The 71,436-nt window shown below is 38.3% G+C and overlaps 5 protein-coding genes and 1 pseudogene across 5 annotated transcripts; 2 read left to right on the plus strand and 4 right to left on the minus strand.

Moving 5' to 3' along the window:
• The first annotated feature begins 6,262 nt into the window (after positions 1-6,262).
• LOC111019354 (structural maintenance of chromosomes flexible hinge domain protein) lies at positions 6,263-10,101 on the plus strand. The gene is made up of 4 exons (XM_022295725.2): positions 6,263-6,913; positions 7,642-7,797; positions 7,888-8,580; positions 8,729-10,101. The coding sequence occupies exons 1-4, from the start codon at positions 6,569-6,571 to the stop codon at positions 9,890-9,892; spliced, it is 2,358 nt and encodes a 785-aa protein (XP_022151417.1). The 5' UTR covers positions 6,263-6,568; the 3' UTR covers positions 9,893-10,101.
• Positions 10,102-14,217: 4,116 nt separating this feature from the next.
• Positions 14,218-15,862, minus strand: LOC111019380 (Glutaredoxin family protein). Its single transcript, XM_022295758.2, has 3 exons — positions 15,761-15,862; positions 15,467-15,505; positions 14,218-15,384 (listed from the first exon to the last, which is right to left on the minus strand). Exon 3 carries the CDS (start codon positions 15,357-15,359, stop codon positions 14,454-14,456), a length of 906 nt encoding a protein of 301 aa, XP_022151450.1. The 5' UTR covers positions 15,360-15,384; positions 15,467-15,505; positions 15,761-15,862; the 3' UTR covers positions 14,218-14,453.
• A 668-nt stretch (positions 15,863-16,530) lies between these two features.
• LOC111019382 (Immunoglobulin E-set superfamily protein) lies at positions 16,531-19,672 on the minus strand. The gene is made up of 4 exons (XM_022295759.2): positions 19,263-19,672; positions 18,400-18,501; positions 17,323-17,483; positions 16,531-16,712 (listed from the first exon to the last, which is right to left on the minus strand). Exons 1-4 carry the CDS (start codon positions 19,357-19,359, stop codon positions 16,605-16,607), a joined length of 468 nt encoding a protein of 155 aa, XP_022151451.1. The 5' UTR covers positions 19,360-19,672; the 3' UTR covers positions 16,531-16,604.
• A 35,351-nt stretch (positions 19,673-55,023) lies between these two features.
• Positions 55,024-55,768, minus strand: LOC148211535 (RING-H2 finger protein ATL70 pseudogene; annotated as a pseudogene).
• A 4,570-nt stretch (positions 55,769-60,338) lies between these two features.
• On the plus strand, positions 60,339-62,595 carry LOC111019395 (uncharacterized). Its single transcript, XM_022295774.2, has 3 exons — positions 60,339-60,725; positions 61,517-61,621; positions 61,976-62,595. The coding sequence occupies exons 1-3, from the start codon at positions 60,396-60,398 to the stop codon at positions 62,285-62,287; spliced, it is 747 nt and encodes a 248-aa protein (XP_022151466.1). The 5' UTR covers positions 60,339-60,395; the 3' UTR covers positions 62,288-62,595.
• Positions 62,596-67,978: 5,383 nt separating this feature from the next.
• LOC111019363 (uncharacterized) lies at positions 67,979-69,457 on the minus strand. Its single transcript, XM_022295736.2, has one exon. The coding sequence runs from the start codon at positions 69,425-69,427 to the stop codon at positions 68,297-68,299; it is 1,131 nt and encodes a 376-aa protein (XP_022151428.2). The 5' UTR covers positions 69,428-69,457; the 3' UTR covers positions 67,979-68,296.
• Positions 69,458-71,436: the final 1,979 nt, after the last annotated feature.

The raw sequence follows: 71,436 nt of genomic DNA on the forward strand, positions 1-71,436 counted from the left end.
ATAAAATATGCACTAAAATTTGTAAAGATTTATCAAATTTGTCGCTTTTAAAAGTATTGAAATAATGAATAAAACGAACTAAAGTTGAAAATACCGAAACCAAAACGAACGGTTAGAAAATAGAGGAATAAAAACGAAATCAAAGCAAAAAGTAGAATTACTACGATAGTATTTAAACTTTCAATTTCCTTTTTAGTTCTGCGAAGATTCCACTAAAATCCATTATAATTTATTTTTACCTTGTTTTTTTTAAAGTACATATATACCTTTCTTTGTATTTGTTTACTAATAAATTTCTTTATTTTTCACCATTTTAAAATATTTTAATTTTAATTTTTCAAGATTTTAAATTTTCATCGAGCTATTTACTCGATCGCAGACATTTCTGGAACATCTCTAACAGAGGGACGGATCGACTCGACTGATATGATAGATGAAATGGTTAGCTTGTGTTATGATTTAGTTAGGACTTTGTCTCCTTTTCGTTATCTTTCGCTCCCCTTGTATAGATTGGACAAGGAAAGTCGAAAAAAAGACAGCCGAATCAAAATAATTTCTTTTACAGTTCTATTTCTTTCTGTCTGTGTCTTACATCTGTGTGTTGTGTGTATATATATTTTAAGGCAAATTAAAGGCCCAGTTGTTTTCAGATTTACTAAATCAAAAAATTCAATGAATATCTATTTGGTAGGTTTTGTTTTCAAAAACTATTTTTTAATTTTGTAATCCAAAAAACCCTTTTAAGGTTTGTTTGGTTGAAAACTACCAGATTCAATGAATCAAATCAATTAAGTTAATACACGTTTGAAGAGGTAGGGGGATTTGTTTTTAAAAACTGTTTTCTCGATCCAAATAGTATAAATTTTGAAAACGACAAATTTTTAAAATGCGGAATTACATTTAAAATGACTAAAATTTTGATAAATGTACGACTTCATATTACAAACTTATTATATGTTTGTTAGCATATAAAATATAATGTATTCTAAATTATATAACGTTGTAAAATAATAATTATACAAAATTCATTAAAAAATGTTAATAAATTAATAAATATTACTTTAGATTAAACTAAATATTTAGTTTGTAATTACTTTTAGTCTACAAATATATCACAAAACATTGAACAATTTTTTAAATTGGGATACCAAATCTGATACCAAACATGTATATATGAAAACACAAAATAATATATATGGTTTTAATCAAATCACTTATTTTTAGATTTTTGTTTTTATTACCAACCAAAGAGACCCTTATGTTTTAAGTTTTCAGATTTTGAATCAAAAACTTTAAAATACAGCATTATATTTAAAAAGATTAAAACTTTGATAAATACACTATTTCATGTTATAAACTCATTTCATTTTTATTAAAATTAAAACATGTAAAATATAATATATTATAGATTATATAATATCGTGAAATACAAATTCTAACCAAATTTATAACATTTTTTATTTAATAAATTAATTAATGATATTTTTAGATTAAACTAAATATTTAATTTAATCTCCAAGATCACTAACAAAAATGCACCCTACTTGATTTGATAACCACCACGTGCTTTTAGTTTTCTATCTTTAAATATTTTTTTTACGTCTAATTTAAAAAAAAAAACAAAATACAATGTAGTAGTAAACTTTTGAAAACGAATTATGTGACTTTTACAACTCAATTAAACTATATGTTAAGTTTTTAACGCGGAAAAAAAAATACAAGTTACACAAATTAAAACTAGTATGATTTTTTTAATGAATTTATTGATTTTTATAAATATTTTAGAAATATTCATCATTATTAACCTTTGGTCGATATTTTCATAAAATTGATACATTATCTGTCAACCTCGACAATTAAAACATTCGTCCTAACTACATCAAATGCAATAAATAGGGGTCAAAATGAGCATAACTCAACGATAATTGACATATATCTCTAACCAAGAAGTCGTGAGTTCGATCTCCCCCCACATGTTGTACTAAAAAAATAATGTAATAAATAGGGAATTTAGATTTTTCTTCTAGAAACTCCACTCGTTGAATATGGATTCCTCCATTTCTAACATGGATTATTCCAATTGGAAAATGAAACAAAGCGTTGATGCAAGCTTATAGCCAATGTCATATGTGGACTAACAAGCGACTTGCAAACATAACCTTAGGCTAATGTGGTGTTCAGCCACGTACACTCCGAAACTTAAGTATGTTTAACATTGATGGTGTTCATTCATGTCATTCAGTGAATCCTCCACTAGTGGTTAGAAGATCTCATGGCAACATAATCGTTATGACGAATGTCAACAGATGCTAGATCGGTCGAAATATTGTCCAAATCGAAGTCTAACTAAGCTATTGTTTCGAACACACTGGCCACTTCCTCCATATCCTCGACACATTTAAATTGAGGCTCGGACACATGCATCTCAACAGAAGAGAGCCACATGTTCCCACTTAATTTTACCCAACCAAAGTGATGCAAATTATAAATTCTCATGGGATCGACAACAAAAATTAAAATTTTCCACAAAGTCAACATGAGAAGCACGTCTCAAAATCCTTGTCATCTCTATCTCTTCAATTCGTAACTTGAGGAAAGATTATCACTTGCCCAACTTTGAAGGCACTCAAAAAAGGAAAAAGAAAGAAAAAAAAACCCATTAAAACCAGCCTGTAAAAATCTTAATGGCCAATAGGGGAGAGTGCTGTCCCACATGGGAAGGAAGGCAAAGAGCCAAAGCACTTTTGAAAAGTCTTCTCAGATTCCAAACCACTCCTTTTGAACAAATTCCCACGTGCTGCTTCATGACCCACACGTGTGCAGTCAAAAATTTCCACATATACCCCACTAAACTTTGGAAAATTCCCTCACTTACCCAATAGGAAAATAAAATTAAAGAAAAAAAGAGGGTTTATTAATAGCCAAACAATGACTTAATTTTATTATTTTGTTTTTTCTTAATTACTAATGGCTGACTCAGAAAGCAATTATGAGTTGTAGAGAGAGAAAGAGACATGAAACATAATACCACCCACACAATAAAATAAATAAAAAAAGAAAAAAAAATCAAAGGGCTTGACTTTTAGAATTCAATTAGTGCAATTTTCTTCTCTTTCATCTTTTTTTCCAACAAATTAACAACTCTTTATATTTTCACAAAAACAAAAAAAAGAAAAAAAAAAGTTAAGGGGATGGGCTTTGAAAATTTGAGAATTAAAAATAACGTATTCAATCTTAGTAGTTGTAGGAATCCATGATCTTCTGTCTCGATCTTAAGATAATATTATGTAATTAGCGTTTCTAGTTCTTTATGATTCATCATCTTTAGACAATGTCATATGGGTTACTTCAGTTGATTTGAACGATAAAAGTTGATCGATTTGATTGAGAAATAATTGATACGATTAATTTTAATGTTTATTTACTTATTTATTTTGGTTGACATAATTAAATTTTTAGAAATAAGAAGGTATCATCTTATAAATACATTATATTAAGTAATAATTCTACATTTTAAAGCGAACATAGTTATGTGATAATTGATATATATTTCCAACTAAGAGGTCGTGAGTTCGATCCTCCATCTCTATATATCGTACTAAAAAAATCTCTAATGAGTTTTTCAGAAATATATTTTTTTAAAATTAAAAATTTTCTTTTAGCATTTGAATTTTCATAGACAATTTCATCATTGTGTTTTTTAAATTTCAACTTTACTCTATAAGCTTTTATAAAATTATATTTCAAGTATTCGAAGAATCTTTCACGAAAAGTTCAGTCTCTATTTAGATTATTTATGTTTTATAATACAATGAATGAGTGTAAAAATTTAATTGCCAGGATGAAAATAAAAATAAAAATGATTTATTAGCAATCTTTTAAACTAATATGGTACTTAATTTTTTAAATACAAACAATTTAGATTAACAAATATTGTTGGTCTTACTTGCGTAGAAGTAACAATTTTGTCTATAAATTTTAATGTATAATAATTTAGTTTATGTTCTTTCAAATTGGTAGTAATTTAGTCCATATCGCAAAATTTTTTTTAATTAAGTTTCTTATATATGTAGATCGATAAATTTAAATGTGGTTATAAACTATAAAAATTAAATCGTTATAGGATAAAAATCAACACTTAATTTTGATGAGATTTTTAAGTAAATACTAGGTTGTTACGCTAAAGCGAGTATAATTCAGCGATAATTGACCGGTTGTGAGTTCGATCTCCCACCCCACATGTTGTACTAAAACAAAAATACTAAATTTTTACATTCTAAAGTCTACAGACTAAATTGTTACTAATTTAAAAAACACAAAAACTAGTTCGTTATTTTAGTAAAAATACAACACCAATAATTTAAGTACTGGAAAATTCTTACAAAAGAAACAACAACAATTTTATTTTCGAACTCCCAAAAAAAATACAATTTTATTTTCAAATAAACCCATAAATTAAAAAAAAATGATTTATATATTTCATTAAATACCACCCAAATATCATAAATAATTGGCTAAAATGTTGGGAAAAAAAAGTTGCATAAGTCAACTACCTCATTACTGCGCCGTTGGTTAAAAAAGATGCCCCTCTTATCCCAAAACAAATCCCTCCAAAATAAAACTAACCGGAAACCTATCCAACCAGTAATTTGGGTTTTTTTTTTCCAACCCCTATTTCCAATTTAAAGAAAGATCTAAATTCAATTAAATATATGATTTTGGTTTAAAAAAAAAGAAAAAAGAAACACATGTGATCTTCTACTCCCGTTAAAATAACAATTTAATCTTTATAGTTTAAAATTTATAACAAATTAGTTTCTACGGTGGAAGTCTAAATTAAGTGTTGATTTTATCATATAACAATTTAATCTTCATAATTTATATACAAATTTGATCCCTCTTTGATTTATCGATCTATGTACATAAAAAACTTTAAAAAAAAGTTCAAACTAAATTGTTACAAACTTTAAACCTTAGGAATTAAATTGTTACATACTAAAGTTTAGAAATTAATGTGAAAGCACAGTGACTAAATCGTTACAAATTAAATTGTAACTTTAATGAAAGTAGACGGACGAAAAATGTTTTTATAACCTTTTATTTATAATGTATATTACAAATGTGGAAGACGAGACTCAAACTTATAAGCTTGGTGTTATCTTTATATGTTGTACTAAATTAAGAAAAAGTTGATCAAGATGAATGATAGAAAGGGAATTATAATTTTAGATGTAGGGATTTTAATTCTAACATACATATTCACTAATAATTTTATTTGGATTTTTTTCATATATTTTGAAAATTCTTTAAAAAATTAATGTCGAAAAAAAAGAACAAGTTTTTCATAGATAAAAAATAATTCCATGATTTTATCATCTTCTAAAATCTATTTGTAATATTATGGTTCGAGTCTTTTTTTTTTCCTTCCTTTTTCTTTTGATGTCCTCGAATTTAACAAATAGTTTGACAACAAAAAAAGAAAAAAGAAAAGAAAAATACATATATAATTTTTAAAAATAAAATAAACATAAAAATAATCATCAAATAGGCCAAAAAAAAGTCAATATAAATATATAGTTTTTTTTCTTTTTAATATTCTCATATGGAATAGAAACTTTCATCATGAACATTTTTATGCAAAGACTGGAGTTTCCCCCTCAATTTTAAGTAGTAATTTGATAAAAAAAACTTTTCTTATAAAATGACATGCTATTTTTTCATAAAAACAAGCCTGACTAATTTTGCCATTTTTAAAAATTATTTTGGCAGCGATAAAAATAATGTCAAAATCAATTCAAAAAATATCACAATAAAATACATGTGATTTTATGACAAAAGTACTCCCACTTTTTTCTTCTTTTTTTCGTATAATGAGAGTAGGAATTCGAACGAGTAATATTTTTTTCGTTGGAGATAGATACCTAAACTTGAACTAGATTTAAGTAGGGAAATACTTCATTTTGAGTGGATAAGATTAAATATAAACTAAATTTAGAAATTTAGAAAACAAAATCAATAGTAATAAATTAATATGATATTTAAAGTTTTAAACCAATGTTTACTCCTATGGCCCCAACAAGAATAAGATTTTTTTACCAAATAAAATGGGTACCTTTCTCCAAAATCCAAACAGTCAATGGTGATTCTTTTTTTAATAAATTTTATTTCCCTTAAATAAATTTAGAAAAAAAAAAAACAAAATTTGTGTGAATTCGTGAAAAACATATCCAAACAATCTCTCCATAAAAAGACTTCCACTGCCCTTCACTCTCTTTGTCTCTCTCTCTCCTCTCTCTAAGTTTCGTTCCAAAGCCAACGGCAGATTCTTCATCTCTCTTTCTCAATTTCTTTTCTTTTCTGCTTCTTCTAATCTCAACAACAAAACCCACAATTTCTTTTCACTCAATTTGTGTTCTATTGAGCTACCGGATTCACCCCACAACTGTTCTTCGAAGATCTTGGAAGATTTTTGGCCGAATTATCCCATCCCGGAATTTGGGGTCCTTTTTTTCTCCGTTTGGGTTTGAATAGAGTTAGGTTCTTTTGTTGGATTTCTACGTTTTAGGAGATGGTGGTGAAGATGATGAAGTGGCGGCCATGGCCGCCGCTGGTTTCGAGGAAGTATGAGGTTCGGCTTGCGGTGAGGAGACTAGAAGGGCTTGATCCGCCGCGAGACGGCGGCGCGGAGAAGGGGGTGGACAAATTGACGGTCGAGATCAAATGGAAGGGTCCGAAAATGGCTCTTGGCCCGCTGCGGAGAACCGCGGTGAAGAGAAATTACACGAGGGAGGCGGAGGGTGCAGATCAAAACGGCGTCGCTCAGTGGGATGAGGAGTTCCAGAGTGTCTGTACTCTCTCGGCTTACAAGGAAAATGTGTTCCATCCATGGGAGATCGTTTTCACTGCTTTCAATGTAAGTTTCATTATGGGTTTTTTTTTGGTGTATTTCGCCCTCGATTGAATCTTTGGCTACTTTTTTTTTTTTGGTTTACGACATTGGATTTTTCCTGGGTTTTTCACTGTTCCCCCTTTCATGATTGATTTCCATCCTCGACATTTGGATTGAAGCAGAAACATCTTTAACTCTTCCTGTGGACTGGTTTTTCTTGCGATTATAATATTCACTTTTTTGGGCATTTTTCTTCCTTAAGATTTGTACTGGGATGGAAACAGTAATTGCTGATCTTTCTCCATTTAGAATCAGATCGTTTGTGAGTTGCCATATGATTTTGTTTTTCTTAATTTTTTTGAATCCAGGTCCCTCAGTTCTTGTGTATTGAATTGAATGAACTATTTATTCCTATTTGATCAGTATCCGTGTTGGATTCTTAGTCTATGGCCTTTGAAGAAACTTCTGCTGAGACAAAGATATTGCCCTTTCTTAAGGGCAGTTGAATGAATCCATTATGGGAGTTGACTTTTTCAACTCGTTTTTGTGGGTTTCTGAATTTTGTTCTTAAGGATGATAGTTTTTCTTTGTTATCAAATTATATGCTTTCACATTACTATTGTTTGATTCTTGTTCTTGATATGAGATTTATATGGATGAATTTGGTGTATTCCCAATTCTTTATCTTTGCAGTGAGATATTTTCGGTAATGGTTGATAGTGAACCTGCATTTTTTTTCCCTCTCTACCCAGGGCTTAAACCAAGGTTCGAAAAACAAAGTTCTGGTTGTTGGCTCAGCATCTCTTAACCTGTCTGAATACATTTCCGTGGCTGAACAAAAAGAGCTTGAATTGAAGATACCCCTTAATCCATCTACAAATTCTGCTGAGGCTAGTCATGTTCTCTGGGTTCGTATTCATATCTCTCTGTTTCCTCAGAATGCTTCGATTTTTTGTTTTTTTTAAGTGCTTTATTCTTATCATTTCTGAATTGTGCAGATATCACTGAACTTATTGGAGCTAAGAACTGCTCAAGTTGTATCACAACCTGTACAGAGATCAGTAGCCCCAGCTCTATCTCCACCCTGGCCAGGAGAAAGTGTCCCAGCAGAAAAGGATGAGCTCTCTGCTCTTAAAGCTGGCCTCAGGAAAGTGAAGATTTTTACAGAGTTTGTATCGACTCGAAAGGTGAAAAAGGCTTGCCATGAAGAAGATGGCAGCGAGGGCAGGTGCTCTGCCAAGAGTGAGGATGGCGGCGAGTCTAGCTACCCATTTGACTCTGATTCGTTTGATGACATTGAGGAAGGGGAAACAGATGAAGGGAAGGAGGATAATACTAACATTAGGAAGTCATTTAGTTATGGCACTCTGGCGTATGCAAATTATGCTGGAGGATCATATTACTCTGATTTGAAGATCAATGGTAATGACGAAAATTTAGTTTACTATAGTAACCGAAAATCGGATGTGGGGTGCTCGAGCATGGAGGATTCAACTGCATCAGCCTCTGAGCAACCTTTGCCACAAAGTTCAAAGCGTGGCCTCCTGCCATGGAGGAAGAGAAAATTAAGTTTTAGATCTCCCAAGGCAAAAGGAGAGCCGTTGTTGAAGAAGGCCTATGGCGAAGAAGGCGGTGATGACATTGATCATGATCGAAGGCAGCTCAGCTCCGATGAATCTCTTGGTCTCGGGGTAAGATTGTCAAAGCATTTAGAAATTTATCTGCTTTCCTTTTCCGTTAGTGATAATATGAGGGATCTGCATTAAGCTTTTAATCAAGACTTCAATAGTTTGTTTCTTTTCTACATTTCTTGCTAAGTTATAGAGTTGGTTTTTGCAGTGGCATAAGACTGAAGAGGATTCAACTGCGAATAGATCATCAGTTTCTGAATTTGGGGATGACAATTTTGCAATTGGGACTTGGGAGCAAAAAGAAATCGTAAGCCGTGATGGACATATGAAGCTGCAAACACAGGTATTCTTTGCTTCTATCGATCAACGGAGTGAGCGGGCAGCCGGTGAAAGTGCATGTACTGCTCTTGTAGATGTTATTGCTGATTGGTTTCACAACAGCCAAAATCTCATGCCTATAAAATCTCAGTTTGATAGTTTGATTAGAGATGGCTCATTAGAGTGGAGGAAACTCTGTGAAAATGAAATTTATCGGGAAAAATTCCCGGACAGGCATTTTGATCTAGAAACTGTCCTCCAAGCCAAAATCCGACCCCTTTCTGTAGTTCCAAGGAAGTCCTTCATTGGTTTTTTCCATCCAGATGGCATAAATGAGGCAAGTTTTGATTTTTTGCATGGTGCCATGTCCTTTGATAACATATGGGATGAGATTAGCCGTACGGGGTTAGAATTACCCGACAACAGTGAACCACAAGTTTATATTGTCAGTTGGAACGACCATTTCTTTGTTCTTAAGGTCGAATCTGACGCGTACTACATAATCGACACGTTGGGGGAGAGACTTTATGAAGGATGCAATCAGGCCTACATCTTGAAATTTGACAGCAACACTACAATCAGTAAAATGCCTGACACTAATCAGACAGCAGGTGAAAAAACTGCCAACGATCAGCAGATTGTTGCGACAGTAGTCGAGGACAAGGACCAACAGGTAAACGGGAAGGAAGAGAGCTTGATGACACTAGCGAATGTAAGCTCACAGCCCGAAGAACCAACAAAGGAGAAAGACGAAGTGTTGTGTCGCGGGAAGGAATCCTGCAAAGAATACATCAAGAGCTTCTTGGCTGCTATCCCAATTCGGGAACTGCAAGCTGATATCAAGAAAGGCCTAATGGCATCAACCCCGCTTCACCACCGGTTACAGATCGAACTGCACTACACCCAGCTATTACAACCTCCACCCAACTCTCAGGAAGCAGAAGATCTCAAAGCCGCCACGCCTCAAAGCCCCGACGCCACAATAGCAGACGCCGCTACTTCGCTGCTGCTACTACAACCACACAAGCCTGATGTAAATTGTAGGAATGCTTGATTAATCTAACTTGTTTTTGGTTTTTCTAAGTGACTGAGAGCTTAACAAAAAAGAGAGGAGTCTATGGAGAAGGCTTTCCAGTTGCATAAGAGAGGGATATGGCTGTGTTTCTTTTTTGCTTGCTTTTTGGTGTCTGATCTGATCTGATCTGCCATGGATATGAACCTCTTGGACATAAATGAGTAGTCTTCTGTGAATTATTACATCAACTGTTCTGCTCTTCTGCTCTTCTGCCATTTTTTTTCTTACTTTCTGCTGTAAATTTCAAGAACAGAGACCCCCCCCCCCCACTGTAACTTTCTTTTTTTAACTTTTGGCAGGCTGGTAAAAGACAGAGAGATAAATTCCAAGCATTTTGGTGGTGCTTTTGTGGTTTCAATTCCCAATGTATAATGTGGTGGAGGGTGTTGTTTTTTGTGGTTCATTTCATAGGTTTATCAGCACAATTATTTGTTGTTCCATTATCATTTGTGGTATCCTATCAGCTATTTTGAGGTGGTGTTTTGTTGTGTTGGGCTCTCTCACTCTCCACTTGGCTTCTCTTTGTATTTTTTTTTCTCTCACTACAATTCAATTATTATACTTCCCCCAAATAAACAAGACTTCATGAAGGGAGTGTTTGGCACTAGTGTTGCAATAGTCTTTTTGCTTTTCATTTTCATGAGTGTTTTTTATAAAGATTATTGTGGGTTTAAAGTAACCTTTTTGGAAGTTAAATCAAGGGCTTTTGTGGTAATAGCATATTTTGTCTGAATAATTGGAAATTTAAAGAACTAGGATATCAATAACACGAATACACCGGTGTAACTTCGTATTTATATATCATTGATACGAAATGATATATTAGTGATAGACTTTATCATATAAATTAAAAAAATTTCTATATTTGCAAATTGTTTTTCCAAGAGACGTATTAACATAATCAATTTTGTCACCCATCATAAATTTCCTTATGTTTATTTTAAAAGATAAGCATGAGGAAAAAGGAGGAAAAACAACTTAAAAAATATCATTAATTTATTTTGAAGTTAGATGCATGACCTACTATAAAAGATAAAATTATGTTTATGTTACTAATGTTTGAATTAATTTTTTTTCTCTGAAGTACAAACATGTGGAGATGAGATTCGAACAGTTGAGCTATCCTCAAATTGACAATGTATGAATTAATTGAGCTATGCTCAAGTCGACTGTTACGTCTTACCTCAACAAAAGCATATGCTCGAATAAACTGCATGTCAAATTAGACTTTTATCAAAAGATTTATGTAAAATTAATGGCAATAACAAAAATGATTAGAATATTTCAAAGTTGACTGGCTTAAATAGAATTTAAACAGTAAAAAGTAAATGAAACCATTATTAAAATATAATTTAGATTGTAATTTAATAAAAAAAAATCAAAATGGGTGTTACAAGTGGATGAAAAGACATTTTTAATATTTAAATAAAAGAAGAAAATAGTTATTTATTATTATTATTTTATTTTTTGGGTAATATAAAACATTGCTTTCATGGTCAATTTTCTTTGATTAAAACTTAAGGGAAGTCTCCTTATTATTACTTTCAATCAAAGGGAAACTTTTTAAACTTTTGAATGTCAACCATACCACTAAACATGCCATGATTTTTGTTTAATTGCATAGGATTCTTGTCCTTTGTTACAGAATTTTTCATTGATTATAATAATTTTTATATTAGGGTTGGATAGATTGTTTCCAATTATTTTAAAGAATTATGATTGAGCGAGTTGTAAATGTTAGTGCTATTGTGCACTTGAAATCGCTCTTCACATGTTAATGCCATTGTTCTAGAAAGTTATTTTTGAAAAATCAAAGTTAAAACAAGAAAACGATTTACTAAAATATATTTTAGGCAAGTTTTATTCTCGTAGAAAATGAACCCTATTTGAAAACCTTTCTTCAAAAAAGAAGCTCAATTCATCGCATCTCTTAACTTGACAAAGATTATTGGGTAAAATTTGGAAGATATATGTCTATTTAATCCATAAGTTTCAAAAAGTGACACATTGGTCCTAATCTTTAGAAAATAGTTCTAAATGTCCCTGAGCTTATTTGACCGTTAATTAACTAACGGAAAAATAACGTGTCATAATTGAGTGCAAATTTTGAATCACGTGACAATATTAAATAAATTTATATTATTTTTATCATGTGTAGTTTTTTTCCTTTTTTTTTTCTCTTCCCCCTCTCTCTCCCCCTTCATCTTATATCTTGGATTCCTTCCTTGCCATTATTTTTTTTTAAAGAATGATGGAATATAAAATTATTTAAAATTTACCAATTCAATTATGTCACATCATTTTTTTTTGTTAGTACCAAATAAGCTCAAGGACCATTTAGAACTATTTTCTGAAAACCAGGTACCAAACTGTCATTTTTAGAAACTTATGGACTAAATAGCATCTATTTTCAAACTCAGTACTAAAAGTATATTTTACCCAAGATTATTTATCTATTGGTCAAATTCCTTGACTCTTTTATCTCTCCTCAGATATAATTTTGATATTCTTACCGAACAAACTATATGGATACTAAAAATGGAAATATGGTGACAAATATACCTAGATATTAGAGTCAAAAGAACAAAAATGTATATAGTTGAATGAAGTTACTCGAATGTTCAAATTGAAATGATTTATTTCTTAGAAAAATCCATGTTGTTTGACTTCTTGAGTGTGTAGGTAAAGTTGTTAGAAACCCTAATCCAACTTCTTATGATTTTCATCTTATTGGATTTCTTTTAATTTTCTACTAAAAAGCACATGCCTATTATAGCTATGATTGAAGACTTCTTGATAATTGTTGATGAAAGACAAATTTGACTTATTTCCCCTTTTTTAACTGATTTTTTTTGGTGAGAAACATGCAAATTCCTAATTCCTTTCAAGTCGTTTGGTAACTATTTTCTTCCCCAGTTTTATGTTTTTAAAAGTTATACTCGTTTTTGTTTAATTTCATTAGTAAGTTTTTAACTAGTTGAATATTTAGCCAAATGTAAAAACAAAAAATAAATTTTTGAAAACTAGTTTTTTCTTAAATTTTGGCATAGATCATTTGAGAATGTATATAAAAATTATATGACAAAATAAATGAACACGTAAGTGTGATAACATTTCAATTCTTATATTTTAGGTTTTAGGGAAACATATATTTTGGTACGTTGCTCCGCAATATCGAACCTAATATCATGAATATCTTATGTCTCCCCATCTTTCAATAAGGGTTCCAAATTTGTTGTTTTGTATTATGAATTTAAAAATACACATTAACTAAAGGTTACAATTTGTCATTTCTTACTCCTAAAATGAATAATACATATAGAAAATTGAAAATTACATGATATTGATTTTAAATATTCCACTCTTAAAAACTTATTTTTTTAAACACATAAAAAAAGAGTACAAAAATTGTAAATAATTTCCAAATATATTACATTCTTTTTCCTTTTCAAGCAATATAATAAGTGATACAAGAAACAAAGATGAGGAACGAAAAATATCAAACAACAAATACGTATAGATAAGCAAGCTTAGTTGTAGACTTGTACTTTCTCCATATTGCGTGTTTCGAGTGACGAAACTAATATTACCTCTCCACTAAACACATAAATAGATAATATTCTGAAACAAACAATTCGTATACTACTAGATAAGTTTGATTGTAAACTTATACTTTTTTCATATTGTGTGTTTCAAGTGACGAAACTAATCTTACCTCTCCACTAAACACATAAATAGATAATATTCTTATACCCATTTTATGATCTACCTAAAAAACCATCCAACAACTCTCCAAAATCAACCATGTAAATTTGGTAATATTACCATCTTTGAGTACAAGAAACAAGTTTTTTTCCTTCATCAAAGGGCATCCAACCAACCAAATTGAGTCTAATAGGGCAATTGATAAAGCTATATAGGCTTGGCAATTGAATTTTTAACCTATTTGACCTTCAAGATTGATGATACTTTTTTTGCCCATCTTTTTCTTGCCAAACTATAGGGAGAAAGAAATAAGAGAAAAAGAAAACCAATGAAAAAAGCTGTCTTTGCCCTTTAACTTTAAAGTTTTTGTAATCCTAACACCCTCTCCTTTTCTTCCCAAATCCCAACCTTTTGATATCAATCAATCAATGACTTTTTTCTAGGCTTTTATCAAAGTAGCCATGTGCTTGTCCTCCTCACTCCATCATTCTCAATCATTTTTATACAAAACAAATACAATTATTTGGATCATCATGTTCTTCCCCATATTTCAAATTCTCCATTGACACCCATAAATAGATTCATCTCCAAGAACTGAGTTCAAGAAAATGTAGCTTTGATTGCTAGATTTCATTGTCTTGCAGGAATCAAAAGCAGTCTACTAGGAGAAGAGATACTAAAACTACATAAAGACTACACAGCGGTTGAGAATTCGACTGTGACGTGGCCATTGAGTCCTAACAAGCTAACTAATGAACAAAAACTTCTAATAAAGAAGATGTTGACTTACATAGAAGAAGACAGTGTTGTTACATGGGGAAGATTATAAGTGTTTTCAGCAGCAAATGGGGCATTTGGCCAACCCATTTTCGTTGCAATCGGGACATCTAATATACAAAACGTCATCGTCGGCGTTGTCATTATTGTCATATTTCAGAACCTTGCAACTGCCATTGCAGCTTGGGCAGACCAGAAACCTGGTGTTTGCACAGCAAGAGCATGGTGAATTTGCCAAGTCTAATGGTATGCCTTCGAGCAGTTTCCTTAGCGTTCCTTGCTCATGCAAGCCTACCACCTTGTCCGCTCCTCCGATGTACCTTCCCTTAATAAAAAGCCGAGGTGGGATCACCCTGCCTCCCAAGACTTCCCACAGCTCCTCCCTGAATTCCAAGTGCATCGACACATCTCTCTCGAAGAACAACACTTTGAAGCTTTCGAGCAGGAACCGAACACTGTTGCATTCTTCGAACGTTTTCCTAATGCCTCTCAAGCTCGTTGAGTAAAATACAACGGATTCGCTTCCTCCCGGTGGGCACCTCACTTCAAAGTCTAGTAAAGATGATGGATGTTCTTGATGATTGTCTACTTCCACTTGGAGCCCACCATTTGGTTCCATAGCATTGATTTCTGATAGGCATGGAGGCTCTGAATTATGCTTGGCAGCCAACGTTTCTTCCGACTTTATAAAGTGATCGGGATGATTTCGGTTGCTGACACTAATTCCAAGTTCACATCCTCCATCTTCCAGATCTTTAACATGTTGGGATATGAAGCTACATTCTACTACTGGCAGGGACACCCTGAAATTGCTGCTCTTGGCAATTTGTTCTTGAAAAACTGGTGGGGTTTCACACATTTGGCTACAAGTGTTTTCAGTGGGGTCTGACAGAAGAGAGAGACCTTGTTTTATTGAGCTAATGGAAGGAAAGAGTTTCATCTTCTTCATCAGCCTTCCCTTCATTTCCTTCACCTATTTCTTGTCATCACTAAAGAGCAGGAGGATGATATTTAACATCTTATGATAAAAAAGAAGAAAAAAAAAGAGATAGTAGAAATAGGTGAACTCACATTGCACTTCTGGACTCCAATGGCTTTAGAAAGTGGAGGCTGTAAGAAAGAAAGAAAGAAAAAAAAAGGCTGTTTGTTAGTTTGCTTTCAGAGTTCTGCAAGAATTTATGACTTTAGCAGAGTGGGGCTTGGCTGCCATTTTTCAGTGAGGCAACTATTTCTAATTCACACTCTGACCCATCACCAACAATGGTCCATCAATCATGTAATGACACACTAATCAAATTGAAAAAAAGAAGAAAAAAGAAAAAAAAAATATATGATGAAGAAGAAGAAGGAAGAACCAGACCCCACCTTATTTGGTAAGCTTTATCAGTAAAGCAGCAAAGTGAAAAGGGGCAGAGACTAAACTATCATCCCCCATCATGATTTGGTATATGGGAGTGGGAATAGGAAAGGAACCTTCTGTAGTTTAACTCGTGCACTTTTTCAACAAGCTTCATGATTCGTCGGGAGACAATGCATGCCTATGCTGTTCATGCTTCCTGATCTAACAAGAGTCTAAAAAATTCAGCCTAATGAAGAAAAATACTTTTTCAGGTAATTATGCATACAAGAGACTAGAAAATATTAACTATAAAAGGAAAATACTTCCCTAATAATATGGGAGATTCCCATCATCAAGATTTTGGTAGCTATTTATTTTTCTTTTTCTGGAGAAAGAAAAAAATTTTCCTCCCTCCCACTTTGCATTCCTCTCTCCTACCTGTTAAAATCTTTACGATGACCAGATGGTATCAAGTACAAGAGTTCAAATGTAACTTAACTATTTGAAGAAACATCTTTACATCAATGATCACATTAAAACAAGCAAGAAGAAACATTTTGAATCTTTCCTCAACTGGTACAACTTATTTTAATTTAATGTCAGGCTGAGTACTTTTTTGTTTCCTTTTCCACTCTATATCTACAAAGAACAAAGTAATCCATGCAACACGTGTTGAAAAGTAGTAATGTATGCAGAAAACAAGATTTTTCTACTCGATTTTCACTACTAATTCTATTGAAGAAGTTATTGAAATGGTCACATAATGCAGAAGTTGTCTGCCCAAGGAACAAAGATCTAAAGATGAAAAAGCTTTAGAAGAGTTCATATATACAAATATCAATAGCTGACTAATCAATAAATAAATGTTCTTTAGCTATCTCCAAATAGTGATGCAATCACCAATTCATAATCAAAGCCAAAGCATGTAAGTTTATTATCATCTCCATCAACAATCATTATCTGCATATGATATGACCCCTGCAAGAGAAAAAAAAATATTTAGAATGCATAATATTTAAAGAACAAAGAAACAAGAAATCCCGAAAAGTCCTAGTTCCCTTGGATAATAAAGTCATCATGAACCTCTTTAAATAGAGAAATTACTAGAGGCTGGAATAATGTGATTGGTAGTTTTAGGCTATTGGATGTATGAAAGAGAAATTTCTGAACAGTTATTAGGGGCATATTGATTTTGGAGCTTGCATCCACCGGTTATTAGGGATAAACCACGTTACAACGGTAATATTCAATAATTTATCCTTTAGATGAGGTTCTAGTTTTCAATAACTTGAATTGAGCTGACTAGAACTGCCATTAGGTTATGGTGAAATGGATAGTAACAAATGACCACATAAAAATAAGCAATCACATTCAGTAGTATGGTGAGAGATCTGAAGAAGAAAATGAAAACCAGAGCAATGCTCTTTGAATCCTTTCAAGATGAAAAATGACTTTGGTAGATCAACTGAGCCAGAATAAAACCTTATTCCACTAACTCATTTTTTAGGAAAAAAAAAAAAAAGAAAACCAGAAACTACAAGAAAAAGATAAACAAAAAGTGGTAAGCATGATATGAATAGTAACTTACAGGAAAAAAGAATGCGAGAGGTGTTCGCAACGGGGTGAGTGCAAAATCACCAAACGAATAAGGGCAAGATGTTTCGACACAAATGTCATGGCTGTCACTATATATGTGCCATCCGAAATATGAAATATCAACTACCATTTTTCCTGCAATGATTGGCTTACCTGCACCACATGTATAGGGTCTTTTGTCATTAACTAAAGTTCGAACTGAGGTTCAAAGGACAATATATGCCTAGTTAGTTTTCACCAACCACACATGAGGGGGAGGGGGTCTACTTTTTTCTCTCAATGGTTGAATAGAGCGAGATGGGACAGTTGATACTGAGAAGTAAAACAGAAGCAATAGGGAAGTATTCTCTAATATCGCTTATCCATAAGAATACGACAAATCTAAAGGTTAACAGTCCTAAGCAAATTCAAATTTCAACAATTTTAGATTCAACTCTGTATACTAGAAATTAACTACACGATTGAATTATGTAACAATGTTTAATTTGCTTCTTTGAATAAAATGATTCTCATTAAGAAGTCAGTTTAGAGCTTACTTTTTAGCCAAAGCGTATATGGTAACCTCAATCTAACTCATGAACTCATTATTATCCATAGAAAAAGGGAAAGGTAGTAGGTCCTGATGAAAATATAATATTAAAGCAGATGTCAGCCCTGTTACTAGGAAAAATTCGATGCTATGCTTGTATTATTGAATTTTCAGGTATCTTTGTTTTTTTGTTTTTCTTTAAAATGTTTTTTTGACACTTGTGTTCTTTTTCCCTCCCATGTTAGTGAGAATAATATACCTTGTTTTTAGAAGAAAAATAAACATTTCAGATTTTTACTAAAAAAATAGAACACGTAAAAATGGAGTGAAAAGATGAATTTGCTGATGTTAAGTGTCAACTAGATCCTTCTATACGTATATAAATTTAATCTAAATATGAACAAATTCGCATCAAATCTTTAAGAGAGATTCATAGTAAAATTTCAGCACCTACTTATGAAAAAAAATGGAATGTTTCAAAAGAAAAAAATTAAAGACGATGAGGAAGGCCATGGCCAAGTGGGATATTTATAAGTGTACCTATAATTAGATTGAAGGTCATATTTGTTGGGTGGCCACGAACTATGGGGCTGGGAGATATCTCTACTCCTTTCACCATGATATCATACGTAGCTGTCTCATCTGCATCAGTTAATTATATATATATCAAGTGTATGAACATTAATACAAAATTCCACTCCATTACAGCAAAGTTGATTCAAATAAGAGAATATAAGGCAAATTTCCATAGGTCCGAAGCCGAAGGGGTGCCCCTGGTAAAGGCTCCTTGGTTCAAGCCCTAGGTAGAAAATTTATCAAATCCTTGTTAGCTCTGGAAGTTAGCTTAGGGAGATTGTGGAAGTTAGCTCTGGCTAGAGATTAGCAAGGTAGATAAACCAAAGTATAGTGCGACGAGTTATAATTTAGTCCCTATAGTTCTAAAAGTTCCAATTTGGTCTCTATATTCGGGCTTTCAATTTAGTCACTATAGTCTTAGAAGGTTTAGCTATATGGACCAAATTAAAATTAGGCTCAAACCACAGTATCCAATATGTAATTCAACCTAAAAAAATTGCAAACTTCCATATGCTATTCAGTTCTCATTTACAATCTAATTATCTCATACAACCACCATCAGATTCATCACTATATTCTGAAGTAGTATAATGGGTTCTATATCAGTTCCATCAGTTCCTTAACAGTACCAGAAATGTTCCAACATACAAAAATCGATGGAAAAAAAGAATGATCATTTCAGTACCACAGGGATAAAAACACAGTCCAAGACCAATAAATTGAACACAAAACTAAAATTCAGAAAGGAAAACAAAAATTCTCGGATATGATCAGAGTAGATAGAAATTATAAATTGAGCAAAAGCATTGAGATCAGAGACCACGAACCGCAGAGTTGGACTGGAGTGGCTAGAGAGAACTGTGTAACCAGACACAGATAGATAAGAAACGCGAAAATTAGCTTCATCTGAAAAGAGGGCTCCATGAAATTAACTCTGAAACATAAATTTTGAAGATGAACTTCCAAAATTCTAATAATGGAGCTATGGGTTGCGAAATAAATGGGATTTTTGGTGGAGTAGAGTGGGAGAAATTGGAAGATGCGGTAGCCATTTGAAAGTGAGGAGAATCCCTTCTTCCTCGGGGTTTAGCGAGAGAAATTTTCAAAAAGAAAAAAGAAATCAAAGATGGGAAGAAGCAAAACCGTTGACCTAGTTTTATGTATGAACAATTGAACACTCTCCTTTCTCGTTGGTTAAACTTCTGTAATTCTATTATTGTCAATTTAGTCAACTCTCCCTCTCTTTTTCAAGAATTGGAAATGAGCCCTCACAACTTTCTTTTCTTTATACTTGTTATCTGGCAAAATCTAGGAGATGCCACGTGTTGAAAGTCTGTCCAACCACGTGGATCGAGTCAAAAAAGAAAATCATTTAGACATTGAACGCGTTGAGTCCAATCTTGAACGTACTTGGACTACAAGAGCACGTCCAGTAGGCAGAGTGTCAATACCCAGTACCCAAACTGCAATATGTCCTAGAGGATCATCTAGGACGTCACCATGCTCTCCATCCACGGCATAGAGGGGAAAAGAGGATGTCAATGTTCTCTACGAACCCCAAGCGCGACATACCACCCCACGTGTCTGTCTCACACCTGGAAAACCTCTCTCTCTCTCCGTATTTAAGGAGAAGAGCAACTCTAATAGAGGTAAGTCATATTTCCCCACAAAATTTCTTATAGGAATTTGACACACAATCTCATATAGACTCTTCCCTCATATTGCTGCCTTCTTGCTCTAGAGTTTTAACTTAAAAGATCAGAGTGTATTTGATAGAGCGTCATACCAATGTTAGATTTTTGTGTGCATGTAACAAGAACTTGGAGCGTGACACTTATGTGGAGTGCACTCAAAAATTGGCATCAACAATTTAGGTTGATAATGTATTATTTAACTCGAATTTAATTTATGTTTTTTTTTAAGATAAGAGATGGGTATAGAATATTTTCTCTCATTAATTTAACACTTATATGATACATTAATAGTGTATTATTTAAGCATCATGTGGTAGGTCGGTTTTCGATGCAATCACTAAATAATATAGTCAATTTCTCACGAAAGTGTTAAATCAATGAAATTAATGAAATAGAATAAGTGTAAAAGTTCGAAAATTTATTAGAAATTTCAGCGTTATATTTTGATAGCCAAGCTATAATGTTTGGTATGACATTATTGAACAGTGTAAATTGTGAGCACAGTGGGAGAGAGTGAGAGAAGTGGGAGAGAGTTATTTGAAAGCTCAATTTTGCTCTGGTGAGTTTCGTTTAGCCCTCTGATATTAAATTTATGATCCAATATTTACGATATTATTTAAAGTATAGAGATTCGATTTTTAAAAGTCTATGTACCAAATTTGTAATTAGTAATATTATGTAGCGGGTAAGATTAAAATAGATTATTAGCGTAATGCATTAATAATTCAACAATATATCATTTGATTAAAAATATTCAGGAAAAAGTTAAATAAAAATATAATAAATTTTACAGAGGTCAATAATACTTTAATAATCAATTGAATAATGGCTGACAACTCAATTTAACTAGTAGTTTATATATTTTTATTTTTATTTTATTATTTAAGAGTCGTCCATCCTTTGACTTTTTTGTCCCTAACGAAAGGCGTTTTCTGGTCCCCCTGAGCCGTGAAAGCGGAGTCTCCAGAGATCAATCAACCGGGCGCCTCCAAAGCTGTATCCAAGTTGTAATAAAAGAAAGCAGCACTGTCGAGATCGTAATCATTCGATTCCGCGGTAACCTTCGTTCGCCTAAGATCGAAAATGACTATCCGGAGTGTTGGAAATAAATCAATGGTTTTTTTATTTTGGATTTCCCGATCACTGCCGAGGATCGATCCAAAGGTGCACACTCATTGAGCCCCGGAGATAGGTATGGAAGAGCAATAGCCTCTACTCGTGTCAACATCTAGAAAAAGGCCCTATTAGTTAAGCTCTTTCGTAAAAGCACCATTGGGCGGTGGTTCCTCTCTTTTTCTCTTTCACCTCGAACAAAAAATAGATCTCGCCATCAGCTCGACTAAGAGTTCCGAATCGACGGGGAGCGCATTAGATATTTACCTAAACCTGATAAGAGACGAGATTGAGAAATTCTAGTCGTCGGCCGCCGAGCGGAAATATTCCCCCATGGCACACCCAGAATATGAGGCCAGAAATTGAAGAGGAGCAGGATCCGAAGCGGTGGCTGCTACAAGAATGGAATATTCCAAAGCATTCCCTTCTGAAAGAATTTGAACTAATTGTGCCCCTGGTATAGTTCTGTCCATTATCCTTTCAGTTTTTTCCAGTATAACCTGTCAACAAGCGAAGGGTCGAAACTGGTATCAAATTCCACAGCGATGAATGAATCTTCCCCATCTAAGGCCAGTTCTGGGAGACCCATATACCCGGGGCGGAAAGAATCCGCATTAGAGGTGATCAGGCAGACCCCATTGAAGACGAGAGTGAGGTACAACAAGGCCATTTCTGTCCACCGCCCTTCTCACAGAGCCGTACGTAGGGGCTTTGCATTCAAGACAGTTGATTCAATAAAGTTCGAAGTTACTAGAATGTATTCTACGGGGTAGAATTTAAGAAAGTCATTCGTACCGCACGAGATCAATCAAATACCGCCGGCAGATCCTGGAAATTATTACCTTATTTCTAATTGAGAAGGGCTTTAATAAAAAGGAGATCGTGGGATCAAAGTGGACGTTCAAAATTTCCAATTGGAAAGGAATTCCAGATCATTCTGATTGAAGGCGGGATATGGATGGAATCGAGAGGGAAGAAAGAGTCCGGTTTCAGAGGCTTGGCGGGGAAGAGAACGAAAATAGGCCGCGGATGGTGGTCGTGGTAGGTTCGAGCCTGCCAGGCCGTATGCCCATGGGTGCAGGATTCTTCGAAAAAGCGCGGGCTGACTCGGAGTGGAGGAAGAATCAAAAAAGAGAAAGGTATTGCAACTAATAAATAGTTGCTCGGTGTGTCACTGGGTCGGTGGGGGAACCCGTCGGGTTATGGAAGAAGGAACCGAGAAGAAAGTATCAGCAACAACAGGCCTGCAGAGGAAAAGCTTGATCCCAGCGAATAGAAGATGCTCAGCTCCGCACAACATAGGGATTGGCACGCTTTCGGGAAGAACATAGAATAGTAGAGGATCCAGCATGCGGAACACTGGCTTGCCAAACAGTCGAGCCGCTCGTCATTTTCGATAGGGCGGGCGGCACGGCAAAAAAAAAAGAAAGAGCTTCGCTCGGTGGGCCTTCCTACGCTGACGAATGCCTCCTTTCCTTTCTCTTCTCTTCAGTCTACAACAAACAAGTGGGAGAGGCAGCATCTTTCGCTTGACTTTTGTGTTGCGAGTGCATGCGTCCACCACGGTCAGGGCTTTCACAGGTATCTTGTACGTAGTTAAGGTGAAACTTTGTTTGGTGTTGATTCTAGACTAGACTGGAAATAACCCTATGACTGACCTAGCTGAAATTTGATGTTGATTCGGGAAAAGCGGAATCCGCGACATTCATCCATCCATACGCAATCTCCGCTTCCATTTTGATACATAGTTGGCCCTTCTAACCATTGGTTCCAGGATGACAACCAAAGACTAAAGCCCGGTCCGAGCTTTTGCACATTTTCGTTAATCCATGAACAGGATCTCTCTCGACACATAGGCCCATGGATCCATACATCTCAATCGGAAAAGAATGAATAGAAAAAGAAAGAATCGGAATTGATCGATATATTTCTCTCGAGCAGGGGCATCCCGTATTGCTAAATAGAGCGCCTGCTCGCCTTTATACGACTTGGCTTCGCTATCGCTCATGACTTGTATTGTGGTCGGCCTAAAAAGTAGTATTCCTACCATAAAATAATGCCGATTATCTAGTGCTAGAAGCTTCGCCAGAAGCAAGCAAGACGAGGTCCCCTCGGGCGAGAAGCGGGCATCTCCCGCAATGCAAGCTGCATTGTTCGCCACTATCCGAGAAGCAAAAGATTCGAGAGTCCAGGCTGAAAATACATGCATAGATAGTGGTCTAATGACAAGGGCCGACGACGGAAGCTCGGGACGGAGCTGGATAAGAAACGTCGAGAGGATCGACGAACCTGAGAGAGGGATCCAGAATCTGAGGAAGCGACTGGAAGGGAAGCAACTGGTCCCGACTGCTGATCTTCTGGAGTAGTCCTAGCCTGGGCAACATAATGGTTTCGCCGCCGAGAAGAAAGATGCTGTGCCGGGTGACTGGAATCCTCTGAGGTCAACTGAACAGGCTGACAATCGGCAGAAGATGCTGAGCAGGATGGAGAATGTTCGGGATACTTCGATCCAGCCACTTTTTAGGAGTTGGTTTTGGCTTGCCCCTTTCTCTAATAAGAAGGTAAGCTTCCAAAGCTCCTTCCTTCAGCTGGTGCGCAGAAGCGCACTTCCGTTTTGCTCAGTCAAGCTTCCTTGTTCCTTAGTGTAGTCTCGGTCTCTTATCATCCAAAAGGATGTAGAAACAGCGGGGTCGATCACACACCTCATAGAGAGGAGGAATACCAGGGATGATAAGGGATAACTAACTCTACAGCTCACAGGAATGGAGTCATTCCACATTACTCCCGTTTTTTCATAGCTTTATTTAAACCATATGGTTTAGGGATGAATTAGCTCACGCGAAAAAATCGGTCGCTTCATGCATGTTCCAGATTGTGGCTACGACTTGCCGCAGGAGAGTCTTTCTCCAATGAGAATGCAACAATCTTCTTGTATGTCGATTTAGCAAACCAATGCCTTTAGCCACTCAGCCATACCTCCAACTTGTTGATCGGAATTTGAGCCCTTCGGGCTATCTGATCCCTTTCGTTCTCTTCTTTCTTTTTGATTTGGACTTGGTTGGCAAAGTGAAAGAGAAGACTCCCATGCCTTTCTTGGTTGGACCAACCCAACCGGCGATTTCCGACAAGTCTTTCTTCATTTTTCGAGCTATAAATATTCCGACCGAAATAAGCTATACTCACTGAAAAAGTTGCATTTTTAACAAAATTCATACCAATTTTCAGAATGGTCTTTCCGGAAATGTTAAACAAAAGTTTTTCCCTCGCATCTCGGTCACTTTTACTTTTTCGTTATTTCGTAATCCCGGAGCCATTGAAAGGTGACTGAAACACCAGAAACGGCGACTACCCGAGCTAATGATAGAGGCAAGAACACTTTCCGGCCAAGTCCCAACTGTATGTTACTGTGCGCATAGCCTTGCCAATGACCTCTCATAGTTGTTGTGTTGTATATAGGGGGCCATTCCTATAAGGTGATCCAGGAGTTGGTCTCTCTTTTCTCATTTTGACCCTGTGGTCGAACTCCTCGTGGCAATTTGGACTACAAGATGTCCGATGGGGTCTTAGCTCGGGAGGAAAGAAAGAGCGGTAGATGATAATGAAAAAGGGCGCCGCGTCTGGACGGACGGGCGGAATGGATGAGCGAAAGGTGCCATGCCATGGAGTGAGGCCCGGTTCACCAGGTTCTACCACAGCGGGGCCCAATCATACTCAAAAGAAGAGTTTGATCTTGGCGCCTACAGGTGCTCTCGCGAAAGCCTAAGCCGGTCGCGGTGAAGAAATAAGGAGATCTTTCTATATCGAAATATCAGTTGAAAAAATCCTGCCAGTTGTCGTTCCGTCACCCCCTTCTCTTGTACCTGGGATCGCAAATCCCAAGTTTGTCTATGAAGAGCAGATCGGGCTCTGGGCAACGAGTAGGATGGAGCCGTCGAGATCCCCTCTAGATTGAACACCACTTCTTCAATCTCTTCTTTAGAAAAAGGGGTTGATCCGAACATTTGTGATTTCTCATTCATGGACGTTGATAAGATCCTTCCATTTAGCAGCACCTTAGGATGGCATAGCCTTAAAGTTAAAGGGCGAGGGGATTTTGATCCATCGGGACTGACGGGGCTCGAACCCGCAACTTTCGGTTCCGGCGACGGCGGCGTAGGCAGGTTCGGGATAATCCATAGGGCCAGGGATCCCTAATTAGTCGAATGAGCCTATCCCTCTGGCCTATCATTGTTGGGTCGATCCGGCCCGGGATCTTCTTGAAAATGGGAAGATCTAGGATAGGCGGCCAATCCCTGTCCCGCGTCGGTAGGGACCCAGAGAGCTGCCTTCGCTTTTGACGTTCCTTCGTAGATCTCCGAATTTCACCCCTACACACGAAATTCCACTCTCCTCTGTCTCACTCAAGTGAATGGGTTTCGAGAGCATTCCACCAATTTTTGGCGACCAATAGGGAATAACCTTTTCTTCCCTGCTTCCTCGACCTTCATTCCCCTCCTGCAGCCAAAGTGATAGCGGCTGTCGAGTTGGGTTTCTTTCAGCATTGCAGCTTTGTTGGGATGTTGGACGGCGGTCGGGTCCACTTCGAGAATGGCTTGGGGTACCAGTGCCCAAAAATCAAAAGCACCTACTACAAGGGACATGGTGAGCATAAGATCGAGGGAGCTCTTATAAGGCGAGTGAATAAGGTCCGAAACCCAATATGAAAAGGTGTGGGGCGTCAGAGGCTGTTGGCTCGTGGCCTATCTTGAGTTGGTACAGAAATGGGATCCCCAATAGCTGAAGACAAGAGATCAGAAGCATCCAGCAGCACCACGCCGGTTTAGAATTTGATTCTCAGGGCTAAGGCTCTCCTTATCCCCCCTCCCTTTTCTTTCCTCCCTGGCCGTGTGTGGGCCACACTTCTGAAAGGCCCTACAGGGGTCCTTCACTTACTTGTGTGAGCCCCCCGCCCGCTCACGCTCCTTACCGGGAAAACATGTAGCGGCTCGCCTAGATCTCGTATTTCCCACGTAGTCCGTCGGTCAAACCAACGATTCTCTTCTCAAAGTAATAGAGAGATTCTTTTTCTTTTTTTGGTATGTAGCTCCGCGTCATAGCTTCTTTAACTTTTTTTAGGGTCTCGCGGTTTCTCTTCCCACAGGAAAAGGGAGATGACATGACACAGCAAGTTGCTAGTATAACTTGCTCACACAGGGGTCTGAAAGCTTTTCAGTCAAGACTGGTCGGGGCTCTGGAGAGGAAGAATCTACATCGATCACGATGCGAGCAACAAGGTAATGGTGTCCTCGACCAAGCCGAAAGACAGATCTCATCACAGCACTTGCTTTCCCTTTTCTATCGAGACTGGAGGGAGCATCCCCACTGAGTGATCAATCTACTAGTTCACGCAAATCCGAAGAAGTTATCACGGACGAGCCACATGCAGGGAAACTTGCACGTGTGGTTCTGGCCGGGCTTTCCTGAGGTATCTAATAACCTTGCTTCTGCTCGCCGCTGGCGCAGAGAGCAACAAGATATGAAAGAGGATCCCTGCTGAAGGCACTGTGCTTGATAGCCGACTTAGAAGATCGACAAGGATCAGGAAGCCCAATCAATCCCAAGTATACAGAAGCCAGCTATGCAGACACTGTGACACTTTCACAGTCTTGTGCCTCTCCAGAAAGTGGAAGAGCCAAGCTCATTTGAAGATACTTCGTTAGGATTGGGAAATTGCTGAGATTCTTCCTGAATAGCCTGGATTCTCCCGTCGAGAGTCGCTTTGAAAGTATTACCTAAACTCTTCCGACTGAATATAATAAAGCCTATAAAACATAGAGCTCCCAACCTTCGAGAAGGCCACTCCTCTCTCTTCCGACTTGTTGTGACCTGACCACTTTCACGACCTTCCCTCTCATCTCAGGGTGAGGCAAGGAATTCCATCAAATGTTCGTTGTTCAATATCTCGGCTGCTCAAGAAGTTGGACTAGCAGCGGACGGGATGAAGCCCAGAAGAAAACTACAATAAAAAAAGAATGGAATGAGGGCATAGGTTGCCAGTTTTCGGAGCTTATAAAATACCGTAGTAGATAATGGAATCATCTAGCAGCATATGCATAAGATAATAATAACAGTTGTTTTTTTTCATTTATATGAGCTATTTGCTTAAAGAATTTATGTTTAAATGGGGAAAGAGTATATTTTCCACGCGAAAAAATCGGTCGCTTCATGCATGTTCCAGATTGTGGCTACGACTTTCTCTCCTGGCACCTCAACCGCTAATGCAAGCATCCATCTAGTTCCATTCTATACCCTGCCCTCCCCTTCGTATCTATTGATCGCTATCCATTTTCCTTGCATCCATCCCTTCATTGCTCATTCCCGCTCATGCTTGCTATAACAATTCTTTACGAGAGGCTACTAGACTTGTCTAAAAGAAGAAAAGATGCACGAGCCACTCTTTCTCTTACGCTATTTGAATCTCGTGATTTGAATTGAAGGCCTATCCCCTGCCTAGACGAAAGGAAGGTAAACAGGAGTTAACGGCAGCCGCATGCGGGGAGACCCGCACGTACGATTTTTAGGGGGATCTGGTCGAAAGACCGGCCGGCGCCCACCCGACTAGAGGGACTGAGAAATTAATAGAGTACAAAACTTATCTTCAAGCTTTACCTTATTCTGATCGTTCAGAGGGCGGTTGCACAAGACGGTGCCGTCTCACTTCGAGTGCCTTCCTTCGTAGTCAAATCTGATGATACGCTTTGGCGATGTTACCTACCAAATAAATAAAAGGCCTCCCGGAACGGTCCGGGCCTTTCTCTATTCGCTTTGCTCATAGCGGACCGGTATTGAACAGGATATTCTATAAAAAGCATCTATGTAACCACGATTCTATGACCAATTTAATATTCTATTTCTAATTTTATAAAAAAAAAAATATTTGAAGTTCAGAGTAAACCATCTCCACAGCAAGACTCCTGTGCTCCACTCCAATTAGGGCAAAAAAATCGATCTCCTTCATCCCAACAACATCAAAATAAGCCAGCCACACCAGGTAGCTTCCATCGCTTCGACAGCGTCGGTTCGAATCCGACCGGTTCCTACAGCGCTTGTTCTTCTCGGATCGCTCCATTACGATGGATCGAGGGGGTCCCGATCTCATCCACTTTAAAATTCGTGTAAAAGTTGGTAATTCGACTTTCTAATAAAGTCGTTAGTTCCGCAGCTCCGGGAGAGAATGCTTCCATTGGGCGAACTTTCATCAGTTTTCTTTCCTTCTTTATGCTTTTATGGTAAAATGAACCTGCTTATCCCTTGTACTCTGCTTCGGCACTAGACCTGGAAAGAGTCGGTTGCTTTTTGGAAACCCAAGTCAGTAGGTTTTTTCCGAGAAATACGCGGAAGCCAGTAGTGGACCGTCTGCTATCTGGACAGCCAGCCCCGGAGACACGGTCGAAGCACGCCCAGTGTGCTTCTTTCACGACATGCTCTGGTCCGGGGTGTCTTCCAGTGGTCATCTAGCGTTAGAAGAAGTCGTCTATTGACTAAAGGTGGATTCTTCGCTTTCCTTTAGAATGAAAGTCGCTATGAAGCCCCTACTACTTACTTTTTACTTTGTTTGATTCAAAAGGCGAACAGGTTGTTTTCTTGCAATTGAATCAAAAGGAACAGTTCTTACCTCAAAGGGAGTGCAGCCAGCCTATCCATCAGCTTCGGTGGGTTCGGATGAAACAGAAAAATCTTACTCCTCAGTGGATGATTCGTGATTTTGCCCCTTTTTCTAGTTGTAAGGTCTTGTCCACCTTAGCGTTACAATGAAAAAAGAACTTTCTCATCATTGCATCCTTTTTCTAGAGCTAGGCTATCTTTCTTCAAGTGAGAGATCGGATCGTGAAACCCTCTCGCATGCAAATATTTCGATCGGGAAAGTCTTCAATATAAAACTAGAGACTACTCTTATACTTTATATATTCTATATAAAGAGTCTCTAGACTAGTAGTCATATCTAGACAATAGACTACTGTGGGTTAGTGATATCGAGGCCGTTTCTTGTCCCGTCCCCCCGCCCCGGCTACCCTTTTCTGGATTTGTGACGGGAGGCAGGAAACTCCGTCTATACCACAGCTTGAGACGAGACCCGGGAGGCCATCCAAAGGCTTTGAAATAGGAATAGTCTGGAATCTTTTGAAAAAGCTTTTGATGAGGGGAGTCACCAGCAATAGTCGACGATTGCAATCAGTAATTAATATGCACAGCTTTATGAAACGCTTCCTGGACATGAATTGGCTCCACGATTCCTTGGTGACGCCGGCCGAGTCCTGATCCGGGGAGTCCGTGGGGCTGCAGGTACTATGGATCCTCTGACTCCCAATCGGGTTGCCTTCCCAGGTCTCGCCGGTGTTGCCTGTAGGTCGTGCTGTGCCTTGAGATGGCTGTCTCCTGTCCCCGGGAGAAGGTTCTGGTAAGCTCGTCAGGGGAAGTTGGTGACCTGATGACAGGGGAGCCGGCGACCGAAGCCCCGGCGAAGTTCAAACCTCGCCAGAGAGAGAGAAGCGAATTGAAAACCGGTCTCAAATCCCTTCGTAATCGAAGGTGAAAGCGTAGTAAGACCAACCATCACTAACATAGGGCTAACGTGATAAATCCTGCCAAATATAGGCGGGCCGTACTTGTGATGGTTCCCAAGGATCCAATATGACCACTTAGGTCTACGTTGCCACGATATTGTTCTATGGAAGCGGGCGGGCAGTTAGAAGTTCGGCCCTTCCTAACTAAGAATAAGATCGAGAGGAGCCCGAACCAAACCAAGAACGAAAACGGATTCGATTCGACGATCTCGATGAAGCCAATGGGTTAGCAATGATCCTCTCAATTGACTAGTTCAGTTTCGGGACTTCTCCTGAAGAATGACCAATGGAACCGACCGTATCAAAGTAGTGACCCGAACTTTTTGGCTGAAGTCGACCTGCCACAGGCGCATCCGATGGATTTCGCGGATACTTTGCGCTTAAAGGCTTCTATCATTCTGGAGTCGTATTTGGATTCCGTAAGGAGACCTCTGACTATAATTGAGAATACGGTGGGCCTCTGCTAGGCAATCGGCCAATACCCTTCTAGAGGAATGGAAAGAAGACCAAACGAAATAGCTTTGACTCGATGGATGGAGGGAGGGCCCCCCAACTCAAGCACGAAATCAATGTTGAGTCAACAATCATCGGCCCAACAGTTTCCAGAATGCCGTTGTCATGATGTTGATCCGGCTTCTGCGACTACAGCATCCGCGTAGCTCCGAATACGCGCATTGGAGCTCTTCGCGCCAGCACCTGACGAGCTTACCAGAACCTTCTCCCGCAACAAGAAGAGTTTGACATAGATGGGAAGCATCTCTCCTTAGCTTCTATTACCTGACCGAACCCGCAAAAAACATCACAATAGAAAAAGTGGTTCTTGTCGGGAGAGTCGCGCCAAAGCGGCCCCTTCAAATCGGGAAGTATTCTGGCGGGTCTACCTAGTGCAGCGCGAGCTAGAAGGATCTTTCGAGAGGATCTGGTGGCGGAGATGGGGGAAGAGGCGTGAGTACACCATGCTTTTGAAGCTTTTCCAAGGCTTGATTCGAAAGTACTGCAACGATTGAGTCTGGTTCAGGGGTTGGGAGATTGTCGTAGAAATCATCCCACCGGAGCATGTGAACTCGGAGTTCTTTCTTTTTAAAGAAAGGGACGGGACCCGTTCGCCACTTTGTTCTCAACAGTTCCCACCGCTTTTGAAAGGCGAGACAAGCTACCTTTAGCTAGGAGCCTCTTTTCCTTCTGCCTAGCTTCGGGCCCTTTTAGAGTTTTAGAGATAGGATAGGGGTGGCTTGATTGTGATAGTAATTTAGAACATCTCTCCTTTTCTCTTAGCCAATCAAAGACGTCCATAGCAGCTTCGCTTTCTTTTCAGAAGCGGCTTTCTCGATACGAAAGAAAAGGCGGCTTTCGACATAAAAAAGCCGATTTGGCTTGGCTTCGCTATCGCTCATGACTTGTATTGTAGTCCTAGTCTTGTAGCATTTACAGGAAACCTTTCCCTAACCATAGCCGTGACAACCCACGAATAAACTCAAACCTTTCGACCTACTATGCCCAAGCTAAGTCAGTTGAGAGATCAAGATCCAATAGCCTCAACTACATATCTTCTTTTTTCGAGAGCTTGATGAAGACGTGCCTTGGATCTAACAGAGTGATCGAAAGATCCCCCTTGGTACGCAGGGATGTAAGAGAAAAGAGGAGGAATGAAATACAGGCCAGTGGTACGAATCGATGGTTGAAAGGATGGGGAAAGCAATGAGTTCAAGCAGGCGAATAGTGAAGAAATACCTACTTTCTCATGTTTTGATTTTGCCTGCATTCCTCTAAAAAAGCCAAACAAGAAAGAAGAGGGAATAAAGGGGGTAGGTTGTGGGGAGATGGTGGTTTGGTCGGGTGAGAGGGTGTCGGCTAGGTCTAAGCAGCCTAGATTGTGTAGGGAGCTCCAGAGCCTAGTGTGTAACTGAAACAGCGCAGACTTTTAGACTGCTGCGAAAGCGAGCCAGCAGCTGGAGGATCTGAAAGGTAGGCCGGTCGAGGCCAGCACTCACTCTTCAGAAAATATCGAGATGCATGTAATAATCAAGGTTTTTATTCCAGAGTCAGATTGGGGACCTGCGGGAGGATCAGAAAGATTTTTATGGAATGTCCTACTCCTGCCCGAGCTTTCCGATCAACCAATCCCCTAATTTCAGGGGCATCTCTCCTTGACTTGTTGTCCGGGCGGATAACACAGCCACCCGCTATTTCCAAACACAGAAGAAGCTTCACCCATCCCCAATTTTGAGGAAGCTGAACAATAAATACGTCCTTTACAGTAAAGTGTCTTATTGACTCCTCGGTCACTATGTCAGTTGCTTCTGTCTATCCCTAGATGAAATCCTATCTGTCCCGTCAGTCAGCACCAATCGTGTTCGGGTCACGAAGCCGGTGACTTCACGGTCGCCAAAGAAGCCCCAAGAAGCATCAAACATTTCCGATGAGATCCATGGAGCAATTCTTAGATAGCAAGCACTAGCTCCCAGTGCGACTTCATAAAAAGCAAAAAAAGAGAAGATCGAAGAGTGGATCGGACCTTTTCTCGAAAAACACCGGGCCAGAACTAGAGGACTCTGTAAGACCCCATTTCCTGTCTACCTCTCTTCATCCTTAGTTTTCGGAGCAGTAGAGACTCACGCTCGAAACGAGTCCAGCAGTACTTGCAGGACTGAAGAAGACTCGTCGGGTAGCGGCCGCCTATTGTAGAATCGTCGATAACCTGGCTGCCACTATCATGTGTGTAAAGATTGACTGTATAAGCAGAGTAGCGCCTCTTCACTCTCCTTCAGCCGATTCTGATACCGATCGTATCTCTTGGAGAGAGGTGCAGAAGCTCTCTCTTTGACTCAGGAGGGCGTTCCACCACTTCGACTGATGCGGATGCAGACGCAAATTCATGATGTGCCAAGAACCAGATTTGAACTGGTGACACGAGGATTTTCAGTCCTCTGCTCTTCCATACCTATCTCCGGTAGAGCTAACAGCATATCCACTTCCTGAGCGAGCAGCACCTTGTCTTGTATAGGTTGGGCTCCGGCTTGAAGAAGCGAGCCCAACGCAGAGAAAGCCATTGCGCGCTAGCCTAGCTAGCTAGCCCCCCCAGAAAAGAGCAGAAGCTCCAGGATGAGTATGTCCTGGATTCCCGAATTCATTCTCGTCCTGATCCACCATGGAAAGGCAGCTAGTAAGCAAGTCGAGTAAGACAGCTATTATTAAGTCGAGCGAGCTTTCGCGGGCTTCTCAAACAGAGGCAGTGTTGCAGAAAAAAGAGCTTTTGTCTTCTTTTCTCAAAGAACAGGATCTTTTTTTTTCATTCTTGAGAAAAGAGGGGGCAAAGAGGAGCTGTGAAATCAATTCTCTTTTTTTCCTTTTAGCTCCAGAAGCATCCCTGCCTTAAGAAACCTACGCAGTGCTTCGTCGTAGGCTCCAAGTGTGGCTGCTCTTTGAAGTTCCTCGTAGACAAACCTGACTGCTCCATTTTGATGGGCGTAGACCAGGCAGGCTAGGAAGTCGAACGACGTTCTAAACCCAACTCACGTACCACTTGAATCGGCGAACAACCGAACCCTTGGGACCTTCTTCAACCCCAGGATGTGATGAGTCGACCACCTCCTGATTGACTGACTGGACAGATAGGATTTCATCCAGGGAAGAAACTTACTTGCCCCATTAGCATGCATATAACGGAGAGCTTACCGGATGCATGCAATCGCTTCGATCCACCCCCTCGGTGAAAAACCGTAATACGCCCTGAGGAATTCCTACCAGGCTTTCCTTGAGTTTTCAATAAGGGGCGCGTTAGCGAGGCCGTTTCGCTCGCTATCTGGCTGGAAAAGGTGGTCCGGAAGCTTCCTCTCTCCCAGCAAGCAAGACGAGATCACCACTTTTCTCAGTAATGGACTTCCTTTCATTCTTCCTGCAGTCGTCCCGAGGCAGCAGGATGTATGGTATAGGGCCGGAACCTTCTTTAAAAATGTCTCTAAAGGTGGATAATGGGACTACTGGGGGCAAACCCGGACCATGAAAGGAAAGGGAGGTTCAGCACCTTGCTTTCCCTCTGTAGAAGACTTCTTCCGAATGGCATAATTGTCCGATTTATTCCTCGATCTTCAAAGAATACTGCTCCCTCTTAGTTGCAGATGCCCATGCTTTGATTCGAAAGCCCTAGCCTGAATCCCCAGTAAGATCGGAGTATGGAATTTCGGCAGCAATTGCAGAAAGCCTGTTTGCAGCACAACGTGGGCTCGGAGTATTACCCGCAATGACTATGACCGATTCATCTCGACGTCTCTTCCGTCATACAGACAGTGGAAGAACAACTGACGGAAATTAGGGCCTACCTCCATTCCTAGAGGAGCCGTATGAGGCGGAAGCTCCACGTACGGTTTTGAAGCCGAGCCTTTCCGTTCCGTCAGGGTCAGAGGAGGTTCCATTTGCTCCATTTCCATATAGCTGACGGCACAAGCAGCTGTAGTGAGGAGCAAACCTGGAAGGGTCCAAATTCATGCTCTCTATGTACTTGTAGTTGAGTAAGGACTGTAAGCTTCAAGTCCCTTCTTATCTTCTTTTTTAGAACCGTCGAAGTCCTCGAAAATCTTTTTGGTTTGCCCAATCAGTGGGAAATGATGTCAAGCGGATCGGAAGAAGCCCGAAGAATCAAACAAAGAATTCATGAATGCAATGAAGCAAGCTCGCTGATTTACTCATAAAGTCTTACATCTTCACATCAAGAGTCGAAAAGTCTCGGCTGCTTTCAAGTTAAAGAGTGTCATGTACTTGCTTATGGAATTATTGCTTCAAAGAATCATCCTCAAGAATTACAAGCATATCTTCTTTGTTCGAGAGCTTGATGAAGACGTGCCTTGGATCTAACAGAGTGATCGAAAGATCCCCCTTGGTACGCCAGTTCTTTCGAGGGCTTCTTTTAAGCCAGCCCACCAAAGAATTCCGCTCGAACAGTTGAGCGGCCGCCGGCCTTCCGTACACAGATATAGATTCATTCTTCGTACCTGGTCCAACTTCACAACCCTTCGCGGATTGGTCTGAAGTCAGTCTTGTTTGGTAAGACGGAATTTGACAAAGAAAAGAGAGTGCTCGACCTCGAACTCATAATAGTTTACGGGAAACACGGTCGACCTTTTCCTCACCGTCACTGCCATCTCACGACTTGGAAGCAAGTCTATTAGTACACAACACTCGTTTATAAAAGGCGAATAATTGACTTTATTGACGAGCGTGAGAGCGATACACTTTGTCTTTTGGTTTTGAACTTCTAAGAGCTTTTAAGTCGGCCCTACCCTTTCATTTCCGCTTAAGCTTCCCCTTTTTCTAGTTGTAAGGTCATGTCCACCTTAGCGTTACAATGAAAAAAGAACCCTGAAAAACCGTCGTATTCGAGATCTTTCTTTTTGCCTTCGTCCAGTGGAAAGTGGAATGAACCTAGGTTTGAAAAACTTATGTTGCAGGTGAGTCACCACTTCAACCCATGCCTTTCTTGGTTGGACCAACCCAACCGGCAGCATATCCAGTTTATTCCGAACTAACATATCATTTTTCTCCTGAACCAAACCTTTTATCCCGCGGATTTCGCTTTTCCCGGCGTAAGCATCTGGATAATCAGGAATGCGACGTGGCAGGAAACAACGGAGGGATCCGAATCGGACCTAAATGGGAATGACATGAAAAGTCTTTTTCAAAACCTAGCATTAAGGGCGTTACGACGATATACGAGAGGAATGGAGAAAAATTTACCGTTTGCCATTTAAGGAGGAGGGAGTCTTGGAGCGCTCCGCTCCCAAAATGCAGAGAGACTTTCGAGGGCAGATCCGGGTTGGTTGGTCCGGAAAGTCATGGGGCTGTAGTGCTCTCAGGGGACTAAGTTCATATCCCGAAGATATACATTGAAGTCTATTGGGCTTTCCTGCAGTCTTGTAGTCAGTGGATGGGAGGTCTTCCATTCCAGAAGAGATTTCCATTTCACTTTTTCTCCCACTTATCATCTCTCTGTGGGACTTGTTCCCGGATCCATGTCGGAGACAGCGGGGCAGTCGCACTTAAATGCCGCCAGCTCTGTCTTCCTACTTAAGCTTAAGGCATCCGCGACCTGGTTGGTCCGTCAAAGCGGCAGACTGATAGAAAGGTGGAGAATCATCTTGAGAATCAAGATGACTTATGGTTTCCACCTTTGTTTGGCCGGCCTTCACAAACCACCTTCTGCCCGACCGTTTCTTCGAGGCAGCCTGCTCTTGCTCAGGGAGCATCCGGCTTCACCACAGCTGCCTGCTCTCTTTTTATTTATCCTTATCCATAACCATAAGGGCTGGAGCGCCTTTCGAATGGTATAAGTTACGACTTCGCTTCCGAAAAGAGAGATTTTACTCTGATTCACCAGCATCCACTACCGGAAGGAATGTATGGCGGCTTGTGCTGTGCCGTCATTTCGGATTCCCGGCCTATTTCGGCACTAGTTAAATGGGGTGAATCACCCAGATCTTGAATCAACTAGTAGATCAGGGCTAAACTGGGATCATTACATCCGGAAGAGAGGACTTCTTTGAGTTTTAGCTCATCGTCTGATTCAGAGTCCTGTCATTCTCGATACGCCTGAAAAACCGTCGTATTCGAGATCTTTCTTTTTGCCTTCGTCCAGTGGTTCGTCAGTCCTTCCTCCGACGCCTCCCGTTCATTCTGTCAAGTGCAAGCTGAGTAAACTTGTTCCGTTTTACTGCAAGTCTAAAGAAAGGGAGGCGCATCTAGTGCAGTGGCTTGGAAGCAAGCTACACTACACGACACGAGTGACGGGTGAAGCAGCTCTTTCAACTGCCGCCTAATCTCCTCATTGACCAATGTCGACGTCCTGTAACGCCGTTGGGCAAGACTGCTCCCTGTGTGAGTTCAATCGAGTGTGCTCCAAGCTGCTACATATCGAGTATAGAATAGATCTGCTTCTTTTTGTTCCTACGAATAGAATAGACCGTGTGCCTATTTGGAGCTTTTCATAGGCAAAGTCAAACATTTATCGGTGGAATCTCTCCAAAATTTTCTCTTTGATCAGTGATTCACCGGCCACTAGATCCGGGTTGGTTGGTCCGGAAAGTCGCCTAATTGACTGCAAGTTGAATAAGCTATGACCCTCTTTAGATCGTTCTGTAATATTCCCGTGGTTGCCGCAAGGAATGACGTCGTTGCTCCTGCAGAGGTGCAAGATGTGCTTCCATTCCTTTACCTATTTTTGTGCTTTTAGCAGCTTCAGCGCTTATTTACCAATCAGTGCTTGTTTAGCGGGCTTCCACCAAAAGTCACGACCACCAAGATACGCATTGAATGGAGTTTTCCTGTATTTCGACCGGAGAATCTAAGAGAGACATTACTGTCGAGATTCTGACCGAAAAATTCGACATTCCATGCCCTCGGAGAGGAGAAACTAGTGATGATTGCCATGAATGCAACCTTCAAGGAGGGAACCGCGTCCTCCTCAAAGACATCCGGCGTGTAGCTGCTGGATGCTTCTGATCAATAAATCGAGATCTTTTTCGTTATGAGTAGTATTGTTTATCAGAAAGGAACAGCCGACCGCTCTACCACTGAGCTACTGAGGAACAACGGGAAATTAGGTCTCATAGAATTCAATTCCCGTTCTCAACCCATGACCAATATGAGCTCGAGGTTTCCTTCGTAACTCCCGTTTTTTAATCTCATTATGACTTGGTCGTTCGATCCGCATAAACAATATAGAATTTTTTTGTATTTTTTTAACAACATGGAACTTTTTCGTGGATTCCACTGTTCAAAAAAACACCATAAATGCCAACGTTATCCAAAGTCTCCCGATGAAACGAGAGATATAGAATCTGCTTCGTCCATTCTGGGAGGCCAACCAACCTGTTGGGATTCAGCCTGCTTTTTTTGCAAGTTCGTTATTACGGGTAGTTCCTACAAAGGATCGGACTTTCTTTGACAAACTAGCTACTCGTCTCGGGCAGAACCTTCCAATCAGAAGAAACTTCCTCTTTGGCCGGCTTGGCCCGGGAAAGCGCTGGCAACAACAGAAAGGAAGGGGTCCATGTAGCTGCTGCGCCCGCCGAGAAGCAAAAGATTCGAGAGTCCAGGCTGAAAATACATGCATAGATAATGGTCTTTTTCTTCTTCTTGTCTTCCAATTTTTGGAGATCTTCTTCCGTAGGTATATACCCCAACCCAAAAGGTGGCTCAATTGCCTGGACGCCCGTTTTCATTTCGTGGAAGTCCCCGGCAGAGGAAAGGGTCCGGTCTAGAAAGAAAAGAGAACTCTCAACAAGCTGGAACTATTTCTTCTTCAATTTCACAAAGAAGATTTGAGTGGTTTCAGCCCCTTCTCCTATAATGTTAGGCGAGGTGCCTGCGTTGCTAGATCTCTGCTCTAGAAAGCTATACAGGCAACAACAAAGGCGGTTTGACCGGGGGCATCCCTCAAATATCTTCTTGTCATTTCTCCCCCCATAGTTGCGCAATTTCAATTCCTTGGGAGTGAGACATTTGTCTATTGAGAAGACCTTTTACTATTTCGTCGAAGCTCGATCTCTCCCCCGTACACATCCATTCCGCGAGCCTAGAGTAGCAGCCTATTAGTTACTACATTTTGAAGGCCCCTTGACTTTCGAAACTATTAGTCAAGCGCGGGAGCCCTTTGTATATAAAGGTAAGGCAGCTTTGATGAATAAAACCCATTTTCAGACAAAGATTTTTTTGTATTGTGTATTATGATTGTCAGATAATCAAAATTAATAATATCATAAGGGATTTCACCTTTCAGGCCTAGTTCAGGGCAAAGATTCTTAGCTAGTGAGCTAAGTTTGCCGGGGAGAAGATTCAAGGAGTCTCGTAAGCAGAATCTATTCCGCTTACGAGACTCCTTGAATCTTCTCCCCGGCAAACTTAGCTCACTAGCTAAGAATCTTTGCCCTGAACTAGGCCTGAAAGGTGAAATCCCTTATGATATTATTAATTTTGATTATCTGACAATCATAATACACAATACAAAAAAATCAATTGATTCTCCTGCCGGGGCGTAGGCCTCCCAAAAGGTAACGGGGGCATGCAAAGGTCTGAAGCTCTGAGGAAATGTATGGCATTGAACCCTGTAGAAAGTGATGGCTACGACTTCTTTTTTTTTCAATTTATTTCATGCTTTTAACCAAATATTCAACTGCTTGAACATTGTAAGACATTGAACCGTCTTGCTCCCGGCGTTTTTGTGCAATAAACCCCTCCGGCCGCAGACTAGTGGTAGGTGGTCCCGCGGAGCTTTTGGAGAAGGGTAGCCTAGTGACGAAAGGCTACTTCAATCTAGGAAACCGCCGGAAACTCGAGAGGGTCGCCTTTGGAAGCGTTCGCCGGGGACCTCCGGCAGCGCTGCGCCTCTTGAAAGGCGCTCAAAAAGGGGGCCGGCTTTTTAAAGCTTAGGTTGTGACTGGGCGTTTATGCTGAACACACGCGCTACGCGTGGTAACAATTATATAGATGCAAGCGCACACCTGTCAGAGTAATATAAAATGGACGGAGTATCCAAGTATCGATCCTCAAGGACTTCTAAATAATTTCCAAACTCTAAAGTTTTAAAGAATAGTGAATGTTGGAATGAGTGATTCTTGTAAAATGGGAAGCGGTCACAAATAATGGTTTGGATTTGGGATTTGGACTTATAATAATAAAACCTAGCCCGAATTACTTCAAGTTAGCCAACAAAGAATCAAGGACATGCTAAGGATAATATGCATTTTACTTTAGAAACTAACGACTACGCTTCTCACTTTACTTATGTCTAAGCAAGTTCAAAGTCCTAAGACATTCCCTAATATGTCTATTATGAGATATATCTTAGTTTTAGGATGGAAATAGTCGCAACCTCGGGTTAAGGTCCTATGTCTAGGCTACTTAAGCGGAACCCTTATGTCTAAGGCGCTCCTCTCCTCGGTTTAACCACTCAACAATGCAAATAAGCAACCTTTTCAGTATTGACTTGTTAAGACTTACAGTGGCCTTCTCTAAATCCTAACTTTTTGGGAAAACATGTTGAGCAATGAATGGAAAGCAAAAACACTACTTCTTAGCAACCCTTTTTAGACATAAAAGGCTAACTATCCATAACCGGGCTAGAGACGGGAATTTAGAAAGACATATTGAAGAAAATACAGCAAGTAAAATGGTTGAATGTGGAATGCATGTGTGAAAAACGAAAGTTAACTAACGGAGAGTTTTTATCGGGATTGAGAGCTTCGCCCTTCTCTTTCAAGCAAGGGAGAGTGTCACGTGCTCTTTCCTCCAAAAACACAACTCTCTTAACTAAAAATAAAGTAAAGGCAAAGAGAAGATAAGCAAAGTGCTAGATTTTTATATATTTGAATAAGTAGAAAATAACTAAGTACAAATGGAAACAAAACAAAGCTCAATAAAAGAATGTAAAGTACTCGGGATTTAAAAACCAAAAGCAACTAATGAAAGCAACTCAAAAGTACTTAGAAAGCAACAAAGAAACACTAAAAATGATCAAGAGAAGGAAGCAAGGCTTGATGAATTTGGTGGAGAAGTTGCTGGAATTTATAGCTGTGCAGAATTGGTTAGGTAGGTCCTAAAACGATGGTGAATCACCCATTTCCAACTCCTTTGACTGACCAAATCGTGCTCAAACTGATAGTGGAACACTTCTTCTACACGTATGCATCGGTTGGAACCACCAAAACGCATTGGAAGACGCGTTTCATTAAGGGCAAAGTTGGAAGAAAACCTGTTTTTCTGCAGGCATCCCAGGCGCCTGGCGCCTCCCATGTAAGTTTTTCCGTCTTTTTGCTTCTTTTGATTAATTTGCACTCCCAAATGGTCCTAAAATGTCATAAATACAATATAAGCCAACCACAAACCATAATATATGAATTTTGCATGAATTGGAACTCAAACGATCGAGAAAAATCCGAAACAAAGCTGAAACATTGTAAAAACAGCATATAAAACCTTCTTTTTACGCATGTAAACAAGCGTAATCAGGTTGCAAATTGATTCTTTTGTCATCGGATTCCTGTTTTGCACTAAGATTCAGGTAATCTCCGCAGGCCCTTATGCCCCGAATGCTCAGCAAAAATGTCAAACGAAAAGTCATAACTAACAGAATAGGAGCACTCATGAAACCTTGGATCCGTCAGGTATAAAAATCCGGAATTAATCGAACTGGAGGGAGCAGAGCTTACTGCTAGTAGAACAAAAGCCAGGAAAGGGGGTTGGCTGATGATGGATATTCGGGGGACCTATGGTTTACGACATTCCATTCCCCTTAGTCGTAGGTGCTCATTCGATTTTGATTTGAATGGGCCGGGTCTCCCGAGGCGAAGGGTCTCGTTCCGTTCATATGCCGCTCATTTGTAGCAGGGTTTTTGTATGTTTTAGATAAGTAAGAGCCACCATTCTGGAGTCGAGGTTGAGTTGTCGGAGATCCGTTGAGGCGGAGACTCTGTAGTGCCTGAAGAGGGAAAAGAGAGTTCAATCTAACATTAATCCTCTCATACCTCCAAATTGGTGTACTTGAGATATTTCCTCGAGCTCCCGAAAAATTCCGGTTGTAAAGCAGAAGAAGCCCTTCTCCCTGCCCCTGACATGTCCTATCTTAGAAAACGATATCATCAAAAAAACACGCGGTTCTTCGCTTAGTAGAGCTACTGGCCGCCGGACGACGACCGCGCACGGAGTGGCAGTGACTCGCGCAAGTCGAGTGAGAAGGAAGACTTTCTCTCTCTCGCCCCCTACTTCGTGGGACCGGGGAGGGAGTCTCAATCGATCTTTTCTAGGATTCCTTATCACGCCACGCACGGAGATCTTTCCATTGTCAGAGGGCTCCCCCCTTGAACAGACTCTTAAAGGTTAACAACCAGCGCGCTGTCGTTCCCGATAGGGCTGGCCTTGACAGCAAGTACCTTATGATTCGATTCTTCTCAGCTTGGCCATTCGATTAAGGTTCTTTCGATCGAGAAATGCGTAGCTATGTCACGTGAAGTGAAGAACCTCTGCTTCCTTTTTTAGACACCTTTTTTTTATTATTCCCCGGAGCACAAGAGCTAGGCCTTTCTTCTTTCTTTTCCGTACGTTAGGGTCGTTCGGGCGGAAAACTTCTGCAACCTTCTCTCTCTCCATTTTCCCTATCGCTTTTTTTTTTACTTCTTTCAAAGGGGCTACTAGAAAGAAAGTAGTAGCTGCTAAGCAAAGCTATTCGATTTTCTTTGAAGGCTCCTAAAGTACTAGCACCCCCACTTCTTTGTCTTATTAGCGCAGGTGTTCGTCAACGATGAAAGCCGCTGAACCGAAGCAGGCTTGCTCCTTCAAAATCAAGTGGCTAAGACGGGCTCTTTCAAAGCGACTCTCGACGGGAGAATCCAGGCTATTCAGGAAGAATCGCAGCAATTCCAGAACCTAAACAACTCAGTTGAGAGCTCCGTGACCGGTGAAAGGGAAGGTCCACCAATGATTGATAGGCCATTTCAATCAATCGACAACGACATAAGGAAGATACAAGGCAACTGGAATCAGAGATTGGATGGACATCCGAAACGGAGAGGAAAAAGAGGAAGCAAACAAGGCTAGCTCACGAAAGAAAGCCTTGCAACTACGCTATATATTGATATTGCAACTGCGCTACGTTTGCCTCTTGGTAACGTGATCAGTTCCCAAATGTCGTTCTTCTTTAGAGCCTCATCGGTTGCTAAGAGCCTTTCCTCACTTTAGAAGAAAAGCCACTTTTTTTTCTTATTAGTAAGGGGATTCTAGAACAGCGAACAACCAGAGTTATTACTCACTACATCAACCAATTTCCATTAATGAAAGGGAGGGCCACTTCATGAACTCACTTCTCTTATTTTGACTGAACATACTGCCACTACTCCCAAGTGGAGTTCATCGGCACTCCCACTCTGGGACTAGGGAGATCCCCTAGACATCCTGTTTCCGTGCCTCGAGCGACTCCTTCTTTAAAAGAGGTTGGTTTTCTCGAAACTGTTAGATTTTATTTTTTTCATAGTGGAAATGCCATAAAGCGCGGGTTGGATTGCTCGTGTGTCCACGGGACAAATCCCATTTGAAATGGATGGTGTGAGTTTGTCAAATGCTCGACAAGCCGCTACATTAGCGGCGCCTACCTCAGACCCGCTCCCCTTTCTTTTCCAATTGGGCTTTGTGCCACGCCACTTTGGAGAGTGAAACGAAGGAAAAGCCCGAACCTGCTGCCCCATTGACTAAGAAGGGGGCGGGCGCAGGAGTGGCAAGCACCTACCAAGGTGAGTGAGCTAAGATCGTTTTTAGGGCTCGTGAACTATTACCGAAGATTCATGGTAAGTTACTCGAAGAGGGCTGCTCTTTAGAGGGAAGCAAGCGCGCCAAGCTAAGAACAAAACACAATACCCGTCCACTTTTTCATCGACTTTTGGAAAAAAGGAAGATTTCAGCTACCTTCGGAAAACAAGGTCAAGATGAAAGAGACAAATTAGTTGTCAAGCTCCTTGATGAAATCGAATAAAAGAGAAGAACCCGAGGTTGACGCATCTCGTTGGGCGTGGGGGGAAAACCTAACACAAAGAGTATTGAACCTTAATAAAAGCATAAGTCCGCCCCATGCTCCTTCGGTATGTTCTTTATTTCGTTCGGTTCTAAAAAAGAAGAAAGAAGAGAGTGGGTTTCCTCTTCTTCTGGTGTAAGCAAAGAACGTACAACAACCTTAAATGTATTTAAAGCAGGTCCAGCTCGATGTTTTGGGAAAAACTCTTTCTAAAATAAGAAAAAAATTCTGCAACAGGATAAGAAACGTCGAGAGGATCGACGAACCTGAGAGAGGGATCCAGAATCTGAGGAAGCGACTGGAAGGGGCGACCTAAGATTCCTCTCCAGGGCGATGAAGGCGATTGAAAATGTCAAAAGCCGCTTTTATAAAGCCTTCCTCCTTCCTTGAACTCACATGCTCTCTTGGAAGGAACTCCTCTCGTGCCTATCGCAGCTTCATTTCGTATAGTGATAACGCTTTCTCTTTCTTAGCGCTCCGCCCGGACTGTCGAAGCGATGGGAGCTACCTGGTGTGGAACGAGGGGAAGAATCGACGAGGAATCCATAACATCAAATCGTGAATAAAAAAACATGACGATAATTCTCAACCTGAGATGTTAGAAGGTGCAAAGCCATTTTTTCTTTTTTGAATGACCAAACGAAATACATTGAGGAGTCCTCGTACTCTGGCAACTTTACGTAAGGCAGAGTTTGGTTTTTTGGGGGTGATAGTAGAAAAAAAGTTGACATCTCAGTCACCCTTCCCTAACCACGATTCTATGACCAATTTAATATTCTATTTCTAATTTTATCAAAAAAAATTCGACCAGCTTTGCGATACGGACGGACACAAAAACGAACGCAGGCAGCGGAAATGCAAAAGAGAAGAGCAAAGATTTCCGGCATGTGATGTTTGGACATAGAATCGAGTCCTTGTGAATGGGCAGAGCCAGGTGATGGTGGCATATCGACAAATGTCATTATTGTTACGCCGACCACCAGGCCGTGAGGCTGCACCTTCCAACTACCAATTGATGCTACGGCAGTGCCGAGCGGAACGAACGGGGTGCTTTGGAAGAAGCGATCTGTTACCCACCCCGGGGCACCATAGCATGTCGGGAATAAGGGGGGACATACTAGACGAAGGGAAGAGACTCGCGATGTAGCTATCGGCAACTTCTTCAGGTAGATCGTCGCCGGGATCATCTCCAATCTGGGCCTCGCCTGCCCCCGCAAGCAAAGAGGTTTCATTCAAGATACCAGGCGACCAAATGAAAGTGAACAGCCCTGAGCAAATCTTAAGACCACCAAGCCCTCTCGAATGAGTTCGACTATAGAAGCTTTCAACGTACACCCGGAGACAAATCTTTCACTCACTGAGAAGTGAAAACCTGTGACTAGATTGTCCTGAAGACGGATGCATCCCTTGCAACGTTTTGCAAGCTCCTTCCTTTGTTGAGCTCTGTCATCCCGCTCTTCGAGATCTTTCATTGGCGCTTGAACCCTGAAAACGGAACTAGACCCCGTTCCCTCTATGTCCATTCAATCTGAATCTTGCTGCATGAATGCACTGTAAGACTTGGAATGCCCTATTTGATCTCTTCCTCGGTTCATTTGGAAAAGAGGTCGGGAGACCGTGCGAATGGTTGAATTGATGACTTCGCTTCGGCGAGAGCCGAAACAAGAGTGTTTTTAGGGAGTGCACAGCCTATACTTAGTTTTTTAAGGCTTTTGCTATGAGTCCCGCATGAAAATGGTCTCCACTCTCCTCGTGTGATTCCTTTACTACCACAATAGCTCGACTCTCGAAGACCCGGGAGCGCTACATCTAGCAGCTTGCTTCAAAAAGCTTGACTTGACCTTATTATTATTCAGGTCTTCGAGGAGGGAAGACCTGTTTCATCGTGCTGACCAGCAGCTCTCTCCCCAGCCCATAGCATAGTGTGAAATCAGGATCGTTTCATCGAGCACCATTTTCTTTTATCTCGAAAGGTGTCGATTTTCAAGCAGGGTCTGCAAGAGAGCTGATGTTGGTATTCGAGCCGTTCGCCGTAAATTTCTTAAGCTGCTTCTAGACCACGCATCCCGAGGAAGCTAAGGAACGATAGAGACGCTCTGGCGCTACTACGAAATATTTACTCATGGGTGGGGCAAGTTCTTCTATTCTGGTTCATGGGGATCCATGGGCCTATGTGTCGAGAGAGATCATGTTCATGGATTAACGAAAATGCGCAAAAGCTCTATTTGCCATCTCTAATATTTGAGAAAATCGGGGTTTTTTCCACATAATAGCGTCAACCAAAGACCGGAGCATCTTAGCAGACACTGGAGAGAAATCCATGTCACTTCGTCGCTCCAAAATCTTTTGGCAAACTCCAATCAAGGAGAGAGTGGTTGTCAAAGACTCAAACGACTGAAGCGGACTTCCCGGTCACTGATCACTCTTTTGTATAGGGCATTTTGACTCTCACAGCTCAAAATTCTTTGAGAATCTTCTTCATCTTGTCTAAGTGCTGAGACACGCTCGTCCCTTGCAATCTGGACATTGATCGATCTTTATGCTTCCCAGCAGCTATACAATCCGAATCGGCTACCACTATAAAGACCGCTCGAGTTCTTGAGACCGGGGAGGGGCACCCCGAGTGCTGGGCCAATTTCTGTGCCGGTTGGAGACCAGGTTCGAGATGCATATCGTCGAAAGAGAGCCATCACCTCGCCTCCTTTTCAATAGTAAATTCGAGAGCCAAATCCAAGCACTTTGATTTCACGTTTCATAAACTTCCATCAAATTTTGGAAGGTACAGACACTATAACATCCAAAACCATAAACCAGTCTAACTCCGGGGTTTCCGGCGGTTTCCTAGATTGAAGTAGCCTTTCGTCATCCTACCAAACGAAAGAAGTCACTATCAAGCAGCGAGCCCGGTCGAATCGATTTCGTCCGACAAAGAAATGATCTCCACAAACACTTTTTTGATTATGGATCTACTACCAGAAACTCAATGCGCAAGCTACTCCATTGGCTTATCTAAAGTCTTAACTGTGAACTAATAAACTTATGTACCGGAAAGGATGTTGGTCCTAACAATCAAAACCAGTACAACCAACAATTAACAATCGATCGTCCGTGCGGGAAGAAAGACTATATGGATGGTCGAGTGAGGCTGGAGAACGAGTCAGGCGAAGCCCTTTCCTTCCCTTTCCTTACTTTAGGGCTTGCTTGCCTTTAGGTAAGGGAATAGTCCAACTTTCGACCCTATTGGGCTTCCAGTACTTTCTATTCCAGATGGGCGGTCAGGGAAGCGATTTCATTTGTGTTATCTGCCAAGGAAATGATAAAGGGGAGGCCGGGTCATTTGACGGAAATGGAAGGCACCTATGATGCAAAATCAAACTAGATGATGCAAGCTGGAGGGGGTCCCCAGTGAATGTGAAATGTAGGTTTCAGAAAAAGGAACCGAGGTTATGAGAGTAAGTGGAGTTGGGCGGGCTACTCTTAGAAATGGAAGCTCTGTCCCCCTCACACTATATTTTGAATTAGGGGCTTGCCTCTTTCTTTCTCTACCACCTGTGTCTATCTCCTGTCAAGTGTGCTCCCTACCACGGGAGAGCAACTAAAAGAGGGTACCTTAGACACATATTTGAGACAAATCGAGATTCGCACAAACTCGAGTTCAAGACCTCCGATTCAAATCCGATCGACTAGATCCGATCACATGATCAAGGAACTATTCATGAAGAAGAAGTTCCAGCCAATTTCTATTTCGATTGACCACTACTTCGCTTCTTTGTTGGACCGCCGGCGCGAACACAGTGGTCTCTGACCAGGACCAGGAACCAATTCGAATTTGGATCTTGATATGTCGGTGCTTTTTAACCGCGAGGTTCGGTTCATTTGGAAAAGAGGTCGGGAGACCGTGCGAATGGTTGTGAAAAAATCATAGGAAAATTCCTGGATCACCCGGTAAGAATGTGGAGAAGAACTAAAACAGAATGGTTCCACCTACTCAAAACTAAGAGGGGACAGAGACAACAGCAAAAGCACTAGTCTCCGTTGATCACCTATCAGCAGGGGAAGCTGCATAGGTGGCAGGAACTTACTAGGGTTTAGATACCAATTCGAAGAGCATTCGTTTACCTCTCCTTAGGGGTCGAGAGCTGCCTCGCTTCATCACCTGATAGACACCTCAACAGAATTCCCGATAAGCCTCTTTTGAATGGCTTTGGATCTGTCTCTACATCTGGAATATCTGTAAGAGGATATGGAACTCAATATCGATCTGAAACGTCAAAGGGGTGCTCCATAGCGAAAACGGAGACTGCTTCTAGCCAACATCGGCTATGGATCACGCCCATCATCATAAGGGCATCTCGGTATGGGGTTGGATCATCGGCCCGGAGACCTGTGTTTTTGGTAAACAGTCGCCCGGGCCTGGTCACTGCGACCCCCTTTGTGAGGAGGCACCCATTCTCCCGAAGTTACGGGGCTATTTTGGGTCTTTTGCCACTGGGTTCGCAATTTTCATGGACACCATCCCTTGTTCCCCTGCCGCACCGTCCTGGGTAAACATAAGTTGAAGCTGGGTAGCACAGCCGAGACAACGATGGGTTCTCTGCCCCTGCGGGGATGGAGCGACAGAAGTTTTGAGAATGAAAGAGAAGGTCACGGCGAGATGAGCCGTTTATCATCACGATAGGTGTCAGAAGTGCAGTGAACATTTTGCTACTGTGTCATGTCTTTCGGTCTCAAACTGGGGAAGGGGGGAACAAGCACACTTGAAGAGCGCAGTACAACGGAGAGTTGTATGCAGCGTTCGGGAAGGATGAATCGCTCCCGAAAAGGAATCGATTGATTCTCTCCCAATTGGTTGGACCGTAGGTGCGATGATTTACTTCACGGGCGAGGTCCCTGGTTTAAGTCCAGGATGGCCCAACTACGCCAAGGGGACCGGCTAGATCAAGACTAGGAGAGATGATCCCCAGGACGAGAAGAAATTGAATCCATACACTCGATCTATTGCTTCTACCCCTCCCCGATGCAGCCAGCCCGGGACCCGGACTCGGATTGAAGCCACTGTAGTTCAGACTAATAGATACTAGTAGGAACTACAAACAGCTATCAAGACCGGATCAACTAGATGTTCTATGCTTTCAGATCAAATCATCCATTGGTAGCCCAACAACGCGGACGAAGTTCCGATACCACTAGCCCCAACATTGTTTGGGTTGATTATCCTAGATATAACCAAAACCATACGAGACCTAGACACAACCAAAATCTTTGGTGCCCCATCCAGGGTAAAGCGGCGCATAAAAAAGGGCTGGCCCGTCCAAAGTCCGGCCCAGCGGGCGAACATGGCGGGCTCCGGCTCCGCGCACCTGCTGACACCTTTCGAAGCACTTTCGAGTGTGCGCTTTAGTTTTCGAATGTGGGTGGTCCACCAACAGAGGGCAAGCTGCAGCAATTGAAAGAAAGTCGCGAACGGTGAAAATGAGGATCTTTGACACCTCGATTGGACTGAAGCCCTCTCATGCGAATGAAATGCTAGGTCTTACACCCGAAAGAGTCTTTCACTTTACGATGAACTTTGCCAGTCTTCGCCTCCGACCCACAAAGACAGGTGCAGGTGCGCTTCGCTCGGCCACATGATGAACATGTTTTGAGCTAACTGCATGGCGAGCGCTTAAGCGGAGCTTGTGGTCACTCGTTCCTCGCTTGCTTGTTCCAATGATTGATAGCTCTCTTCTTTAAAGCTTATGCCGTAGAAGCTGACATCAGGCTATTGGCGTTTTATCTGCATCTTCCTGACCAAGACCCAGAAAGAGGGGGATTTTTCAAAACTTCATGGACATGCAGAAGAGAAAGACGAGACCCACTATTCCAATTTAGCTATGCTAATGAAAGAGGAAAAGTTTGAAGATGATATGGACCCCCAAGAGATTAGCGAGAACTCTCCCCGAAGCATTTCGTCGCTTACTACGCCCTTCCTCGTCTCTGGGTGCCTAGGGCGGAGGGCCGATCCCCGTGGAGCACTCTGGACTGTCGAAGCGATGGGAGCTACCTGGTGTGGCTGGCTTATTTTGATGTTGTTGGGATGACGGAGATCGATTTTTTTGCCCTAATTGGAGTGGAGCACCTCTCTACTCGTTCCGCCCAGCCTTCTTATACCGCATCAACCTTCTCGTTCAGATCTACGGGTTGGGATTGTCTATCGATGGGAATCTATAGATCGTAGTAATTCGCCAGGTTAGGCTGTTCACTTCATTGATTTGACTTCACTTTACTTAAGATTCTAAAAGATAGAGGCCGGGCGGGCTGTGAGTGATGATTTGACGTTCGTGGTAGGCGTAGGAGCTGGGCGAAGCGGTAGCGAAGCTCTGGTGGTGATGCAAGTGCACGGTGAGCGTAGTAGCCCCCTCGGGCATGCTCTTTGTATGGATCTCTTTATTTATGTAGTGGTCGGCCTGATAGAAGCTTGGCCAGAAGCGACTAGTCGCTTCCCGAATGCCTCTTGACTTCAGTATGGTCTAGTCTTCTTTCCAATGCCTCCTTCCTTGCCGCCAACGGCAAGGCATTGACGGTTTTTCCACCAAATTCAGGGATTTCTCCCTTTATCCTGATTCACACCCATTTAGAAAGATATCAAAAGGGTGAAAAGGAATTCGAAAAAGACAACGGAAAAGGTTGTCCCATCTCTCATCAACAAGCCTATTGTGCCGATGTCTGCCCTTTAGAGAAAGACGAAGGGGCTGTCATTTGATTGTTCCAGAAGAGTCTTACGGGCCCTGCTGGGCTGGTTCCTTTTCTAGCCCGCCAACAATTTGATTTAGATGTTGGGGCAAGCCCCAGGAAAGTATAGGTTGGCTTCCAGCTCCATCTCGGCCGGGCATCCTGCTCTCGAGGGGGTGGAGTCCTGGAGCGAAAGGAAGTGGGAGACGAACTCCTCGAGATACCCAAAAAATGGGTTGGATCTATTGAATGAGATCCTAGAGACAGGGCTGGGAGGTATGAGTCGATCGGCGCCCGATAATCAATGCACAAGGCTACCGCTTTTTCTGGAATAAATCAAACAAACAGGGGCTCCCCAACAAGGGGGTTTGGCTCCAGGCTTCCACTCGATCTTGTGGTAGACTGTCCTTCTAGGCTAGGGGGCACTTGGCAACTCACTCGTGGGACATGATACCCAAAAATGACTCAAGTACTTGCTGCACTTCCTGAGAAAGAAGTCGAAGAAACGTGTGGTTTCTGAACCCATTGAGATGACCCAAGAATTTCGCTATTTCGATTTTGCTAGTCCTTGGGAACAGCGTAGCGACGGATAATTAAGAATCAGAATAGGTAGAAAACCTATCTAAGGTAGAAGGTGTAAAGACGTAATCTTGGTATATGAAATCCTCTGGATTTTGAAAGCGAAAACCAAAACCCATTGTCATGTTATGCGACTGGAATGAGGGATCCAGATAAATGTGAGGAATTCTAGGTCTTTCTTCACTCACTAATAGGCCGCGAGCTAGAAGGATCTTTCGAGAAATACCTGATCGAGGGTTAGCGGATATGTTTTCATATTGGGTTTCGGACCTTATTCACTCGCCTTATAAGAGCTCACTGCGGTCAACAAACAAAGGAAATTAAAACACTCCCTTCTTTTTTTGTTATTTAAGCGAAAATGATGAAAACCAGATCGAAGCCGGGGAGGGAGATTCTCCAGCTCCACTCCAACACTATATATAGTGGAAAATCGAGTGGAAAACTACGCTTCACCCCCAACTAGAGATGGAATTCCAGAACCTAAACAACTCAGTTGAGAGCTCCGTGACCGGTGAAAGGGAAGGTCCACTAATGATTGATAGGCCATTCCCACCCTATCTGTCTCTTGATCTGAACGACGTAATAAAGGAACTAGCAGCCATCAAGACTGAACGAGATGAGGATCAAAGAAAATCGAACTAACTGTGATAAGCAGGTTCATTTTACCATAAAAGCAGAAAGAAGGAAAGAAAACTGATGAAAGTTCGCCCAATGGAAGCGAGTGACTCCCAAGAAATATAGGCCTGCCATCCACACCTGAATAAATGAAGTTTTCCGAAAAAACCTGCTAGTGAAGGAAGACCTCCTAAGAATAAGAGACATAAGGCTAAAGAGAGAGCCAAAAAAGGATCTTTTGTGTATAATCCTGCATAATCTCGAATGTTATCCGTTCCGGTACGTAGACCAAATGATACAAGGTGTTGGGTGGTGGGTTTTCGATGGATACAGCTTTGATTGCTTTTCACCAGTTTATATAATGAATATTTGTTTATACCTCATTGACATTGATAATTGTAGACAGACTAAAGGACCAGACCTTGAGCTGAGAACAAGATCGAAAGCGCAACTTCTCATTCGAAGCATGAAAGTGGTCAGGTCACAACAAGCCGGAAGAGAGAGGAGTGGCCTTCTCGAAGGTTGGGGGTTGCTCGAAATCTGTCAAATACGCTCTGGGAGAGTCTTCCATGATTCTAAAATGGGGTCGAGCTCAATCAAAGTGGAAGGAGAATGCTGCTTTAAAAAGAAACTAATAAAGATGCCCTGACCGTGGTGGACGCATGCACTCGCAACACAAAAGTCAAGCGAAAGATGCCCCTTTTCAGATAGCAGATCTATATTAACTTGTTTACCCTGCAGCATCCATCATGGGGGTATCATCAGTAGCAGGGATATCGCCAGTCGATTCAGACGCTGTTCCAGGTAAAGCACCACCCGCAGAGGTATTCGGGACAGATAGGATTTCATCTAGGGATAGACAGAAGCAACTGACATAGTGACCGAGGAGTCAATAAGACACTTTACTGTAAAGGACGTATTTATTGTTCAGCTTCCTCTGAAAACATATCCTGAAAGTTCTAGAATCATCGGGAACGACAACTCGACACTGGAAGCTTTGATGAGACTCTTTTTGGCTCGTGCACAGATTTACGTTCAATAATCCCAGGGGCTTTCACTTCGAGGGAGAACTTTGTAGCCTAGTCTTCTAGCAAACTTTAACTCCTCACTATAATACACTCCAATAAATTTACCGGTTGGAAAGATTACGTCGACTTTTCTAAAGAAGGGGGGCGTGCTAGCTTACGAGACCCTTCGAAAGACGAGACTCAGATCGGGGTCGGCTTTCATTGTTGCAACCTTCGCATTTCCTGCTGAGATCCCAAGTCTCCAAGTGGGCCCTCTTGGCCCCATGGTTATGGAACCGAATCCATTAGTATGGAACATTTTCTCGGAAGCTGTAGCTTTGCGGACGAAGCCGAGGGCTAGGTTAGGTTGATCTTTTGGAGTGATCTTCAAGAAGGGTCGTCGCTCCCTATTGTTGCTCCCACTGGAGGGTTCAGAGAGGCATTTGATCCAGGAGCCTCTTCGCTGGTACTTCCTTTCTGGGGCAGTCAGCTGGCTGCTTCTTGGCCACGCCCGTTCTCTTTCAGACCTTTCAACCAGGAGAGCGGCCTCCGCATCTTCACGGAGAATTCAATTTCACCGGGTAGAGATCAATCTTGTGGCAATTTCCTCTTCAAATCACATCAAGATGAACTTTAAAGGAGTAGGGAAGTCGTATCCTGCCGAGCAAATTACTGAAGTTGGTTCTGAGTCGGCTGGTGATGGTCGGTAAACTCTTTTTGCAGGCAGCCTATCAAACAAATCAGATCACGGTAGTAGATCCATAATCAAAAAAGTGTTTGTGATTGTTCCAGAAGAAATGAAACAAAAGATACGGTAGAGCTAGGACAGTTATTGTATGAGGTCTACCCAATGCTAGATGGTCAGAACTCAGAAGGCGACGGAAGATCGTTCGAAAGAGAAGAGAACGAAAGGGATCAGATTCAATAATAATTAACTCGAAAAAATAATTCAACAATATGGCGACATTGACTTTTTAGCATTATTAATATTACTTAATTACTAGTGGGTTAATAGTGAAAGATAAACCTAATAAAAAAAAGAAAAACTAAGATTAAAAACAAAGTGACATCACTTTATAATTAAAAAGCTCTTGGCCACTGTGATGTCATATATAGCTCATATGATATAATATATATACATACATGTGTATATATATATACTCAACTTGAAAATTACTCAGTAATTTTAATAAAAATCTTCTAAGATTCAACCATTTTTGTAGAAGTCAATTCTTCCATAAAATTAAATTTATTCATAAAATCATTAATTTCAACAAAATTAGGCTTTTAACGTCGTACTCGTAATTTTCTAAAGTCTCATCAACTTTGTATTAAACTTATGTTTTATAATTATTGAAAGCTCATTAGAATATTTTTATTTTAACAATTCTTCAATCGAAAGATTACTGGAATATAAAAATTGCAACACTTGTTGTAGATATTGCAACACCTATTCAAGTTTATTGTCCAATTTGATGAGATTGAAAGTTGAGGGTAAAAATTGGTTGTACCAATTTTATATGAATTGAAAAAATGAAATTAATGGTTTAAATCTCATCTAATATCTAATTTTTTTAAGATTATTCTATTTTGATTTTTGAATTTTTAAGATCTTGTTCACGAACTTTCAAAATGTCTCTTTTAGTGCATAAACTTTCAATAATTATACTTTAGTGGTCCATGAACCGTTAAAAAATAATATTTAGAAAGTTATGGCGAATTAAACTTGACATACTTATATTTTAATACACTGTTTAATTTATTGGGAGAAAGATAAAGAAATATTTCAAAGGGTGAAAATAACAGAAAAATAAAAGAAAAGAAATCTCCTATATTTAAAATACTAATAGAATTTTCAGTTCAACTTATTAAAGTAATATTTCCCACCTAAAAATAGTGAATTTTTTAAAAAATTAAGAGAGTTTGTTATTATTATTTCTCATGGGCTCGAATAATTTTCCATTTCTTCATTATTTTTGTCAACGATTGAAACTAAGTTCATATAGACTACTTAAAAAAAAGTAGTAAAATGAGAAAAAAAAAAGTACATAAACAAATCCGTAGATATTTGAAGAAAACAAAATATGGGAGAGATATTAATAAACAAAAATATTTTTACATAAATACACAAAAGAAATTAGACTTCTGTAGTGTCACAATATAAATATTTTTAAGAAGAATTATTCAACTCGTTTACTTTTAATAAAATAATATAATATTTTATAATATAAATAAAAATTAAAAAATTAAAAGAATATAAATATTTTCCAAACTTTATAACTTTTTTTAATCAATTTTGGTGGTTAAATTGTTAATACATCGATATTCGTCTTGAATTTTTAGTTGCGTTCATTTTGATTCACAAACTTAAAAATTTAAAATAAAAAAGTGATCTTTACCATAATTTTGACATTTAATATCCCCTCACCCGATATCAATCAATGTCTACACTAATATGTATATATATTTTTTAAACAAATTAACAGACATATTTAAAGACACGATAAAGTATATTTCTCTATTTTCTTGAGAGGATCGATCCTCACCCTTTATTTATTATGTAATTTCTATATGAAGAAAAACTACAAAACATTATTCATTTGTCAAAAGAGAAAAACAGTGGATAATTATTTTAAAAATTCAATGCACAAAATAAAATTTAAACCAAATTAGAACTTGCAATTTTACAATTTGACTAAAAGCTTAAAAAAAAGAAGGAAGAAAAAAACAACTCCAATTACAATCTTGTTTTTTTTTTCTTCTTTTAGCAAACAAAATAATAATAATAATAAAACAGATGAAAAAAATAAAACAATTACTACAATTTATTCAAAAAGTATTGAATCGGAAGATATTTATTTACAGGTCAATTTTTCAACTCCGTCCGGTGGCCAAGGGGACCACTTCCGCCAGAGGAGTGGAGAGCGGCGACGGCGCCGGCGAGGCTCTGCAGACAGGGCAGCTAGGGTTCAGCCGCAGCCACGGATCGATACACCCCACGTGGAACACGTGCCCGCAATCCGGCAGCAGCCGTAAAACGTCGCGGTTTCTGTAATCCCCCAAACAAATCGAGCAGCCGCTCACGGCGGCGGACTCCGATTTCGCCTCTGAGTACACCATCTTGGGGTACCCATCAATGGCCTGCTGTTCCAGTCCCGGTTCCACTTCGATGGCGATTTCGCCCCGCCGGTTGCCGGCCGCTCGAATCGCCGGCGGTGGCGGCGGGACTTGGACTTTGGTGCAGAAGTAGGAGGCGATGGTTAAGGTTGTGAGGAGGAAGAGGATTCCGACTGAAATTCCGACGACGTAGGGGAAGCTGCCGACATCGCCGGAGGAAATTGGTCCTCCGGAATCTGTGGAGTTGTTCATGAGTTGGAAGAGAAGGTAAATTGGAATTGAAGACAGGATTTATGATTCTCAGCCATGGCCAAAGGGAGAAGAAATAGTCAAGAGAGCCAATTTTTTTTTTTAAAGAAATAATTACGTAAACACAAAATTTAACCATGTTTATTTTAACAAAGTTTGATTATAAAATTTGTCTCAAACTTTTAAGTAACTGTGATTATATAGGTTGATGTGTGATTATGACTTACTTGATGCGCCAATGGGTGGTGCAGTGTGTGGTGTTCGACCATGTATACTTCTAACTCCAAGACTTAAGTTAGAATTTAGTATGAGTTGAGGTCGAGTTTAAGTAAAAGGCAAGAGATTGCATAAAAAAGGTGGGACTCTATCTTTTGTATTGGAACTGTGACTCTCGTGGTGGCACTTCTCATCCAACTAGTTTTTTACTAACAATTAGAAGATCCTCTAACAGCATAATCGTCTTTCCATCAAATGTTAGTTAGCGGATTTCCCACAAGTTAGAATTTCTAGGATAAAGCCGAGCTAAGCTCTGCTTTCACAAGCGTGGGTCATTCCCATTTATCCTAATTAATAATATATATTTAGTTTTTGAATTTGAACTTTCTATTTTTGAGTTACATCACTTGAGGAGGAAAAATTCAAATCTATGTTTTCTTAAAAGAAATAGAGATGCCTTAAACATTTCTATTTAGCTATTGTCATTGACAAAGAATATTCACATGACTTTATTCATTAGTCTATCCTATTATCTACCATACATGTTATAATGCAAATTTTGACAATTTTATTTATAGGCATATACAACATTTAAAAATCTAACATGTAAAATATATAGAGAGAGATTTTAAATTATTTATTCTTTTCGTTAGAGTGTCTTCCTTCTAAAATTTATGACTCTACGTTGTTAGGTGGTAACGATCAATACATTTGAAATTTTTTTGATAAGTCAATATATCTCATAATTGTAACATTATTGAACTGAAATTCTCATTAAAATATAATATGTACATGAAATATGGACGAGTGAACAAAATTAATAAGCTAGCAAGGTGTTAAATAATCATTGGTATTTTTTTTAGGTCATAAGTCGAACTCTCCACTAAAAATTTGTGAATGTAATACTCTGGATGGAAATAGAGGTTAACTATAAAGGTTTCTAACAAATTTTTTTAGCTTTCAAATGTGCTCATATAGGTGTTCGAATTTTCAATTTTATGTTGAATAAGTATTTGTCCGTCTTGCATTGTGAGGGTCATGATTGTAATATTTAAGGATCATGAGTGGGTTAATTTTGAGCAAATTTAAGTGTTTCGTTTGGTGTACACAAGCATTAAATTTATGAAGTTTACCACAATGATCTATTTGACATATGATTGAATGTTTAAGGGCTTGTTATAATCAAATGAATATAACTTTAAAACTTACCGACATGAATTTTTTTTAAAAAAATAAGACGGACAAAATAAACATAACTGAACAAAGTTAACAAACTTAGAAGTAGGTTAAAATACATTTTGGTCCCTATATTTTTAAACTTTGACTTATTTTAGTCCCTATACTTTGAAAATGTTCATTTTGATCCCTGTATATTTTAGTCATTCTTCGCAAGATTTTAACACAAATTTTACACATAACGGAAACTATTTAGTATAAAATAACGTTTACATTTTAAAAAATATATTTATTATAATGTGGTGTTGAGATTATGATAGAAAATGAGATTTAAAATAAAATAAAATGGTCAAAATAGTTACTTTTTAAAAATACAAGGATCAAAATGAACATTTTCAAATTACAGACTAAAATTTACCAAAGTTGAAACTATAGAACCACAGTTAGGATTAAAAATATATTTTAACTTACTTTTATTTTAGGACTTTTTTTTTTCAAGTGTCTTGGTTGCATTGGACAATAATTTTTTTAAAAAACATTTTTTATTACAGCAATTCAAGTTTCTCAAGTCAACTGTGCCCGCGTCGTGAGCTGGCAAGACACGTGTGGTGGACCCCACTCAGAACATATATTTATGTATTATCATTTTATTCCTTAAAAAAAGAGTCGTAAATTTAATGAAAAATATTATTTTGATTCCTATATTTCTAAAATTTTTATTTTAACCCTAATATTTGTTCTTTCGTCTATCTAGAAATATTTATTTTCGTTCTTATGCTTCCATTTTTTTTGTCTATCTTAGTTTACATATTTTCGAAATGTTTGTTTTAGTGTCTGTACCTTTTAACAAATAGTTTGAGTCTCTTTATTTTATTTTTTTTATCCATTTTTCAATTATACACTGCATTACAATTAATCTATTTCTTTGAAATGTGTTCATGAAACTCATAACTTTATAAAGGGTTTTCATTGTTTACAGATCAACTATGTTAAAGTTTTGCAACTAAGGAGAAAAACAGTCACATTTTAAAATTGTAAGGACTAAAACAAACATTTTGAAAGTATGTGGACAAAAATAAACTACAGTTATGAAAGTACAAAAACGTCAAAATGAACATGTTAAAAATATAGAGACTAAATAAACTAAAACTAAAACCTACCTGGACCAAAATAGTGTTTTAATCATATAAATATAAGTCTCAATATAATTTAAATAAATTTAATTGATCTAATTCGTGTACAATACAATACAAGTTATTTCTTTATAGATAAAAAGGTCTCACATCAATGACTCACCTTGAGGCTTTTTTTCTTTCTTTCTTTCTGTGGCCGAGTTTACTTTAACAAATAAATAAACATTACAAATAATTTATAATATGTGATTTTGATCGAATTATTAAATATTTTTTTCTAAACTATGAGAGTAATATCATGATGATTTTTTTTTAAGGTATCACGTTGACGTGGAAGATTGAATCTCAAATCTTAATAACATGATAATTTTTATCGAGTTATTTATCTTATTATTATTTTTGTGGTAATATAATTTTCCTTTTAGTTTAACAAATATGAAGGTCGAAAATTGAACTATTGACTTTAAGGATAATAATAGGTGTTTTATCTACTAAACCATGTTTGAATTGACTTTGTGGTAACGTGTTGACATGTATTTAAACGTCTTTTTGTCAACTAAGAGAGAATCTAATTGGGGTTCCATTAAAAAGAAAGGAAAAAAAATGTTTGGTTGAGTTAAAATATGATTGAATTAGTTAGATTTGGTGGTGTGACAACATTGAATAATGTAATGGGGACATGTCTAAGTAGGAAAAATATTATCTTATTGTTATATTTTAAGGAATTTAACTTATTCGATTTATTTATTTATATATATCTGCAATCAAATAATAAATTTTTATTTGTGGGGTTGAGATTATTATATCTATATAAATAAAAAGGATGTTTAGGTTCGTGACACATGCTTTCTTTATTAAATTTGACTTCGCAAGAAACACTATTTTTTACATTGTTTATAAAACCCAAATTTCTATAACTCACCTATTTTTCTACCCGAAATGATATCTTAAATAAAGTTTCAATATTTCAACCACCTCTTCATTAAAATGTACGCAACTTTTAAATTTTAAGAGTTTATTAATATTTATAGATATGTGAAAGAATTTTATTTTTTTAGTTGAATAATTATGGGGCGTAAGATTGAATCTTCAACTTAAAATAGGTAATTAGTGTCTTATTTACTTGGCTAGGTTGGAAGTTTAGAATTGATACAAAATAGGAGATGGTGATGACGATGATAGCTAGCGACAAGAGTACAGTAGTGAGTTCGACCAAGATGGGAGAGAGAAAGAAGATGGGAGGAGAAGAAATTTCGATATATTCATAAAATACAGTCACCAATTTAACTATCACACCATTTCTTTTGGTTAGTCAACTAATAGTCAAATGACTCCAAATACCATTTAGAACCATTTTCTAAACTTTAGAGACTAAAATTGTCCAAACTTGAAACTTTAGGGACGAAAAGTACATTTTATCCTAAAATTTACATTATTAATGGGTAAAATATAGTTTTAATCTCTAAGTTTGAAGATAGGTTTTCATTTGGTCTCTAAGTTTTAAAAACTAAGAGTTTAGTCCCCAATTTTTAGAAAACAATTCTAAAAGGTCCTTATGATTAAATTTTTATTGGTAACACCTAACAGAATGCTGACATGACTTAATGAGTTGAATATTTATTTAATTTTATATTATTTGTTAACATATGTGTCATTTTTTTTAATTTTAATTTTTCTTTTTCTTTCTCTCTCTTCCCCTCCTCCCCTCCTCTCTCCCTCTCTCTCTACCCTTCTTCCCTCCTTTGTGAAGCTCTGTTCCCTCCTCCTCCCACCTTATTATGACCGACCAATCATCACCAACACCACTTGCTTCCCCTATTGCCACGGTTTAATCCTAGGGACCTTTTAAAACTACTTTTTAAAGGTCGGGATTAAACTGTCACTTTTGAAAACTTAGAGACCAAATATAAATTTATCTCCAAACACATTTTACCGATTATTATTTCATTTTACCAATTATTATTTCTTGAGATACATCTGTTAAAGGGGTAAATATGAAAATGTGAATGGGTGAGGACAGATTTGACAATTAGGTAATGTGAAAGGGCATTTGTGAAAAATTTCCTTCCAATTGTTAATGGGCTCGGCCCACTCGAAAAGCGGCCCAATTAAAGTTCGAACTGGAATCTCTTTCTGCTTCCCCATGAAGTTTGACTCATCAGTCATCGATCTCCGTTGAGAAGTTCCAAGTTCCAATCATGGCGATTTCCGATCTCTCACCGGCGGCCGCCGTTCTACTTCTTCTGATGGCGGTGGCGGCGGCGGCGGCGGTTGTACAAGCGAGTGACGACAACCGAGTGTTCTCTCCTTGCACGGACACGACTGTAAAGAAGTCCGATGGTTTCACGTTAGGGCTTGCTTTTGCGACGGAGCAAAAGTTCGTCTTTAATAGAACGTTGAAGCTGTCTCCTTGCGACAGCAGGCTCGCTCTTACAGGCAATTCTCTGATCGCCGTGTTTAGGCCTAGGGTTGACGAGATCTCTCTCCTCACCGTCAATACTTCCGCCACTTCCTCTTCTTTCTCTCCGGTTAGTTCTTCAAATTGTTTCTGTTTGCCCTTAAATTGAAAGTAGATACTAGTTCTAAAATTAGGTTTTGGTTTATCAAACTGGATGGGTGGGTTTTTGCCTAATCAGTGGGGTTTTATGGGATTGGAGTAACAGGCTTGTATAATTCTCCTATCGCACTTGGTTTTGGTTTCTAAAACCCTAAGCTCAAAACAGGGACGTAAACAGATCCTTATGGAATTACTTCACATGCTTTAATTGGGTGAAGCAAGGTTGATTTGATTTGGGATCTTTTGGGTATCAATTGTTTATGTAAGGGAAATTTATACCCAGTTGCTCTATTGGTTGACATTCTGCACGAGCCAATTTTTACAAGAAACTCAAATGTTGATCTTTACTTGGAAAAAAGAGAATTTCAGTGAAGATGTCTATTAAAGCGTTTTTCTCTCGGTTGGTGCTTGAGCGTGTAGACAGGTAGTTTGCATCTCCGGGGCTCGTTTGAGTTACCTTATTTAGCTTAATTGAGTTCCCTTCTCCCGCCTTAAAATGGTAATTATTGGCCTGCTCTGTGCTTCTGTCTCTATTTTATGTCACAATGAACCAAAACATGCTCGGTTAGATGATTATGCTTGGCCTGTTCTGTCTGCTCTGTTTCTTATTTGGAAAAAAAAGGAAGGAGGAAATTAGTATCTCTGTTAGTTTGAGTTTCATTGCTAACACAAGGAAAAAGAATTTCTACTAGTTTATCTACTTTACTTTGCTAGCTTTCTGTTCGTACTAGTCATGGGCTTTTGGTTTCTTTTTCTTTTCAGTCTTCCAATGGTTATATGGTTGCATTTGCTGGACGGAAATCTGCTGCAAGGTCCCCTCCAATTTTTGTTGCAGATGAACAACATATCGTAACCAGCTTTACTCTGGTAAGTTTATGATGTATGACATAGAAAGTAATGACATAAGACATGGGCACTTGGTGATATGTTGTTTTTAAGAATATATGGCAGGGACAAATGTAACAAAATACAAATTTCATGAAGTGTAAGAGATACTGAGGAGAATAGGGGATTAAGCTAGAGAGTTTCATTGTTGGAAATGACAGTGGGAAGGCTGATGAAACATGATAAGATTCGGCTAGTTATTTGCATGTGTTTAATACATTTGCAGGGCAAATTAGTGTCTGTGTTTCCTAACCTAGAATAATGACTATGACTGTCTATTGGGCTCTTTGTGATTGTTTACAATTTGATATCAAATCCATTTTCTCATGTACACAGGTGCTCGAGTTTGAGAAGGGTAGGCTGCAAAACTTGTTCTGGAAAAGGGACGGTTGTGCTCAATGTTCGAACAACAATACCTTTGTTTGCATCAACAATCAGGCTTGTGCAATCAGAACAAACAACTGCAAAAATGGTGGGGGTTCTGTTGATTGCAGTCTTTCGATACAACTAGCGTTCTCTGGCACAGATAAACACCTTTCTGTCTTCAACTCTTGGTATGAAGTGTCCAAGCTCCGCCAGTACTCCCTATTCAATCTTTATTCGAATCTCAAAGATTCTCTCACAAGTCAGTATAACAAGATCTTCTGACCGAGTATATTTTGCTTTATGTTTATTTCCATCCTTGTATATTGTAATTCAGTTTGTGCAACAGATTCCTTTCAAATGTTTTATATTTCTCATCAATTAAGAGTGTGATTATAGGCAGGGCTAGTCTTGTTTGGTAAATTTATTTTCAAGCCATTATACGTAGACATGGATAAAACTAAAAGTATGTTGTATACAAAATGAAAGTGTTGAGTTACTTTCTCCACCATTGTTGCCTTTCACTAGTTTCAATGTATTTTAGTGAGTTACTTCATGATATTGTTATAATAATTCATTGTTCCATCTTGCAATCTGAATTTTTGCTTTTGTCCATTTTGCCAATACAAGATTTCTTTCCATATGTAGTATGGTGTTGCTAGAACATATGGATGCGTCAATTAGAATCCATATTTCAGTTTCTATTATGAAATTGAATTTGAGTCATTTGAGTGTTGATATCAATTTTTGATGTTTAAATAAAGATATTAAAACTTCAATGGTGACTATTATCTCGTGTACACCCAACACTCGGTCTAGCTGAAAGGATGACTGAAAAGGAAAGTGCATGTAGTGTGAAAGACTATAGACTTTGTGATGAAGTTTTTTTTAGATCGTTAGGCCACTGCCAACTATTTTGACAATTCAATGTTGTAAGGTCAAGCAGTTGTGCATAAGACAATGTTGTAAGGTCAAGCAGTTGTGCATAAGACGAGTGATATTTGACAAAAAAAAAATTAATAAGAAATTAGTTTTTAAAATGGTTATTGTATTAAATTTCAAATATGTCTTTCTAGCTTACCTTATTTTCACCTTAAATTTGAAAAAAATTTATTTCTTTTCTTTCTGAAATTTTTATTTCACTCTAACTTTATCTTTAATTTGGTTTGTTCTCTCAAATTTTTTTTCTCTAAAATTTTTTAATCCCAATCTAAATTTTTAGTGTACATCTCTTTCTAAGCTTATTTATTTGTTTCTTCTCCTTCTTTAAAATTATTGAGGTTGATTATGTAGTTATATATATCATGTTTTTATTCATCATAATTATTTAATAAATGGTGTTAAATAATTTTTTTTAGATATATGTTATTAATTTGATGATTTTAAAATCACTTTTCAAATCAAATATAATTAATCATTCAAAATTTTAATTAGATGAAAATTACTTGAAGTGTCTAATCAAATGTTAAAATAATTATATAAAAATCATTTGGCATTGAATATCTGTTGCTATCTCTCATTCTAACTAAGAGTCGTGCCCTTAGAGTAGTGTATGATCTCTAACATTGATTAGACCTTGACATTATATTTCAAACTTGAAATGCAAATTTAATCTTTTAATGTAATATGTTACCCAAAAGAAAAAAAAAATCTTTTAAGCGTAATAAATTATATGCTTTATATTTCTTTACTTTTTTTTAGTATTGATGTATATTTTATACTTGGTATCATTCATATCATTGTAAAATATTCAAATGACCATGGCAATCAATAATTTGGAATATATAGATTTATAAATATTTTGTCAAATAATGAATATAATCAATTCTATTTTAACATAAAAATAAAAATAAAAAAAGGGTAACAAAATAGTTATTTTTCCTTAAAATACCACTAAGTTTATTTTGGTTAAAGTCGACGATTTTTTTTCTTTTTTTCTTTTGAATTGAGTGAAGATTCGAACTAACGACTTTTTCGGTTTAAATTAGGTGTCTTAACCAAAGCTAAGCTAGTTTAGTGGGTTTAATAAGGTGTGGATCAAACCTAATTTTGATAGGATAATACTCCTCTTGCTTATTTCATATATTAATTATTATTTCATATTTGAATTTACAAAATATTATTTACTTTTAATTAAAAAAGTTTTTATAAAATCATTAATGAATAAAAATAATAATTCATATATATATATATTTAACAAATTCGAAATAAAGTAACTCAAGAAGGCTGAATCCAAGCGTGGCGATGTTATATGGAAATTTAGATTTCATGTCATCACTGTAAAAAGAATTTAAACTAAAAATTGACAAGTTATACACATAGTTACAAAGAAAAATTTTAGAAAGAGAAAGAAGAAAAAAAAAAGAATAATTTTGAAGAAAAGTTTTAGAGGAAAAAGGAAAAATTTTTAAGAGAAGAAAGGCTTTATAGAGTGAAGAAGGATTGTCCTCCCAATATATTATTATAATACATTTTGTAGTTTTTCTTTATTTAAATTTTTAGGAAGGAAAGATTATAAATATTTTAACAATTTTATAAAATAACTATAAATATATAAAATAAGTAAGAGAAAATTAGTTTAAGAGTAATAAGATAAGAATAATACTTAAAAAAAACTAATACTTAGTGTGCCTATTAGTGATAGCTATTTATTAAAAAGAGAAAAAAGAAAAAAAATTATTTATTTCTTTTTATTTTTATATTCCTCTCCTGTTGATCGAAAATCTAGTAGTAACTAAATTTGCTTTTGTGAGAGAAACTATTTTTTGGACTCAAACTCACTTGTTGAGGTTGTAAATTTATTCTACCCAAGCAATTTTTATTAAATAATAAACTCAATCATAAAATATTTGGATTAGGTTGGTTCAGGTTATCTAGGTCACTTATTCAAAGTATTGTATATCAAAAAAGTTAATGGTAGTATCTTAAATATTTATTTATATATTGTCTAACATTGAATTAAGATCCATCTGTCGATGTTTATTTATATAGTGAAAAAGTACACTAAAAAAATTTTACAAAGTTGTTGTATAATAAATAATTCATAACAATTATTCATTTTTACGATGAGCATAAAAAATAGTTTTAAAATTAATAATAAGTTTATTTTAGGTGAACCTTCGAACTAATTCAGCCCATAAAATTTTATTTATTTGAACCAAACCCAACCCAAACCATATGAATTGAGGTGGGTTGATCCATTTTTCGGGTCATCGGATTTTTTTGAACATCCCTAATTACGATAATAAAATACTTCCTTCGTTCATACTATAGTTTTGTTTTCATAAATAATTTTTAAACGTTTAATGGTCTTAAATAATTTTTAATATGATGTGAAAGCAAATATAGCTCAATAGTATATCTCCAATCAAGAACTTGCGAGTTCCCCGCTGGCAATGCAGGTAGATGGAGAGAGATAATGAACACTCTCTCACTTCTTAATTATCAAATTTTCCTCACAACTTTTTCTTTACCCACCGACTTTCTCTCACTCATTTCTCTAGGGCACTTTCCCACTCAATTTTTTTTAATAAATCTATTTGTTTCCGTTTTAGTAACTTTCAACTATATAGTATTTGAATTAAGTTTATCAAAATCACTTTTTAAATTTGATATTTGGTTACATAAAAAAAAATATGCAATCTAAAAAATGTCAACTCTTTAGGTACAGGTTTAAAAACCTTTTTGGTACTATTTTTCACTTTTGGTTCATTTTGATTTCTGTTTTCTAATTTTGTTCATTTTAGTCACATTCAAAACATCTATAAATTTAGTCTGTATTTATAAAATTCTGACACAAATTTTATACACAATAAAAAAAAATTATAGCTATATTCTAAGAAATTTAGTGAGGGAAGTGTCATATTAAAATGACGACGATAGAAAGAAATGAGAAGAAAAATGAAAATGATGGATCGAAATGGTCATCTTTTTTTAAAGTAATGAGACAAAAGCAGACATTTCGAAAGTACAAATACTAAAACAAATAAAAGTTGAAAGTACAAGACTAAAATGAATATTCTAACGATACAAGATCAAAATGAACTAGAATTGAAAGTACGAAAATCAAAATAGCATTTAAAATATTTTCTTTTTGTTGATCTTTTGTATGAGTAGACCAATCGAACGATGATAGGCTAATAGAAAAGATGAGTTGTCAAGAAAGTAAATATCGAGGTAATTGTTTAGAAATAAAGCCAGAAAATTAAATAGTACAATCTCATTCTTAGTTGTCATTTTGACTTAACCAAACCTTATTACGTGTGAAATAGAATTACGGTTACAAAAACAGTTTGAACTTTTAATTTATTTACTTTTTTTTTAAATAATAATTTTCAATTGATATTTAAATTAAAACAGCATTAAATTAATTGATTTTGGTTGGTCCTGTTTTTCTTTTTTCTTTTTCAATTTTATAATCAAGAATTAAATTTAAAATTTAAAATTTGTTTATTTTGTTCTCACCTCCATTACTCTCCTCTAGTTTTCAAGGCTACGAGTTTCTAAAGGAAAAGTATGATCCCTTGAGATTTGTGGAATGATTCCTTTTCTATGTTGGAATTTTGAGAAACCACATCATCTTTTAGTTTAAATTATTCGATAAAATTTAGGTGCTTATCGATAAGTAGATGTTTAATATTGATCGTCATTTAAAAAAATGACAATTAAAAGAGACGAATACATAAAAGAAGAGAGAGAAAATATAATAAATAGCTGTTATATTTAACAGTGACAAGGGGGTATCTAAGTTTTATCCTAAATTATTTATATTTAGGGTTGAAATTTGAAAATTTGACTTGATACGTTCAATAATATAATGTCAGCGTTGTGCACGTAGTGTTTTATTTTATTTTATTTTTTTTTTGTAAAAAGAATTGATGATCTTTTCACGTGAATCAAAACCGACAAAACAAGTAAAGTAAAGTTACGTCATTTTTGACATGTTTAGTAAGGTCAATTATTGAATTACTATTTCAATGTCAAACAACGTGATGCATTACTATTGGCGATTTTATTATTTTAAGATCAATTAATCATTATATAGTTTTCAATTATTACTAATTTGTTTTTTCGATGACATTTGTTCTCCCTCGAAAAGAAGATCGTATGTTTAGAAGTCAACGGCCGTTCTTTAGATTACTATAAATAACTTATCGATCTTTTAAAAGTAGAACGATATAATGGTAAGGTTTTCACCTGACTTTTTACTTTTTTTTTTTTTAAATAAAATCACTCTACAGCTTATAATAGCAAATAATTTCTTATTTTACATTGAGACCTGCAATAAGAATGTGAAATTAATTCAAATTTAGTCAATCTCCTTTTTTAAATTAAAATAAATCATAAGAACTAGAGAACGAGTGACATTTTTTACTCTAAAAAAATGAATTCTCAAAGATAATAAGCCAAAAAAAAAAGTATAATTAACTAAAAATAATAATTAAAATGTCAATTGCATGAGTTTCTTTTTCCCCCTTTTCCTGCCAAAAAAAAAAATTTGCATGAGAGAGAATCCAAAAAGCATTTTGATCCAATCAATTTATACCACCAATTTAATCTTCAAAATCAAGAACATCAATTCTTTATGTACAATATTATAGGATTTATAATTTAATCTTATTTTTTGTACTAAAAAATTCTTATTTAAAAATTAATTAATATTAATTAAAAAAACAGTCTTGCAATTGTGAGGCGGGTGATTGCGCTCGGATCAGAAGAATCAAATAATTTAGAGATTTCAAATAACCTAAATACGGGCTCAACTTAGTAACTACATATATCTCAAAATAAAACAGTGACGAGTTCAAATCCTCACTCTCTCACGGCATTGTACTAAAAAAATAATATGACCTAACAAAATTATCTAAGACATAAATATCTTCCTCGAGGTTAGAAATGTGAATGCCCACAGAATTGTAGTATTGAAATAAAAAGAAAATAAAATAAAACTAAAAGATAGAGATAAAGATAAACTAATAGTCAACTTTAAACTGAAATATTGTTCATTAGTAATCATCATACAAACTCAATTGGCATAAACTAGATCTCTCTCTCAAATCTCTAATGGTATGTTTGTTAAAAACAAAGCTAAACTAAACTAAACTAAACTAAACATTGGATTATTTTCTCTTAAAATTCTTGATTTTAGTTCAACATTAATTTCCACATTAATCTACACTTTGAGAAGGAAGATTTTTAGAAGTGATCATCAGAAAATTGAAAGAGAGTGAGAGGAAATTTGGTGTTGAATCCCAAATTCCTCCATTATTGAGCACCAAATTGAGAGCTTAGCAATCATGGAGTGAAGTGGTTTGGCCATCCCTTGTTCAGAAGATCATTTTCAGTTTCGATTTCGTTTTCATTTTCGTTGCTGCTGCTGCCTCCAAACAAGCTATGGAACAACTCTGCATCGCTTCCACCACCGGCGCCGCCGCCGTCGCAATACATTCCCATGCTCATGTCGCCGCCGATTCCGATCAAATCCATAGGACTGGCGGTGTCCTGATCATCCACTCCGCCGTTGATGTTGCTCACCAGTTTCTCAATCTCACTCATTCCACCCGACGAATGATTTCCCCCAAAATTCCAATGCGACAACAGATTCTCATTATTATCCTCAGCAATTTCCCCTAATTTCCCTCCGCCGAATCCCTCCGCCTCGCATCCGGTTGCATTTCCCCCCAAATCGCCGACGACGTGAATCATCGAATTCGAATTTCCTCCTCCGCAATTGAAACCGTTTCCGATCGCCTCGTTCTGAAACCCTAACTCCCCTGCCATACTACTGCTACCACCGCCGATTTTGTCGCTGGAGTTCATCACCATGTCGATAAACCACTGATCCATCAGATTCCGTCCATCTCCAGCGGTGTTATCGATCAGATCCATGTCGTTCCCGGTCTGAAGCAGAGGAGAGGGAGAGAATCCAGGACAGGGAGGAGGAAGGCGATGGACCTGGTGGTGATACTCGATCCTCTTGCGGCTGTCTCTCATCTTCTCCTCGACCATCCAGAAGAGGCCGAGCAATTCGGCGTTGGAGAGCTGGTAAATCTGGCGACCTTGATGCAATTGATGCATCAAAAGATCCATCTCGAGGTCCTGATTCTTCTTGATGTGCTTCTTCAACTGGTCCTGGGCCTTGGCGGTGCGCTCCTTGAGATAGGTCTCCTGGTTGGTCATCTTCTTCTGGCGCTCGACCTCCGGGAGGCTCTGGAAGCGGCGGTAGAGCTGCTGGGCGGCGGAGCGGGAGGGCCAGATGACGGGGTGGTCGTCGTCGGGGCCGTGGACGACGGCGAACGCGTAGACGCCGCACAGAGTGGTGAGTTCACTCACTTTCTTCATCAGACCGAGTCGTCGCTTCTTGAAACTCGCTTTTCTCGCATTGTCGCTCGCTATCCACACCAGCTTCACTTTCTTCCTCGTCATTTTTTTCTTTTTTCTTTTTCGATTTCTATGGGCTCTGATTTTGACGCATCCGACGCCTCTATTTATAGAGGCAAACTTCACGGGAAATTACATTTTTTTCTCTTTATTCTCTCTTGGGAAATGAATGACTAGGGGCATTATCGTCATTTATGATATTATTATTAAGCTTTGTTTCAAGAAAACCTAATATTATATATATATTTTTTAAAATATTATTGAGGGAGAGTTTTTTTTAATGGATGGATATTCAAACATTCTATGTTTTCGACAATGATATATGTTTGATTTAATGCTCATATATTATTGATGGAATTACTACAACGACATAAATGAGATTTTTTTTTTGTCACCAAAGTGAGCTTGGGTAAATTGATTAAGACGTGTATTTTTAATTAGAAGGTTGCGTATTTGATTCCCACATCTAGGATGTTAATGTATAGTATACATATATTAAAAAATATTAAATTTTGGTTAATTTTTTTATTTTTTTGATTGGAAGTTGGAATGATCCCAACTTGTATTTGGTGTACTTAGAAAAGAAATGAAAATAATTATTTTGGTTCTTTTATTTTGTTATTTTTTTAAGTCTCATTTTCTTAATCATAATTTTAGAACAATACGGTACTAAATAAATATATTCTATGTCATTCTTTCATTTTATGTGGTTTTTTTTATAAGGACCAAAATAGATAAAAATATAGGTTAAAGTATGATTTGTTTTTTAATATTATAATTCAAATGTGGAGGGTGAGAATTAGAATCTACGAGAATGTTAGTAATATCTTATTAACTGTTAAGATATATTCAAATTCAAGATAATTTTAAAATAATAAAAATGATAGATTATGAGTGTTTGGTCGAGTAACATGAATTTCAATAATTTGAGTAGAAATTTGAATTAATAAATGGTTTAAAAGGTGTAGCTTAAGAAATGGATATCATAATTCATAAATCTAAATTTATAATTGGCATAAGTTTATAGTGCTGACCAAACACCCTTTATATTTACAACAATTATTGTAAAAATTTACCAAAGAAAAAATACAAAATACGAAATTACCATAAGCAACAACAACCTTATCATCAGAGTTTCAAATTTTCGTCGCGCCATATTGAAAAATGAAAACATATTATTTTATTATACTATTTAAAAAATTCTTTTTATATTTGACAGCCAAGTGGTACAAATTTAGAATGTTCCCGTAATTTTATATTATATAAACTCCATGGCATAATAATATATTTACGATATCAGACAACATTCAATTTAAAGCGACTTTTTAGTTCTCTTTACATAATACATCTGTTTAAGCATACTCGTTTGGACGAACGAATGAATCTCCTCGTGAATAATAAAATCTGTAAAATAGAGGGTGAGTATCTTGATGTTGGTTGAAATTTGAAGTGTATGTTTGTAGTCAAGATTCACACATACTTTAAATGGGTTTCGCCTTCGTTTTATTTTTAGGCGGTCATGGAATGAGAAAGTCATTAACCATTCGTTAATTCTTCTTTGGATCATGGGATTTGTCGGGATTACATTAGCGTTCACTACTTTCCTTCTCGATATCGTCGGCTGCTTTGAAAATGATGGAACAAACTGAGACGTGGACCGGAGATTGACACCCATCTGTAGTTGAGTTCAACTTTCCAACCTCTGTATGCTGATGGCTCCTTGGTCGATAGTGCAACACATGGTAACCGCATCTCGATTCTTGGATAAAAAATAAAAAATAAAAAGTTTAGCTAATTTTATAAATTAATGGGATAATAAATCTCATTAGATAAAATCAAATAAAATTATTTACATAAATTAAAATAAAACTAAATGTTTGGTGAATATAGATATATAAAAAAGAAAAAAAAAGAAGAATAAAAAAAGCTGTTGCTGGCTAAGAGAGGGCATTTATTGGTATTAAATGCTGGGTGTTAGAATCATATCTGGACCTATTAAACCATAGTTTGTTTCACTGCTTTAAATTAATTTGTCATAATCTCATTAGGTTAGG

The sequence above is a fragment of the Momordica charantia genome, assembly GCF_013281855.1.
Source record: "Momordica charantia cultivar OHB3-1 chromosome 5 unlocalized genomic scaffold, Mcharantia_2.0 BLBB01000005.1, whole genome shotgun sequence".
NCBI classification, from domain to species: domain Eukaryota; kingdom Viridiplantae; phylum Streptophyta; class Magnoliopsida; order Cucurbitales; family Cucurbitaceae; genus Momordica; species Momordica charantia.

Excerpts from the sequence above, each read along its gene's own strand:
- LOC111019395 (XM_022295774.2), top strand. The coding sequence starts at position 60,396 with ATGGCGATTTCCGATCTCTCACCGGCGGCCGCCGTTCTACTTCTTCTG. Across the intron at positions 60,726-61,516 it reads CTTCCTCTTCTTTCTCTCCG|TCTTCCAATGGTTATATGGT; the intron begins GTTAGTTCTTCA and ends TTTTCTTTTCAG. Across the intron at positions 61,622-61,975 it reads TCGTAACCAGCTTTACTCTG|GTGCTCGAGTTTGAGAAGGG; the intron begins GTAAGTTTATGA and ends TCATGTACACAG.
- LOC111019354 (XM_022295725.2), top strand. The coding sequence starts at position 6,569 with ATGGTGGTGAAGATGATGAAGTGGCGGCCATGGCCGCCGCTGGTTTCG. Across the intron at positions 7,798-7,887 it reads AGGCTAGTCATGTTCTCTGG|ATATCACTGAACTTATTGGA; the intron begins GTTCGTATTCAT and ends TGAATTGTGCAG. Across the intron at positions 8,581-8,728 it reads ATGAATCTCTTGGTCTCGGG|TGGCATAAGACTGAAGAGGA; the intron begins GTAAGATTGTCA and ends TGGTTTTTGCAG.
- LOC111019382 (XM_022295759.2), bottom strand. The coding sequence starts at position 19,359 with ATGGAGCCCTCTTTTCAGATGAAGCTAATTTTCGCGTTTCTTATCTAT. Across the intron at positions 18,502-19,262 it reads CACTCCAGTCCAACTCTGCG|ATGAGACAGCTACGTATGAT; the intron begins GTTCGTGGTCTC and ends TAACTGATGCAG. Across the intron at positions 17,484-18,399 it reads GACCTTCAATCTAATTATAG|GTAAGCCAATCATTGCAGGA; the intron begins GTACACTTATAA and ends CATGTGGTGCAG.
- LOC111019363 (XM_022295736.2), bottom strand. The coding sequence starts at position 69,427 with ATGACGAGGAAGAAAGTGAAGCTGGTGTGGATAGCGAGCGACAATGCG.
- LOC111019380 (XM_022295758.2), bottom strand. The coding sequence starts at position 15,359 with ATGAAGGGAAGGCTGATGAAGAAGATGAAACTCTTTCCTTCCATTAGC.